Below are 72,089 nucleotides of genomic sequence, written 5' to 3'. Positions count from 1 at the left end.
TATGTATTTACTTATGTCATAATTCCTGTAACACTGATGTATATGTTTATTTCTATTCTTTTGTAAAGCCCCTATTACTACAAATGTTATCTGTATTGTTATGTTCTTTAATAATGTATTTTGTACCTTTGTTATTGTATTCTTATGTTATAAAATTGTAATTGACACCAGTTTATCAAATTAAGTTACTTGTAAGTTACATTTCACTGCACACGTTTCTGTTGGTCATAGTATATGGACAATATGTGAGAAGTACAGACTGATAGTGTTTGCACGTGTGTTAATAATTCAGCAAGGGACTGATTAACAGCATTGCTGGTTCTAAGGACAATTTAAAAAAATAAAAAAAAACTTTGTGAGTGCACAAGTGGTGGTTTATGGACTTGCTATATTCCCCGCAAGACTCTGCGATGGTGATTGTGCACCTGCACAGTCGCAACGGATGGCTGCTGGCCGTCTCTAAATGGACTACAGTGGGTCTGCATCTTTGATGGCCCACCAATACCATTATTTCTACAAGGACTGCAGTGGGTCTGCACCTCTGGTGGCCCACCAATACCATAATCTCTACCAGGACTACAGTGGGTCTGCTCTGTGATGACCTGCCTACCAATATTCTTCAATACTTCGACTGACTCTGCTGTGGGTTTGCTCTGTTGTGGCCCATTACCTGTCTGCATGTCGAGAGCAGCACTGTCTTTCCGTTGGAAGGACAACACTAAGTCTTCAAGACTGCATGGAAATCCACTACTTCTGTGTGCATTTTCTTTTACTGCTCAGACTTTGAGAAAAACACTGCTATTTTACTATAATGAACGATCAGGACTGTCTTTATTGACTGTGAGAAAATTTTATCTTTTGACCAACATTGTATCAATAAGTGTGTGCATTTGATTTCTTTGTTATTGTAATTGTAAAAAAATTTTAACAAATATGTATTGGCCATTGCCCAGAACAATATGTAAAATTTTTTGTGGGGAGCATGGGGGCTATGTAAGTAGGCTGTTTAGGTTTTTATATTGGTAACGCCACGTAGTGCTCTGTATGAAAATCACTGGCTGTGCTGTGTGGAGTCTGTGGCTGGTTTGCATTGTTGTTGGCCATTGTAGTGTTGGGCAGTTGGTTGTTAACAGCGTGTAGCGTTGTGCAGTTGGAGGTGAGCCACCAGCAGTGGTGGATGTGGGGAGTGAGATGGCGGAGTTTTGGACAGAGACAGTAAATTTGTAAGACTGGATGCCATGAACTGATATATATATATATATATATATATATATATATATATATATATATAATGACTTTTGAACACTATCAAGGTAAATACATTGTTTGTTCTCTATCAAATTCTTTCATTTGCTAACTATGCCTATCAGTAGTTAGTGCCTTCAGCAGTTTCAATCTTTCATTTAGCTGGCAGTAGTGGCGCTCGCTGTATTGCAGTAGTTCGAGTAAGGAAGATTTTTGTGAAGTAAGTGATTTGTGAAAGGTATAGGTTAATGTTAGTCAGGGCCATTCTTTTGTAGGGATTTTTGAAAGTCAGATTGCGTTGCGCCAAAACATATTGTGTGTCAGTTTAAGCACAGTCATATATAAATTTTCTAAGGGGTGTTTCAAAGTCATCGGGAATTCCTGGGTATGAATGAAGTGGACAGCGTTGGACTAAATGTTCAATTGTCTGCTCTTCTTGATTACATTCACACATTGGTCAACTGATCCAGCCCCATTCGTACCTGAAGTACATACAACAACTATGTCCAGTCCTTAACCCGTTGAGGCGGCACCAAAGGTTCCTCAGTAGGTCAAAACCTTTTGGCTTCTGTGTGGGATCACGGTGATAGGCTCTTGTTCCCAATGTTTTTGTTGACCATTCATGCTTCCAGCTTTCATTTAGATCAAAACCATCCGCGATGAGTTGTCCTGCAGTAATGGACTATGGCAACAGACGACCGACGCGAGTGCCTTTATTACTAGCACGAGATCGCCTGCAACACCTCTCGTGGGCTCGTGACCATATCGGTTGGACCCTGGCCGACTGGAAAACTGTGGCCTGGTCAGATGAATCACTATTTCAGTTGACAGAGCCGTGGATCCAAACTGTCAACAAGGCATGTGAGTGCAGGCTTTCTCGGCGAATTTCATATATGAAGTCTTCACGGGTTGTCAGCCGAGTAGCGTCGTCGTCTCGTAGCAGCGTTTCGATGCAATGCGTCTCCATCATCTGCAGGCGAAGATGATGGAGACGCAGAAAATTTATTGCATCGTTTTTAGAAGCATTGGCCTTCAGCCGCTTTGAGTTTTAAGGATCTTACTTATCAAGTATTGCCTTTTGGAAGATAAAGCTGTGAGCTTTCTGCCTGTTGAAAATTTATTGTAGTTGTGTTGTTCTTAAAATGATGGGCCTTCAGCCACTTTAAAATTTTGTATTCTTACTTAGCAAGTCTTACATCACTTGGGCTTAAACACTGTTTAAGGTTAAAAGCTTTTGGGCCTTCTGCCTATTGAAAGATTATTGTAGTTACGTTGTTTTAAATTTATGGGCCTTCAGCCGCTTTTAAAACTTAATGTAGCTGACTAGTCAAGTCTACATCGCTTGGCCTTAAATACTATTTAAGGTTAAAGCCTAGAGCCTTCTGTCTCAAAAAAAAATATTTATAGCAGTTGTATTTAATTCATGGGCCTTCAGCCGTTTTAGAATTAAAGACGTTTTCTGTCGATAGTCAACGTTAGAAGCTACAATGTGATGTTTGGATAACTAAATAAAGTGTTATGTTTGGAGTATAACTGACAGCCGCTCATTGTAACCCCCTTCCACAATTCCTACTACTTGTCCTGCCCTGCGAGTTTAGCAGGGCGTATCATCTAGAGTACACTGTCTTAATGCCAATGTACAGAAGTTTCTCATAGTGGTTTCCATGCAGCTCTTGATGGAGAGAGGTGTGATAGGGGTGGAACGTATGTAGATGGCGAATGTGTAGGACGCTTATCACTTGACTCATGTCACTTCCCCGTGCAGTTGCGCAGGAGCGAACATGCGGACCAACTGCAACACTATCAAGAACATTAATTTCCCCCTCTTCTGTCGTCACTTCGTTCCTTAAGTTACGTTATGTATGTGTTACGCTACACTTCCTTGTAACTGTTGAAGAGGTTGATAAATAACTGCCGAGATGGTTGACATCTATTGGGATATCTTGTCGCATACATCGTAAAAGAATGAACTGCATTCTTGGTACACTCTCCATGTATTATGAGCGTGTTACCTTTTTATGCACTGATAAACCCCGTCTTCCACTTACGACCCACTGCTTGGAATGTCGCACACCAGCTGTCTAGCGAGTCGCAATGCATTCAAGATGATGATGATGATTATTAGTGTTTTAGGGCGCACAACAGCGAGGTTATCAGCGCCCATTCCCAAAAGTTCAATTCAGAGCCGAATCGTGAGAGAATTGGTATTGTTCAAATTGCAGGATTGGACACAGCACATCAAAACAGGGAGATAGCAATGCATTCAAGGAGCACACAAGCACACTGTAAGAAAACGTAGCATCGTACCTAGCAATTATCCAATATGAAAGGCACAAATAACTGTTAGTTTCGCAAGTTTTCAAAGTACGACATCTCTTAAACTACTCGCACTAGAATCATGCAACAACCACCACTGACATTCTAATTTACCCTAATTTTAGTTTATTACTGTCAATAGGCAGTGTTCCATTTAAAAAGGTGTATGCTTTCGCAAAAAATGCAAAGTACTATTACAACCTGTTGATTGGCTAACAATAGGAGACCCTGACTACCAATCTATTCTGTGAAAACCGGACATCAACACCGCTTTCCATTTCCGCAATATTCACGGTGCAAGTTCTAGATGATTCACCCTGTATACCTCTCAGAAACTTTATTTTCCTACCACTTTCACACTGGGCTATGCCCACACTGTCTAGTAAATATCTCGTAATTTGTCCTTAAGGGAATGATTCTACAACGTAAAAGACTATTGTTTTTACGTATAAAATTGGCCTAGCTTGTCTTTCTTAAAATTCCCGGCCATTTCAAACTTGACTCAAATAAAATTACGTGAACGATTTGAATTTTTCCTCAGAACAAGCAATATATCTTCGATTTTTCCACCAGTTTTTTAGTTCCCACCGCAGTGAAGTAGTTCCACTAACCTCGGGAGAGAACTATAAGGGTAATAAAACAGTGACTTTAATTTCGGAGGTATTCAGAAAGACTGGACATTTGCCCCCATATATATTCTCCGTAAGAAAAATCCCTGACATAAATAATTTCAGAAGGAACTACACTGAAGAGACAAAGAAACTGGCACGTCTGCCTAACATCGAGCAGGGCCTCCGCGAGTACGCCGAAATGCCGCAATACGACGTGGACTCCACCAATGTCTCACGTAGTGCTGCAGGGAACTGACACCATGAACCTTACAGGGTTCTCCATAAATCTGTAAGAGTACGAGGGGGTGGAGGGAGGTCCCTTCTGATCAGCACGTTGTAAGGCATCACAGGAATTCTCAATAATGTTCATGTTTGGGGAGTGTGATGGTCAGCGGAAGTGTCTAAACTCAGAACAGTTTTCGTGGAGCCACTATGTAGCAATTCTGGACATGTGGGGTGTCGCATTGTCCTGCTGGAATTGCCTAAGTCATGTACAATGGACATGAATGGATGCAGGTGATCAGAAAGGACGCTTACGTACGTGTCACATGTCATAGTCGTATCTAGACGTATAGGGGTCCCACATCACTGCAACTGCACTCGCCCCACACCATTATAGAGCCTCCATAAGCTTGCACAGTCTCCTACTGACATGCGGGAGCCATGGATTCATGAGGTCATCTCCAAACCCGTGCACGCCCATCCGCTCGTTACAATTTGAGGCGAGACTCGTCCGACCAGGTAACATGTTTCCAGCTATCAACAGTGCAATGTCGGCGTTGACGGGCCCAGGCGAGGTGTAAAGCTTTGTGTCATCCAATCATCAACGGTCCACGAGCGGGCCTTCGGCTCGGAAAGCCCATATTGATGATGTTTCGTTGAATGGTTCGCAGGCTGACACTTTTTTATGCCCCAGCACTGAAATCTGCAGCAATTTTCGGAAGTATTGCACTTCTGTCACTTTGAATGATTATCTTCAGTTGTCGTTGGTCCCGTTCTTGCAAGAACTTTTTCCGGCCACAGCGATGTAGGAAATTTGATGTTTTACCGGATTCCTGATATTCACGGTACTCTCGTGAAATGGTCAAACGGAACAATGCACACCTCATCGCTAGCTCGGAGATGATTTGTCTATCGCTCGTGCACCGACTATAGCACCACGTTCAAACTTAGTTAAATCTTGATAACCTGCCATTGTACCAGCAGTAACCGATCTAACAACTGTGCCAGACACTTGTTGTCTTACACAGTCAAATGGTTCAAATGGCTCTGAGCACTATGGGACTTAACGTCTGAGGTCATCAAGTCCCCTAGAACTTAGAACTACTTAAACCTAACCAACCTAAGGACATCACACATATCCATGCCCGCGGCAGGATTCGAACCTGCGACCGTAGCGGTCGCGTGGTTCCAGACTGTAGCGCCTAGAACCGCTCGGCCATTCCGGCCGGCTCTTGTATAGTCGTTAGCGACCGGAGCGCGATATTCTGCCTGTTTATGTACCTCTGTATTTGAACACCCATGCCTATACCCGTTTCTTTGGCGCTTCATTTTACATGCACCCGCAAGATATTGCCACAAGCCCCTCAATACAAATACCTTTCCTGCTTCAGCACTACTACCAGTTTTACTCCCGAAACTTGAAAACAATGAAGTTTATTACACAATGGTGTAGAGCTAGTATAATATCAAGAAAGTTCCACAGTATTCGATAGAAATATCACATAATCTTAGCAACATTTTTAAAATATCAGCAGTAATCAGTTACGATATTGTGCCCATGACTATGAATCAAGCATTATTTACTATTTCGAAGAAATTCAAGATTGTTTGATAAACGGGGGCCGTCTTTCAATGATCCATGACAGGTATTATCTGCAGAGTATAGCTCCTCACAGTCTTCTATAATGCGTTCGAAACAGACAGGCGTCAGACAATGGTAGAGGCTGTCATCAGAACAATGGCTTGCAAGAAAATCATAAGCACCTGCGAAACAGCTGTGTAAGTAGGCTAGTGGAAGCAAAGCAGACTTCTGCTGGCCAATAAAAATGCACAAGCTGGAAATAATTTTAATCGGTGTTAGCCATCCTAAATATGAGGTAAATGAGTTGGCAATGATTTTTGCTTCTGGTAAACGTTTGGGGGCCGAAAAACGATGCCATTTTTGAGCTTTTTCAGTTTAACGATTATAACTCGAAAACAATATCCCACAGAAAATTTTCAATACACCAAAATAAAACAGCATAAAGTTCTCATAGAATGACCCACTCAAAAGCTAAAATCGATTCAGCTGTTTAGATAAAATCGATCTTCAAAGACTATAAATTTTTACCGACATGCCACAAAAGTGAATCGTGATCTCGATCCGAAATGTCTTCACAAAAGATGAAGAAGGAAGTATTCTAGAATTCAAGAACAGCTGCCAACATGAGTAACGTAGAAGTAAACATCTTCGGAGTAGTGAAGCAACTTAAATCACTTAATAAAAGCAAGTCTTCTGGTCCAGACTATATACCAGTTAGGTTCGTTTCTGAGTATGCTGATTCATTAGCTCCATACTTAACAATCACACACAACCGTACGCTCGACGAAAGATCCGTTGGTCCCGGCGGAGGTTCGAGTCCTCCCTCGGGCTTGCGTGTGTGTGTGTTTGTCCTTAGGATAATTTAGGTTAAGTAGTGTGTAAGTTTAGGGACTGATGACCTTAGCAGTTAAGTCCCATAAGAATTTAAAAAAAAAGATCCGCACCCAAAGACTGGGAAGTTGCACAGGTCACACCAATATTCAAGAAACGTAGTAGGAGCAATCCACTAAATTACAGGCCCATATCGTTAACGTTGGTGTGCGGCAGGATTTTGGAACATATATTGCGTTCAAACATTATAAAGTACTCCGCATATCTCAGCTATTATACACTGAAGCGCCAAAGAAACTGGTATAGGCATGATTATTTAAATACAGAGATATGTAAACAGGCAGAATACGGTGCTGCGGTCGGCAACAACTATGTGAGACAACAAGTGTCTGGCGCAGTTGTTAGATCGGTTATTGCTGCTACAATGGCAGGTTATCAAGATTTGAGTGAGTCTGAACGTGGTGCCATAGTCGCCTCATGAGCGATGGGACACAGCATCTTCGAGGTAGCGATGAGGTGGGGATTTTCCCTTCCGACCATTTCACGAGTGTACGGTGAATATCAGGAATCTGGTAAAACATCAGATCTCCGACATCGCTGGGGCCGGAAAAAGATCCTGCAAGAACGGGACCGACGACGACTGAAGAGAATCGATCAACGTGACAGAAGTGCAACCCTTCCGCAAATTGCTGCAGATTTGAATGCTGCGCCATCAATAAGTGCCAGCGTGCGAACCATTCAACGAAACATCATCGATATGGGCTTTCGGAGCCGAAGGCGCACTCTTGTACCTTTGATGACTGCTCGACACAAAGCTTTACGCCTCGTCTGGGCCCGTCAACACCGACATTGGACTGTTGATGACTGGAAACATGTTGCCTGGTCGCACGAGTCTCACCTCAAATTGTATCGAGCGGAACTGTACGGTTATGGAGAGAACCTCATAAGTCCATGGACCCTGCACGTCAGCAAGCGACTGTTCAAGCTGGTGGAGGCTATGTAATGGTGTGGGGCGTGTGCTGTTGGAGTGATACGGGAGCCCTGATACGTCTGGATACGACTCTGACAGGCTACGTGTATGTAAGCATCCTGTCTCATCACCCGAATCCATTCACATCCATTGTGCACTCCGACGGATCTAGGCAGTTCCAGCTGGACAGTGCGACACCCCACACGTCCAGAATTGCTACATCGTGGCTCCAGAAACACTCTCCTGAGTTTAAACGCTTCCACTGGCCACCAAACTTTCCAGAAATGGAGATAATTGATCGTATCTGGGATGCCTTGCAACGTGCTGTTCAGAAGACATCACCAAACCCCTCGTATTCTTACGGATTTATGGACAACCCTCCAGGATTCATGGCGTCAATTCTCTCGTGCACTAGTTCAGACATTAGTCGACTCCATGCGGCGTCGTTGCGGCGCTACTTCTGCGTGCTCGGGGGAGCCCTACACTCTATTAGTCATATGTAGATAACGTCCGATGTTCAGTGAGGCTTTCGGCGAATGATACTGCTGTCAGATAGTAATAGCGAGATGCAAGTAGAGCTAGAGAGAATCGTTGCTTGGTGGTACATGACCCTGAACATAATTAATAAATACCTCGGAGTATGTGTACGGAGCGTTGTGAAATGGAACGACCACATAAAATTAACTGCGAGTGAGGGAAATGACTGACTGAGACTCATTGCTAGAGTCGTCAGGAAATGTAGTCCGCGAACAAAGGAAGGAACATACAAAACACTCGTTCGGCCTGTATTTGAATATTGCTCGTAAATACGGGATCCGTACCAAGTATAACTGAGACAGGAAATAGAAAATATCCGAAGAGAGCAGCGCATCTCGTTACAGGTCGATTTAGTAAGCACGAAAGTGTCAGACAGATGATCAGCCAGCCCCAGCGACAGATGTTGCGTGAGACGCGCTCTACATCGCGCTTCGGTTTATTGTTAAAAGTTTCGAGAGCGTACGTTCCTAGAAGAGTCAACAAGTATCTGGTGGCTGTAGTTAATCTATAGCAACTCACAGAAGTCCAGTGTGGGCTGTAATTATCGTACAACAGTGAAAGTTGGTAGATATTCTAATTTTTTAATGTGGAACCGATTTATTCTAGGAAAAAAATAGTTACAGTTTTAGCTATCAGGTGCAGATCTGGCGATATGAAAACAAGAAAGACGTGTAGAAAATTTTCGATATGTAGTAAATCAGCAACGCGACATGGACAGAGCAGGCGAAAGAAGTGAGAAAGGCATGGTGTTGATGTTACTATTTGCCACCACTTACATAGTTTGTTCAATACGAGCACCGCAGACGTCGACTATATGCTGTACAGCGCCAGATTTGCACCTGGTGGCAAATTTTTTGCCAGCGTGGTTCGATTCCGTATTAACGCATTAGCATATCTACCAACTTTCGCTGCCACACTATAATTACAGTCCACAGTGGACCTCCAGCGAGTAGCTGGACTTTAATTACCGACACCCGGTACACTGCCTCCTCCTACCTGTATCTCGTGAAAAGACCGCCCAGATAAATCAGAGAGACCGGACGGCACACGAAGGCTTAGCGGTAATCGTTCTTCCTGCCAACTATTTACAACTGGAACTACTGCACAAAGTACCCTCCGCCACACACTAAAAGATGTAGATGTACACGTAGCCAACTCGTGGTTAACTGTTCAGCCTTCAGTGTGAATTTGCTACACTTTATACACGACTTCGAGAAAGAGAGAGTCATCGTCCTATGTTAGCGGTGGAACATGAGTACAGTGGATTTGGAGACTGTTTTGAAATTCTGATTTTCTAATGCACTTACAACCAGTTCATGCTGCGCTACGTGCTGTCCTATGGGCACAAGTAACGTAATAAGTGGACGCTATTGGGGGAGTAAAAACTACACGTCTGTCACCTTAAGAAGCAGCAGGAACTGGAACCACCAGGATTCGTAGCAGTCGAATGACATCTTTCGCGTTGGTCTTCAACAAGATACAAATGCCGCTGCCTACCGCGCAAACACAGATGACGCATACTATACGCTTATCTGTGGTTTCAGGGATCAAACTAGTCACATCTTGGACAAAGATACGTCTCATGCATTTACTGATAACTGTCAACAACAAAGACGAATAAAACGTTCTCGGTTTCCAAGCCGCGTCAATTCTAATAAAAACCTCGAGCTTTCGATGACCATCTCCGTCATCGTCCTCAGGAGTTCACTGACTGCCGGGGCTGCTACGGTTTCTCGCTTATATAGGCATGATGACATCATCAGCAGCACCAGTGACGTCAGGTGGCGCCAGGGCCAGTCGCCACGTCTGAAACTGCCGCTCCCGCGTGGCGCATCTCTGTTTTCTTTCCATGTCCAACGCCCGCCCCCATGCCCTGCTGAGTGTGTACCCTTGGTCTCTGTTGAAACTGCTGTTTAAACGAATCTCGGCCGCTTCCTTTATAACGGAGTCCCAATATGTATATGCATGAGCCAACACTTTTGTGTTTTCGGACTGTATTTTATGTCTGTTTTCTAGGCAATCCTGCGCTATGGCCGATTTGTCAAGCTCCCTTGCTGTGTGGTAGAATACCAGCAGACGCCGAGCCAAGCGGACGTTCCAGCAGCTGTAGCAGCAGCAGCACTTGGCTGATACACAGTAATTTAGTTTGGTTACTGTTTTTTTTTTTCATGTTCTTCTGCAAAAAAGTGAACTACACCTGTGGATTTTTCTGTGTAGACTAGTGGTTAGCAATTTACTTTAAGTTTTTGTTTTCGCGTCAATTTTGGTGCATATCCGTGTGTAAGGCGGCTTCGTAGCGTAATTTTCCCGCCTTCAGAAGCTCAACTTTAAGGCACTGAGTTTAAGTCTCGTGCTGTTACACAGCATATAATTAAGGTCACTTCATTCTAGTTTCCATACTCATCTCTTACAGAGTTTCTAGTAACAGCAGCTGTAGATACATCCACATCAGTAGAGAAATTTATTTCTGGTTAAGAGCTTGCTGTCTGACGGTATAGTGAGAAATCGGCAGAGCAGCTTTTAGTGTTTTTTTTTTCTCCGCTCGTTATATTTTTCGCACATACCTAACTCAGTATCGCCATTTGAGATCTTATATCAATTCTTTGCACACTACGATGTGGATGGGGACTGCGCGTGTTGTGAGCGGGCACAGGGAAAGCTAGCTGCTGTCCTGAACAGCTGGAAGCAGTGCTGGCCACCGTCGGCTTGCTTCTGGCTACCGCTCAAAGTCACAGCAACATCGGGGCGCTGGCCGCGAGGAGTGCGACACCTCCCGTGCCGTCGGAATCCCTCGGTGACCCGGGTGTCACTGCGTCTTCTGGTACGCAACATCTGACCGGTCCATCCTCACTCTAGAGTGGGTGGCAGACAGCGGTGGGTTTGCGTGTCACTGTGCGGAAGGCGAAAGAGGGAGCAATGGATACGAGCTGCTACTCAGTGTTGGTAACAATGAGCCATCACGGGATACCTCTCCTGTTGGGTCAGCGACCAATTTTCCTGCCCAGTTCGGACAAGTGCAGAGGTTGTGGATGCTTGTCATCGGCAGCTCCAATATCAGCCGCTGATAGAGCCGGTCAGGAAAATAACAGGCAAGGCTGGAAAGAATGCGAGTGTGCACTCGGTAAGTTTCCCGGCGGGTCTCTTCCGCGATGTGGAGAAGGCCCTGCTGGCGGCTGTCTAGTGCTCTGGGTGCAACCGGTTGCACGTAATGGCACGTCTCGGCACGCATGACGCCTGTCAATTGGTTCAATTGGCTCTGAGCACTATGGGACTTAACATCTGAGGTCATCAGTCCCCTAGAACTTAGAACTACTTAAACCTAACGAACCTAAGGACATCACACACATCCATGCCCGAAGCAGGATTCGAACCTGCGACGTAGCGGTCGCGCGGATCCAGACTGAAGCGCCTAGAACCGCTCGGCCACTGCGGGCGGCCATGACGCCTGTCGCTTGGGTTTTGAGGGCATGCTTGGCTCCTTTCTGCGGCTAGCTGATTTGGTGAAGGCACCTAGCATTGTATGCAGAGTATGGGCTAAAGTACATCGTATCAAGGGCTGACCGTGGTCCTACGGTTTTAGCACAGTGGAAGGTCTAAACCAGAGGCTCAGACGACTGTATCGGATGCGAACTTCTAGACCTCCGTATTGGGTGTAGAATCTCTTCTACAAAAGTCAACATCGATTTCGCAAACGGAGATCCTGTGAAACTCAGCTCACTCTGTTCCTCCGTGAGATCCACAGCGCAGTGGACAAGGGCGCTCTGGTTGGTGCTGTGTTCCCTGACTTCGGGAAGGCATTTGACACCGTACTGCATTGCCGTTTACTGAAAAAAATACGAGCTTATCGAGTATCGGAGCAGATTTGCGACTGGATTCAAAACTTCCTTGCAGATGGAACTCAACACATCGTTCTTGAAGGAACAAAATCGACAGATGTAAAGGTAATTTCTGGAGTACTCGAGGAAGTTTGGTGGGACCGTTACTGTTAACAAGATATATAAATGATCTAATAGAAAGCGTAGGACGCTCTTTATGGCTGTTCGTAGACGATGCGGTTGTCTATAACAAAGTAGCAACGCCAGAAGATAGTAACGATTTGCTGATTGATCTCCAGGAAACTGATGAATAGTGCAGGGTCTGGCAGTTGATTTTGGACGTACATAAACGTAACATATTGTTCATACATAGGGAAAGAAAACCACTACTGTATACCTACACTATTGACGACAAACCGCTGGAACCGGAATCTACCGTAAATACACTCCTGGAAATTGAAATAAGAACACCGTGAATTCATTGTCCCAGGAAGGGGAAACTTTATTGACACATTCCTGGGGTCAGATACATCACATGATCACACTGACAGAACCACAGGCACATAGACACAGGCAACAGAGCATGCACAATGTCGGCACTAGTACAGTGTATATCCACCTTTCGCAGCAATGCAGGCTGCTATTCTCCCATGGAGACGATCGTAGAGATGCTGGATGTAGTCCTGTGGAACGGCTTGCCATGCCATTTCCACCTGGCGCCTCAGTTGGGCCAGCGTTCGTGCTGGACGTGCAGACCGCGTGAGACGACGCTTCATCCAGTCCCAAACATGCTCAATGGGGGACAGATCCGGAGATCTTGCTGGCCAGGGTAGTTGACTTACACCTTCTAGAGCACGTTGGGTGGCACGGGATACATGCGGACGTGCATTGTCCTGTTGGAACAGCAAGTTCCCTTGCCGGTCTAGGAATGGTAGAACGATGGGTTCGATGACGGTTTGGATGTACCGTGCACTATTCAGTGTTCCCTCGACGATCACCAGTGGTGTACGGCCAGTGTAGCAGATCACTCCCCACACCATGATGCCGGGTGTTGGCCCTGTGTGCCTCGGTCGTATGCAGTCCTGATTGTGGCGCTCACCTGCACGGCGCCAAACACGCATACGACCATCATTGGCACCAAGGCAGAAGCGACTCTCATCGCTGAAGACGACACGTCTCCATTCGTCCCTCAATTCACGCCTGTCGCGACACCACTGGAGGCGGGCTGCACGATGTTGGGGCGTGAGCGGAAGACGGCCTAACGGTGTGCGGGACCGTAACCCAGCTTCATGGAGACGGTTGCGAATGATCCTCGCCGATAGCCCAGGAGCAACAGTGTCCCTAATTTGCTGGGAAGTGGCGGTGCGGTCCCCTACGGCACTGCGTAGGATCCTACGGTCTTGGCGTGCATCCGTGCGTCGCTGCGGTCCGGTCCCAGGTCGACGGGCACGTGCACCTTCCGCCGACCACTGGCGACAACATCGATGTACTGTGGAGACCTCACGCCCCACGTGTTGAGCAATTCGGCGGTACGTCCACCCGGCCTCCCGCATGCCCTCTATACGCCCTCGCTCAAAGTCCGTCAACTGCACATACGGTTCACGTCCACGCTGTCGCGGCATGCTACCAGTGTTAAAGACTGCGATGGAGCTCCGTATGCCACGGCAAACTGGCTGACACTGACGGCGGCGGTGCACAAATGCTGCGCAGCTAGCGCCATTCGGCGGCCAACACCGCGGTTCCTGGTGTGTCCGCTGTGCCGTGCGTGTGATCATTGCTGGTAAAGCCCTCTCGCAGTGTCCGGAGCAAGTATGGTGGGTCTGACACACCGGTGTCAATGTGTTCTTTTTTCCATTTCCAGGAGTGTATTTAGGAGTATCTATCCTGAGCAAGGGTAAGTGGCATGACCACATAAGACAGATAGTGGGAAAAGCAGATGCAAGACTCAGATTCATAGGAAGAACTGTAAGGAAATATAGCTCATCCACGATAGAAGTGGCATATAAGGCGCTTGTTCGACTGATTCTTGAGTACTGTTCATCTATCTGGTGTTCCTGCCGGGTGGGACTGATACAAGAGACAGAGAAGATCCAACGAAGAGCGGAGTGCTTTGTCACGGAACAGTTCAGCCGACGCGAGAGTGTTACGGAGACACTCAACAAATTCCATTGGCAGAAGTTACAAGAGAGGCGTTGTGCATCAAGGAGAGATCTACTATTGAAAATCCCAGAGAACACTTTCTGGCAAGAGTCGGACAACATGTTTCTTCCCCCCACATACGTCTCGCGTAATGACCACGAGGAAAAAAGTCTAGAAATTAGAACCAATACAGAGGCTTGCCAAGAATCATTCTTCCCACGCGCCATTTGCCAGTGCAGCGTCGTTGAAAAGTACTCTCCGCCATACACCATTGGGTGGCTTCCAGAGTACGATGTAGATGTCGATGTAGATGAACGGCTGGAGACCTCACAAACTGGACTACGATAGCGGGGACACATTGCGCATCTGTGGTCGGTCGGCTCCATTGCAGTCGCGCCTGGAATTCCTGTTGAACAATGCAGAGGACGTTTGGAACGTTCTAAGCAACACGTCGGCGTCCGGCTGCTTCCTACGAATTTTTCACCGAGTGGTCTCCGATTAGTGGAATTTTGTTTAAATGGCAAAGTGGGGATAAGTTGAAGACGTTTCGACGTCATAAACTAAGGTCGGAGTTTAGTGGGCGTTTGTTGTGCGGAGCAGAGAGGGATAACGTGCAGGGAATTCTATGATTATCATTCGCCGCCCCAACTTAGGGCGGAGGAAATCAGAGATCTGGAGAGCCGGCAGTTTTTAGTGAGGGTCTTCAGTCTCGGCGCCAGTGAGGAGCGGATGTCTTCCTGGTCAGCTGTTGTTGACGGTGGACGGATTTGCTGTGTTTTGCTCTCAGGCGAACTTGTATTTTATCTTCGTATATCCATAATTGAAACGGACGACTCGGGACGTCAGCTAGTATAATATATGTTAAAAAATGACGAAATTCCTCCAGCTGTATTAAGGAGTTGTTTCTCTTGGCAACCAGTTTCGATGTAGTTACAACATCATCGTCAGGCCCTAAATACAACATACCATACATAAACAACCAATGCAACAACAGTAATTAATGAGTTATTATGCAAAACAATTCTACTATAACCATATTACATAATGGATAATTTTAATGAAATTAATTGTATTTTTGGTCATTTCCGTTAAAATGCCATCACTCTGCATATTAGCCATTTACGTGGTATCACAAAATACAAATGAAGCTGTATATGCAGAATCGTTTATTATAGGTTAATCAGTGGGTAGCCGATATGTTTTAACTACCAATTCTATACAACAACTGAATTATAAAGATAAGTAAAATGAATGAGTCCCCATGGTGTAGTAGTGATTGGTCCAGTAGACTACTTGCCCATAGTAAATAAAGATTAAGCGCATCATTGATCGTAATTAACTCGAATTGACACTCGACGAGATCACATACTTAATACAAGAGTTACACATCGTTTTTTTTACTGAGTGGCTGTTTTTGTGCGTATGTTTTAGAGGAACAACAAATAGGTTACATATATGACTGTTTATTACAACTGATACTACCTAGATTGCTTCTATTTTAGAGCATTGCTTTGTATCTGATCGTGCTTTTGACCATGTAAACTTACTGGAATTGATTATTTTAGACCCTGGTCATAGCCTTCGATAAGACACCGACATAGAAATTATTTGAGCAACGTGTTAACTTATAATTTTATTGGAATGTATAGTTTTTTAAATTGATTAGTGTGTATTTTACACTATTGACTACCTTGTGTCAACTGGGTTTCACACCATTTTTTCGGTCCCTCACCATTTCATTCGTTGTGTTAGGAACGAAGTTGTCTAAGTAAATTACACCACTGTTACATTAGTGTGACGACAGCACAGAATTTTGCAAACGTAACTCTAGTCTACCTTGCCCACCGTTCACTACTAGTAAACAATGAAGTTTACCTAGCATATGTCTCATTGGCAATGCGTATGTTCTCCTTTTTATAGTTCATTATTTTAAAAAAATTACAATGTTCCACGCCCATATTATTATCTATTAGAATAACGGCTTGTCGCTTAAGCTTTTATATACTCCCATTTTTAATACCTGATATTAACCTATAACAAAACGATTGTGCATATACAGCTTCATTTGTATTTTGTAATACCACGTAAATGACTAATGTCCAGAGTGATGGCATTTTAACGGAAATGACCAAAAATATAATTAATTTCATTAAAATTATCCATTATGTAATATGTATATAAAAGAATTGTTTTGCATAATAACTCATAAATTACTGTTGTTGCATTGGTTGTTTATGTATGATATGTTGTATTTAGGGCCTGACGATGATGTTGTAACAACATGGAAACTAGTTGCCAAGGAAACCAACTCCTTAATACAGCTGGAGGAATTTCGTCATTTTTTAACATATAACTTGTATTTCAGCGAGTAACTAGGCCCACTGTGCCTGTTGTAAACTCAGATGATGCTGAACTCCGCCCTTCTGGTTGGGAGTTCTCGGCCACTACGCAGCATATGGTTGTCTTTACAGCAGTTCGCTTGTTATACTCTCACGCTGAGAGGCTTCTGAATTTCGCCGTTGTGGCTGGGAGTTCAAGACTGTCGTGTGCAGAGAAGTTACGAGACAGTATTTAGATTTAGTGGGTTTTTGACTGCAGTCTGCTGACCAAGGTCATGTGTCTGAGCATTCAGAATATTCGGCAGGGTTGCACCTTTGCCGACGACGTAGATTTCTTCGGGAAACCTGACTCCGCTACGCCGCCCCGCTGTATTCACGGTGATATTGCGATTCGCTCCGGCACTGCAGGACTGTAAAGGTAAATTGCTGTTGATCACTGTTGACGTAATTTTTATCTGTACTGAGATTTAACACCGATTGTTTGGGAGTAGTTTCGTCTAGATTTTCGTATTGAGATGATCTCAGTCAAATCGCGTTTTATTTCACAGATCACGTGTCCAAAAGCAGGACTGAACTAGGCAGTTGCTTACTAGTACTACTTTAGAGTGAATTTTATTTGTTTTAGATGCCCATGGGACGATTATCTCATATTTCATCTTGATTTAAACGAGTTCTGACTTAAAATAAATTTGTATAGTGCAGAATTACATTTATTGTTTCAGTAGAGATTACTTTCTCTTAATCACTGATTTTTATTTTTGTGTTTTGTTGTTATTAATTATGTTCACATGTCATAGTTAATTGGGATGAAATCGGGAACGAGAATATAATCTGAATATCCTAGGAAAACAATGAACAACCCAAAGGATATGCTCTACTTATAGGATATTCATTGTGATGCAACTAGACTCATGTACAGAAGGGACAGAACATGTTGAACGACTAGAGACAGGACGTTCTTATTCACAGGGCATATACATGAATATGTTCTGAAGAAATGATTAGAACTGAATCATGTCGGCCCGCAGGTTCAAGGTCAGCATCGATACCACGGCGCAACACCACGTACCAGTAAAACTTGCCTGCAACTCTCGTTGTCGCTGTAAACCGAAGGCAGTGGATCGGTGTGACTTGAGCAAACGTGCAGGATGCCTCGCACGCGTATGTGCGAACCATAGCGTCAGATCAGTAAGTGTGACAGAGGGGGCATTATTGGCATCAGATAATGTGATGCATCCGCCGGGGAAATTGCTGCTCGTGTGGGACGAAGTGCACCGGCAGTGCAACGTCTGTGTGCAGAGTGGTTCACGGACAGCCAAAGGACAGGACGAGATGCGTCAGGTCGCACCACTCAGGCCAGCCACTCCCTACCCAGATCCCCGACCCACCCGCCACCCCACACCACCACCTCCGAGAAGATCGACACCTCACCCATATCGCATTGCAGGACAGATATGAACGTCCTGTCTCTAGTCGTTCATGGCGTTCTGTCTTTTCTGAACATGAGTGTATTTGTAAATAATAGATTTCAGCTATCAGACGTCCTTTTTAAATTTTATTGGCAGATCTAGATTTCAGCTAAAAACTAGCCATTCTCAATTCACTATCATTTGTGATCAATGCAAGTAATACCTTTTGGTCGGGCTTCATCCATAGTTCATTCAGTAGTATTCAATGTACTGTGGATAACGCCCGACCAAGAGGCATTACATGCATTGATCAAAAATGATAGTTCATTGAGAATGGCTAGTTATTAGCTGAAATCTAGATTTGCCCATAAAATTTAAAAAGGACATCTGATAGCTGAAATCTATTATTTACAAGTCAATATAAATGTCGCTGCATGCAACAGCCTTCTGAATGGAAGGTAACCTGATGAGTGTATTTGTTGTTGCCGGTTAGGTACTGTTTCTAATCACCACCTCCAGGCGGTATTTCTAATTGACAGGTCCTCTCTTCATAGCGGAAGGTGTGGCGACGGGCTGAATTTCTTTTAACACTTCTAAAAATGAAACAAGTATATTTTATTAATAAAAGTCCTTCTCAGATAAGGAGATATATGGTAGGTAATGTGCACTTGCGCCCGTGACGGTACTCATCAAACATGTTGGGAAAGACCACACCAACACGACTAGTAATACTTCAGTTCCACGTCTCTATTGTCTGCTTCTTGTCATAAAGCTAAAATAAAGCAGACACCATTATCGACATCTCACTGAGTTTGAACGAAGTCGTTTAACCGTGCTACGAGGAGGTGGATGTTCCTTCTGTGATACTCCAGAAACACTTGGCAGGAATGCAGCCATTATACATGACTTGTGGCAGCAGTGGTCACCTGCTGTGCTGGTATTGATGAATAGCATTCTGGGGAGGGTTTTCCAACAGGATAGCGCTCGCCCACATACTTCTGTTGTAACCCAACATGCTCTACAGAGTGCCGCCATGTTGCCTTTGCCATCTCAGTCACCAGATCTGTCTCCAGTCTAGGACATCATCGGACTACAACTGCTGCGTCATCCACAAACAACATTAGCCGTCCCCGTATTGACCAGCGAAGAGCAACAGGCATGGAAATCTGTTGTGGATTAGCAGAAGCCAACCCACGGGGTTTGGAGGAAGCCGAAAGGCACGCGTTTAAGCTCACGCAGGCTGGCGTGAGGTCTGCAACAGGACAAGGTAGTTAGACTAGAAAAAAAGGATGTAACTGGTGGAATACTTAACTTTAATCCATTAATGTTGAACGTAGCTCTTGTCTGTACATTCTTTACAATATCAATAGCAACTGATAATGGCGCCTTGCTAGGTCGTAGCAAATGACGTAGCTGAAGGCTATGCTAACTATCGTTTCGGCAAATGAGAACGTATTTTGTCAGTGAACCATCGCTAGCAAAGTCGGTTGTACAACTGGGGCGACTGCTAGGAAGTCTCTCTAGACCTGCCGTGTGGCGGCGCTCGGTCTGCAATCACTGATAGTGGCGACACGCGGGTCCGACGTATACTACCGGACCGCGGCCGATTTAAAGGCTACCACCTAGCAAGTGTGGTGTCTGGCGGTGACACCACAAAATCCCTCCAACAAACTGACATCCGGCTCTTGTACAGCACAGGGCAGGCACGTTTGCATCGTTGCTTTCAGCATTCTGGCGGTTACACCGGTTGTTAATGTACCAGAATTTCACATTTGCAATTGCTTATCTCGCGGTTACATTCTGATCTTGCAACGTTAATCACTTAAATGTTACCTACAAAAATGTATTCCCGAAATTTCATTGCTCTAGATTAATTATCTTTTGCTGCTACGTTTTTTTCCGTCAGTGTAGATACATAGCTAACATTATTACTAAAAATCTCGAGAAGTTCTTGACTGGATTAGTTCAAATTTCACATGACACTCTAATGAACACACACTACATGTTTTTAATATATGAAATATATAAATATATATGTATTATATAAAGGTCACAATGTCATCGAAATTCTCGTAACGTTATTGACAGATTTTCTTAAAATTTGTACGACACTATTATGAAAATTCAGACGAACACAGGCCATATATCAATTTTTAATTTTTTTTATAATGCATATGCAATGTATAAAGGGGAATCATTGTTGCCAAAAATCTCAAAAAGATCTTGACCGATTTACTTCTGGTTTTTACACATTACTCTAAGAAACGTTTGGACAAATATAGGCTATTTATTTTCAAATACGTAAAATATAAAAATGTGTAAAATCTATAATATTCAAACGTTGGTAGGAAGAATCTCGAAGAGTTCTTGACCGATGTACTTTAAATTTTACGCGATACTCTATTAAACATTCAGACCAAAGTATCTAAGTTTGCAGAAAGAATAAATAAGGCTCAAGTTCAGAGAGAGGGGGGAAGAGTAGATGGACAGACGGGCGGGAGAAAACGGACGCAGAGAGCGGAAAGGAGATGGTTAGATAGAGGAGACAAGAAGAGATAAAAAGGGAAAGTGGTGGAGGAAAAAATGGAAAGAGAGAGATTGGGAGTGATGGACAGATAGAGCTGGAAGGAGACTGACAGGAGGAGATGGACAGTGATTGGGGGGGGGGGGGGGGGGGCGTAGAAGGAGACTTACATCCACTCCCCATATATATCTGGCAATTTTCCAGTTAGCAAGATCGAGCCGCAACAACGCTCGACCGGGGACAGTTAGTCTTCAACAGTGGGACACTCCTCTTCATTAGAACACATTGTTCAGCTGCCGTCACAGTGCACGCTGCTACGTGGTGGCGCGTTAATTTACTAAAGCATTATTCAAAAACATTAATGCATCTGTACCTTAATTCTGTCACCCAGCAACATTTTTCCACATCACCCTAGCCTTATTACTTAGTTACATGATATAACAAGAGACTAGTGCACGCCGATGTAAGCCGACCGTCACATGTTTACAAAAGAAGATCAGTTTCGTGACACTCTCCCAGTAGCCATTTTTATTTTTTTATTTTTGGTGCTACTATAACTTTCTTCACATCCTAAGCATTCCGCCTTACCGTTGTATTCAACGGTGTGATTTTCCTCTTGATACTAAAGCACATCTTGTCCTCATATTCTTCATCTGAACTCTACGAAGGCGAGCGCCTGTGTTTTCGAGCAATATACAGTGTTATTACAAATGATTGAAGCGATTTCACAGCTCTACAATAACTTTATTATTTGAGATATTTTCACAATGCTTTGCACACACATACAAAAACTCAAAAAGTTTTTTTAGGCATTCACAAATGTTCGATATGTGCCCCTTTAGTGATTCGGAAGACATCAAGCCGATAATCAAGTTCCTCCCACACTCGGCGCAGCATGTCCCCATCCATGAGTTCGAAAGCATTGTTGATGCGAGCTCGCAGTTCTGGCACGTTTCTTTGTAGAGTAAGTTTAAACACTGAATCTTTCACATAACCCCACAGAAAGAAATCACATGGGATTAAGTCGGGAGAGCGTGGAGGCCGTGACATGAATTGCTGATCATGATCTCCACCACGACCGATCGATCGGTTTTCCAATCTCCTGTTTAAGAAATGCCGAACACCATGATGGAAGTGCGGTGGAGCATCATCCTGTTGTAAGATGAAGTCGGCGCTGTCGGTCTCCAGTTGTGGCATGAGGCAATTTTCCAGCATGTCCAGATACACGTGTCCTGTAACGTTTCTTTCGCAGAAGAAAAAGGGGCCGTAAACTTTAAACCGTGAGATTGCACAAAACACATTAACTTTTCGTGAATTGCGAATTTGCTGCACGAATGCGTGAGAATTCTCTACCGCCCAGATTCGCACATTGTGTCTGTTCACTTCACCATTAAGAAAAAATGTTGCTTCATCACTGAAAACAAGTTTCGCACTGAACGCATCCTCTTCCATGAGCTCTTGCAACCGCGCCGAAAATTCAAAGCGTTTGCCTTTGTCATCGGGTGTCACGGCTTGTAGCAATTGTAAACGGTAAGGCTTCTGCTTTAGCCTTTTCCGTAAGATTTTCCAAACCGTCTGCTGTGGTACGTTTAGCTCCCTGCTTGCTTTATTCGTCGACTTCCGCGGGCTACGCGTGAAACTTGCCCGCACGCGTTCAACCGTTTCTTCGCTCACTGCAGGCCGACCCGTTGATTTCCCCTTACAGAGGCATCCAGAAGCTTTAAACTGCGCATACCATCGCCGAATGGAGTTAGCAGTTGGTGGATCTTTGTTGAACTTCGTCCTGAAGTGTCGTTGCACTGTTATGACTGACTGATGTGAGTGCATTTCAAGCACGACATACTCTTTCTCGGCTCCTGTCGCCATTTTGTCTCACTGCGCTCTCGAGCGCTCTGGCGGCAGAAGCCTGAAGTGCGGCTTCAGCCGAACAAAACTTTATGAGTTTTTCTACGTGTCTGTAGTGTGTCGTGACCATATGTCAATGAATGGAGCTACAGTGAATTTATGAAATCGCTTCAATCATTTGTAATAGCCCTGTATTTTCAAAATTTTCCTTCCGTGCTTTCTTTGAGTTCTTTTTAGTTTCATATGTGTTTTCATCCTCTTCTTATGACCTTCCGTACATCTTTTTTGAGGATTTCTTTTTTCTCAAATTTTGTTCTCTGTATTTTTCGTTTTTTTCGTCTTTACTTTTAAACGTAACAGAGCAACCACGGGTTTTGCCCGTTTCCTTAGGCAAGTGACTCTGTTAGATGCGATGTACAATTATTCCACGAGCTTCTCTGGAGTGAGATCTGCAACTCATGTTGGCCTATCGGAGTGTCACATCGAATTTCAGCAGCTGTCTCGCTACATGATCGTGTCGCAGTTGACACACATCCAGCTGGATGACGGTCTTTACAGTGGGATACTCCGGAGTTTGTTGATTGGGAGGCTGCGTCATTGTGCTTGTATTTCATCAGACACAGTGTGACTGTGACCGAGAACGATGTCAGGATTCCAGGGCAATATTCCCGTAGCTCTAAAGCGTGACGCAGCATTTCCAACAGGGGCTGACCTTCCCCAGTTCTGTGTTACGAGTTCATTAAACTGCAGTCGTAATTATTTACTTCCTGGGTGTCCCTTCATCCATTCTCTTCAAACATGGTGCTTTATTAAATGGCTGGAATTGACGCGCAGTATGCGAAGGCAGGCATTGAAAAAAACCACTACTCGCTTCGAGTGTTTCTAGAAGCTCCAGAAAAGAGCAATGAGATGCACGTCTGCCAAGAGTTTACTGAGGCTGTCGCTCACCCGTGCGTGAAAGGAAAAGTGATTTGTAAACAAGCGTACAAACATATCTGTGGTCACACAGGCTGATATTTGAAACGTCATAGCAACTGAAGCAGGCGGTATTCCTCAAGATTGCACCAGAGATTATGTAATGGTCCAGTTATATAAGTTCTTGTATTCCCCTGTAAAGCATTAACTTAATATGAAAAATAGAACATAACGAATATTAAACACGTGCTGCCTGTGAGTGACGGGACAAGGGCGACAAATGGGAAAAATTCTTTTATTAATTTGTGTGTAAAAATATGTTGCATGCTGAAACAAAAAAAAAAGCGTCTGAACAGTCACCCAGCATCGCAGTCTGGGCAATGGAGTTCCCACAAGATGCTGTTGTTGCGACAGAAGTGGACAATAACGATCTAGGAACAAGAGGCACTACATCCACAACCGACTGTCGTTATCTCAAGAATTTGGGAAAAAAATCGGCAACGTAACGAGGTCAGTCTGTCGCTTTATCCGTTCTGGACTGGTGTGTTTAAGGTTAGCTAAAACGGAAGTCCATTCACAGTTGCAAGTTGCCTATCTAACTGCTTCCAGGGGCAGCAAGATTTCGATTTTCAGTATTTCATATAATTTCTGACGTATTTATACACTGAAAATGCTGTCATAATCTACTCAATAAGAAGTATATTCTCATGTTAAAAATTTAACACAATAAGACAAGTATAAAAATTATAAACTGTGTTCTGCTTCTTGAGGTAGAGTAAGTCTCGGCGCGCAAGTTACCCAGGACATATTCCTCCAGTATTTGAGAATGAGAACACGTAGCCACTGAAAACAAACCTTACACTTAATTTCAAAACAGTTTTACACTTCTTCTCGCTGACATCACACTTTCCCCATAAAACAATGAAATAAACCCAACATGGATTACTACATTTTAGATATTTATGCAGTAAAACGTCAGCTTCGGGCACGTCGTGTTAATTCATTCCTTCTTCACTTCTAATTTTAATCACAACAACGGTTGCAGACAAAACCACATATATCACTGCATGTACCGGTACCTCCAAAGTTATATTATTGAACGAGGTACAGATCAGGAGATGTGACGTCATAAAGACTGAATGTGTACAAAGAAATTCACGAAACGAAGCGCAAACTGCCCAGACCATACGTTTGATAATGAGAGGACTTAGCGACTTCCAACAAACTTCAATGGTAATTTATAACCTTTTCTACGCTTCTTATCGCTTACAGCCCCAGAAAATAATGAAAGGAAAACAGTTTATTGCTTACTAACTGTTCGTTGCTCATACGGCAAAACTTCAGCTTCAAGAATGACGTTACAAATTATTATTTCTTCAATATAAACTCTATCGTTAGCAATTTACCAGACGGTATTAACATATGCAATTCAAGATACCAATAAAATTTTATGATTGTAGTTCTCATAGTTCGAGAGAAAACTCACTTTTCAGAACAAGGTCAATAGTTCTTAAAATCGGCTGTATAAATCTTTACAGAAATAAAAGGACTCCGATGGAAGGTACTATTCATATGAATCTAAAACATATGGTCTACGATGGACATGCTTAATATCAAGTATTTAACACACAGACTCATATGTGAAGTAATCAGCCGCCTTCTGTAGCTGTTTTACACAAGGGAGTTCGATTCATTAAATAATCGAGAGGAGAGGACAGGGGGTGGGGGACACTGATTGATTTCTATTCACACTGTTAGGAATGTTAGTTCAACGAAGCCAAGTGTTCTCAAAATATGGAAAGCAAAGAATCTGCCATCGAAGAAATTAGATTCACAGCCCTTAACGTATGCTTAAAGGCCCCATGTTTGCTAGAATTTCTTGCTTAGAATGATCGTTCGTGTCGTATGAATCATTCGTCCTTGGCCACCTTGGAAGTGCAGTTTTGGTGTAGAATGACCATTGCATGTAACTCTTTTTTCTTTCGAGGTAGAATGATCATTGCATGTACATTTTTAAACATGCCCACATAGACATTTCAGAACTGGATATGCTATACTAGTTTGTTTTGACAATTCAGAGCATACATTAGTTTAAGTGGTATCCTGGTGCGAAGTAACACAGGCTTAAAAAAGGACAGATTCCAAGACAAAACATGTTTTACACATGCAGTACACTGAAACCAGTAAACGGAACAAAAATGTAACACGGGAGACACAGAGGTAGTATGCCATAAACACCCTACTGGTGACACCATATTGTTGTTGTTATAGTCTTCAGTTCAGAGACTGGTTTGATTCAGCTCTCCTCCTGTTCAATCTTCTTCATTTCCAAGTCCCTACTGCAACCTAAATCCTTCTCAATCTGCGTAGTGTATTCATCTCTGGGTCTCCCTCTATGGTTTTTACCCACGACGCTGCCCTACAGTACTAAACTGGTGATCCCTTGATGCCTCAGAACATGTCCTACCAACCGATCCCTTCTTCTAGTGAGGTTGTCCCACAAACTCCTCTTCTCCCCAATTCTATTCAATACCTCCTCATTAGTTGCGTCATCTACCCATCTAATCTTCAGCATTCTTCTGTAGCACCACATTTCGAAAGCTTGTATTCCCTTCTTGTCTAAACTATTTATCGTCAATGGTTCACTTCCATACACGGCTACACTCGATACAAATACTTTCAGAAAAGACTTCATGGTCCTTAAATCTATACTCGATGTTAACAAACTTCTCTTCTTCAGAAACGCTTTCCTTGCCATTAGCAGTCTACATTTTATATCCTCTCTACTTCGACCATCATCAGTTATTTTGCTTCTCAAATAGCGGAACTCATCTACTACTTTAAGTGTCTCATTTCCTACTCTAATTCCCTCAGCATCACATGATTTACTTCGGCTACATTCCATTACCATCGTTTTGGTTTTGTGGATGTTCATCTTATATCCTCCTTTCAAAACACTGCTCTTCCAGGTCCTTTGCTGTCTCTGACCGAATTACAATGTCATCGGCAAACCTCAAAGTTTTATTTCTTCTCCATGTATTTTAATTCCTACTCCAAATTTTTCTTTTGTTTCCTTTACTGCTTGGTCAATATACAGATATAATAACATCGGGAAGAGGCTACAATCCTGTCTCACTCACTTCCCAACCACTGCTTCCCTTTCATCCCCCTCGACTCTTATAACTGCCATCTGGTTTCTGTACAAATTGTAAATAGACTTTAAATAGGTTGAAATGGCTCTGAGCACTATGGGTCTTAACATCTGAGGTCACCAGTCCCCTAGAACTTAGAACTACTTAAACCTAACTAACCCAAGGACATCACAAACATCCATGCCCAAATCAGGATTCTAGCCTGCGACCGTAGCGGTCGCGCGATTCCAGACTGAAGCGCCTAGAACCGCTCGGCCACACCGGCTGGCAATTACCTTTCGTTCCCTGTACTTGACCCCTGCCACCTTCAGAATTTGAAAGAGAGTATTCCAGTCAACATTGTCAAAAGCTTTCTCTAAGGATACAAATGCCAGAAACGTAGGTTTGCCTTTCCTTAATCTATCTTCTAAGATAAGTCGTAGGGTCAGTATTACCTCACGTGTTCCAACATTCTACGAAATCCAAACCGAGCTTCCCCGATGTCGGCTTCTACACTCCTGGAAATGGAAAATAGAACACATTGACACCGGTGTGTCAGACCCACCATACTTGCTCCGGACACTGCGAGAGGGCTGTACAAGCAATGATCACACGCACGGCACAGCGGACACACCAGGAACCGCGGTGTTGGCCGTCGAATGGCGCTAGCTGCGCAGCATTTGTGCACCGCCGCCGTCAGTGTCAGCCAGTTTGCCGTGGCATACGGAGCTCCATCGCAGTCTTTAACACTGGTAGCATGCCGCGACAGCGTGGACGTGAACCGTATGTGCAGTTGACGGACTTTGAGCGAGGGCGTATAGTGGGCATGCGGGAGGCCGGGTGGACGTACCGCCGAATTGCTCAACACGTGGGGCGTGAGGTCTCCACAGTACATCGATGTTGTCGCCATTGGTCGGCGGAAGGTGCACGTGCCCGTCGACCTGGGACCGGACCGCAGCGACGCACGGATGCACGCCAAGACCGTAGGATCCTACGCAGTGCCGTAGGGGACCGCACCGCCACTTCCCAGCAAATTAGGGACACTGTTGCTCCTGGGCTATCGGCGAGGACCATTCGCAACCGTCTCCATGAAGCTGGGCTACGGTCCCGCACACCGTTAGGCCGTCTTCCGCTCACGCCCCAACATCGTGCAGCCCGCCTCCAGTGGTGTCGCGACAGGCGTGAATGGAGGGACGAATGGAGACGTGTCGTCTTCAGCGATGAGAGTCGCTTCTGCCTTGGTGCCAATGATGGTCGTATGCGTGTTTGGCGCCGTGCAGGTGAGCGCCACAATCAGGACTGCATACGACCGAGGCACACAGGGCCAACACCCGGCATCATGGTGTGGGGAGCGATCTCCTACACTGGCTGTACACCACTGGTGATCGTCGAGGGGACACTGAATAGTGCACGGTACATCCAAACCGTCATCGAACCCATCGTTCTACCATTCCTAGACCGGCAAGGGAACTTGCTGTTCCAACAGGACAATGCACGTCCGCATGTATCCCGTGCCACCCAACGTGCTCTAGAAGGTGTAAGTCAACTACCCTGGCCAGCAAGATCTCCGGATCTGTCCCCCATTGAGCATGTTTGGGACTGGATGAAGCGTCGTCTCACGCGGTCTGCACGTCCAGCACGAACGCTGGTCCAACTGAGGCGCCAGGTGGAAATGGCATGGCAAGCCGTTCCACAGGACTACATCCAGCATCTCTACGATCGTCTCCATGGGAGAATAGCAGCCTGCATTGCTGCGAAAGGTGGATATACACTGTACTAGTGCCGACATTGTGCATGCTCTGTTGCCTGTGTCTATGTGCCTGTGGTTCTGTCAGTGTGATCATGTGATGTATCTGACCCCAGGAATGTGTCAATAAAGTTTCCCCTTCCTGGGACAATGAATTCACGGTGTTCTTATTTCAGTTTCCAGGAGTGTATTACTTTTTCCATTCGTCTGTAAATAATTCGTGTTAGTATTTTGCAGCCGTGACTTATTAATCTGATAGTTCGGTAATTTTCCTATCTGTCAACACCTGCTCTCTTTGGGATTGGAACTATTACATTCTTCTTGAAGTGTGAGGGTATTTTGCCTGTATCACACCTCTTTCTCACCAGATGGTAGCGTTTTGTCACGGCTGGCTCTCCCAAGGCTATCGGTAGATCTGCATTTCTAACGAAATGTTGTCTACTCCCTGGGCCTTGTTTCGACTTGATCTTCCGGTGCTCTGTCAAATTCTTCATGGAGTATCATGCCCTCAAGTACCCTTGTATAAACCCTATATACTCCTTCCACCTTTCTGCTTTCTCCTCTTTGGTTAGTACTACTGGTTCTCCATCTGAGTTCTTGATGTTTATACAAGTGGTTCTCTTTTCTCCAAAGGTCTTTTTAATTTTCCTGTAGGCAGTATCTGTCTTACCCTTAGTGATATATGCCTCTACACCGTAACATTTATCCTCTAGCCATCCCTGCTTAGCCATTTTGCACATCCTGTCGATCGCATTTTTGAGACGTTTGTATTCCTTTTTGCCTGCTTCATTTACTGCATTTTTATATTTTCTCCTTTCATCAATTAAATTTAATATATGTTTCTCTTGCCCAAGGATATCTACTACTCCATCTCTTTTTACTTACTTGACCCTCTGCTGCCTTCACTATTTCGTCTTTCAAAGCTACCCATTCTTCTTCTACTATAATTCTTTCCCCCGTTTTTTTCCGTCATCCCTTTATGCTCTCTCTGATAGTCTCTGGTTCCTTCAGTTTATCCAGGTCCCATGTCCTTAAATTCCTACCTTTTTGCTGTTTCTTCAGTTTTAGTCTACAGTTCATAACCAATAAATTGTGGTCAGAGTCCACATTTGCCCGTGGAAATGTTTTACAATTTAAAACACAATAAGAAATGATAAACAGCCGTATTCCGTATTCTCAGTTGAGTCCATGTTAATGACTATGTATCTAAAACAGTAGACAAGAAACAGGTTTGGATATTACAGCCAAACACTAATATTCAGAGACATACGTATATGAGGTAGGTATCGACATACATTTTATAGGCTGACCGTTCCATATCCCACGGAGAAGCACGTGACCATATAGCCAGATAATTGTGCTTTGGTCTTCCCCTGGCATCCATTACCAAGAACATTAGATTAGTAGCGCAGGGAACTCTGTCGGGATGTTCGCACTCTTGACGAACTCCTACAGCATTTTATTTGTTGGTGGCTTGTTGGATGGTACAAGGTTTGGATGTTGCTTAGGAACTGATGACAAAGAGTCCGAAGATTACTTGCAAGTATCTCACAGATTGTAGTCATGTAGACATATGCGGCTTGGACCTTTCTTCTCTTCGCAGACAAACAGGGCGGGGGGGGGGGGGGGGGAGGGGGGGGGCGCCTAATTTGAGACGATAGAGGTTTATTGCACGTAGTTCACACCTCAGTGTTCGGTCGGCAATTGGTTGAGATGGACCTGTCATCACCGACAGCAGCAATTACTGTAGGAATTTCCTGACAGATTAAAACTGTGTGCCTGACTATACTCGAACTCGGGACCTTTGCCTTTCGCTGGCAAGTGCTCTACCAACTGAGCTACCCAAGCACGACTCACGCCCCGTCCTCACAGCTTCAATTCTGCCAGTACCTCGTCTCCTACCTTCCAAACTTTACAGAAGCACTCCTGCGAACCTTGCAGAACTAGCACTCCTGAAAGAAAGGATATTGATGAGACATGGCTTAGCCACAGCCTGGGGGATGTTTCCAGAATGAAAGACAAAAGTCCCGTGTTCGAGTCTCGGCCCGGCACACAGTTCTAATCTGCCAGGAAGTTTCGTATCAGCGCACACTCCGCTGCAGAGTGAAAATCTCATTCTGGAAACGTCCCCTAGGCTGTGGCTAAGCCATCTCTCCACAATATCCTTTTTTTCCAGGAGTGCTAGTTCTGATAGGTCCGTAGAAGAGCTTCTGTGAAGTTTGGAAGGTAGGAGACGAGGTACTGGCAGAATTGAATCTTTAAGGACGGGTTGTGAGTCGTGCTTGGGTAGTTCAGTTGCTGGAGCACTTGCCCACGAAAGGCAAAGGTCCTGAGTTCGAGTCTCGATCCGGCACACAATCTGTCAGATAGTTTCATATCAGCGCACACTCCGCTGCAGAGTGAAAATCTCATTCTGGTTTGAAACCAATGGTGGTGACATGGCGTGACAACAGCCTCCGGCTGCAGCCGGTTAAAATTTTTATTTTTTTCGGCCAGTGCCCGTACATTTTGTTCCAAGGCTATGAATGCTACACCAGACCTTGCAGATCCATTGGGCAGACCACTCTCATACACCAACAAATTGGGCAACTTCATTTGCACTGTGATCCGTGTCAAACCACCTCACCTGCACAGATTCCATACAGCCAACCAGCATGTACACTGAAGAGAAAAACAAACTGGAACACCTGCCTAATATCATGTAGGGCCCTCACAGGCACGCAGAAGTGCGGCAACGTCACTCGACATGGACTCAACTAATGCCTGAAGTAGTGCTGGAGGGAAATGATTCAATGAATCCTGCATGGCTGTGCATAAATTCGTAAGAGTAAGAACGGGTGGAGATCTCTCCTGAACAGCACTTTGCAAGGTATTCCAGTGTAAGGTGGCGTGGTCTCCTGACATTCATTTCTGACATATTCCGTCGTCACAATCGTACTCTGCACATCAAGACGCTTCATTCGAACCCAAACTCGATAAAGTAGAGTCAATTTTGTATGAATTCATGTAAGCGATATGCAAATATAATAAGTAAACCGCAAGTGCACACTGAGGTTGAAAAAATGCGAGGCTGGCGTAAACAACATGATGGCCACAGGAATTTTCGTTCTAAAGAGGAAACCAGCCCACTGGGAAGACTGTCCATTTAGAGGGCTGGGTCAACAACAAACCTACTTCGGCTGAAGCTCCCGCCCAGAGAGAAGACAGCTTTTGCCAGAGCAAAGGGATAACGACCCCCGTGTTCGACTTAAAAGCAAATTCCGCTACATGGTGTGGGAGCGCCCAGAAGACGCATTTTTTCATGGACCGACTGCATAGTTACAGAGTTCTCACAGGAGGACAGAATACACCTAACGGAGATGCTACAGATTTCTGCATTGGTCGACTTAAACTAAATGTCATTCTCCAGTTTGAAAGAGCAACGCTGATTGGCGGAATATTTCTGACACAAAGGGTCAGAAGAGTGAGGGAAGGCAGCAAATGATATACCCTTGCAACTTTTCCAGAAAAAGGGGCCGTCGCTCTTAGAGTGGGGACATGTAATGAGAGCAAGTGCACTCATACATGTACGCAAAGAGCGAGGGACAAAGTCACTCCACAGTACTTCACTGGGAGACCACCTCTGTCATTAGCGAATCAGAGTGACACTCTGTATTGAGTCGCTCGTAATTAAGTGTTGTTGACTATGTTGGCCGCCACACTTATTGCATGGTGTGAACACAGACAGAGTCCTAGTTAAACGTCTGCAAGCGAGTATTGAGTGGCATCACGGTGGACTGGTTATCTGACCAGTATACTATGCCAATAATTAGACTAGGGGTGGATAGGAGCCCTTGACTTCATTAAGGCATAGGGAGAGTTTGATTGGAGAAGGTCAATCAAAATATAAAGAGATAGTTGTGTTATTTGTCAGCAGCGAGCGTCGCAGGCAGCTGTCATCGCAGCTCACAGTATTGTGCTCTACAGTGTTGCGTGCCCCATCTGTCCTCCCTAACGGTACACTCCACTACATTTCACACATGACAGCCTTGACCATACCTAGAAAAGTTATTCAAGTTGTTCAGGCGCAGCTCTCAGCCATTCTCCCAAGTAAATAACATTCTTAAAGAAAAGGGAAAAAAGAACCTTATACTAAAATGTAGACTTTCACAGCCGGAAATATCATGTCCATTATAATTATCTGGGCTGTTATGCCGTGGTCGGTTGACGAATTCTGTGTCGATTGCCAACGTTTCGTATCCGACTGCGGGAGACATCTTCAAGGGGGTCCGTAGCCCACTACTGGGTGATGGCAACGGCGATCGACGGCGACGGACAGCGGCCAATTGCACTGATGTTTTCAAAACACGTGACGTCACGCCGCGGCGTGGGAGCGCGCGGACACGGAATTTAGCGGCAGTCAGTAGCGAGCCAGTGGGTGTGTTGGACCTTCCATTGAGCTACGGACCCCCTTGAAGATGTCTCCCGCAGTATGAGACGAAACGTTGTGAATCGACACAGAATTCGTCAACCGACCACGGCATAACAGCCCGGATAATTATAATGGACAGAGAGGAACCTTTCCATACTTTGTAAAAATTATAGCATTCCTATCCATAAGAGGCAATCTACTGTTCCGATAAAAACCCGCAATTTATTATTATTTTAGAAGAAAAAGTTTCACTTGATTTCTCAGAATTTTTGGTAATAAATAATATGTTTCGTTCGTTTAATGTTTTACACTTACTAGCAATACTCCCGTACCCAAGTATCCCACTAGTTATTTAAGAATATATAGAATATTTTTGTGTCTTTTCCTTACAGCAGACGACTCCAGAAGATGTTTGTTGCTGAATGTTTTTCAATCAGTTCTTGTTAGTACATTTGGATTCTCTGTCTGACTTCTGTAGTAGTGTGAGGTGGAAATTGTTTCTTGCAGGAGCCAAAAGGTACCTGTTGGATCAATCCATTGCGCAACTTGACAAAATAAAACCCACACAGTCGCAGAAAATGGCGACTCTGCCAGGATAGGTAAAACTGCCAGGATAGGTAAAACTGCCAGGATAGGTAAAACTGCCAGGATAGGTAAAACAGGTACATTACCTAGATAGGAAAGTGTCAGAGTGAGTGATATATGATAGGTACGGCAGGTCACAGTATTATAACTTTGAAAAAAATTTCTTTCATTTAAGAGTTATTTGCAAAGATTATGGATTAGAATAGATACAAGTAGCGAGGAAATTAGATTTGTAGGGACAAGGTCTTGTGTTATTGTGTTGGTAAATTTTGGATTTTTACGATTTTTGAATAGCTGTTAGGGCATAGGAGTTTCAGGTCATAGACACAGATGCTGAGTGATGCAGGGACGCATAGTGACGCAGTATCAAATAAGTTAGAATTAAGAATTAACGTTTTTCTTCCTTTGCAAGAGCACAGGTGGAGATTGGAGACTGTAGCAGAGCAGACAGAACAGCTGAGAAGTCACGACGTTGTTGGTTCAACATAAGTGGTCGTACAGTTTTGTAAATATGGTTGTGGTGTGTTGAAAGTACTTCCATGTTAACTAGAGCAAAAGCCGGAAGGTTGCGTGATAGACAGCAGGTAGACAAGATGGGGGAAACTCAATCAGATAAACAGCAAATAAACGAGCTTGTTGAGAGTGGGACATACGGTGAACTTCAGAATAGGACAGATGGTGAATCAGAGAATAAGACAGTCGGCGAGCTGCAGAATCAGCAGACTCAGTTAGAATGGGATAGAATTGAGACAGATCAGACACATGGGAATCGAAGGGACGAGAACATCGAATTTCCAGAATACGAAATTCCGTGTAGGGCACATTCTGAGCCAGAAATAGACAGCCCACGCAGGAAATGGCAAATATTATCAGCGAAACGAGCTGAAGAAACGTCTTTGTTTGGCGCATATTCAGAGACAGAATACGCGTCAATAATGAATCGGCAGTTAGCTGACGTCCAAAGAGAAATAGACAGTGAGAAAGAGGGGTAACATTTACAATACGTCGAACCTCTTGTACACATTCTAAATATGCCTCAGCAACAGGCACAGAACCTTGTGGAGTTACGAGCGCCACGAAAAGGTTCTGTAACAGATGCAACTGTACCTGCAAACACAAGACATACACAACAGAGAGGGCAGTGGGCGGAGTTGTTTGCGCCACGTAATGGTTCAATGACATACGCAACTAGTCGTCAACACAAAGACAAACCCAGGGAGAAGGGAAGACAACACGGATTTTTGCAGTTATCAAACTTAGAAACGCCACAGCATAGCCGAGTAAACGACATAACTGACCGAGTAGAAAATAATAGAACGAGAACACACAGTTCAGCATAAATCAGCGTTACAGGACAGGTCGCGATCATGGAGATGTTACAAAAAAATGAACTATAGTATGTCGAAACAGAATCAGGATATTAATACACAGATGACGAAACAGCATTAGCAATTGAAACAGGATAATCAGAACTTGAGACAAGATATAAAGTCACAGATTCAACAGGTTAAAATCCAGATGGAAGAAGGGATCGCTAGAATTGATAGTCAGATCACACAGATAAACAAAGACGCGAAACAAACTAGGGAAAGAATTCAGGTACTAACTCAACGTCAGCTGCAATTACGCACTGACGTGGACAAGGTCCAATTGGATATCGTAAACGTTGACAAAAAGGTGGAACGTTTTACGAAAAAAGCCACTCGAACAGCAATACAAATGGCCTAAGAACAACCAATTCAAAGCAAGGTCGCAAAAGCTGCACTGAAAATATAGGATCAGCGGATCAATAAGATACAACTTAAAAACAAAGATCAGTTTGAAAAGCTTCGAACAGAGTTGATACAAACTATCGAAGAAAAGATCGATACCGATTACACCTGTAGCGAAACAACTGATACGTCAAGCATTAATTCAGTGCACGAACACGCGCTTTCTAAGAAAGTTCAAGTAGTACCAAGGCCAGACGCAACACTCGCACAGATATCGAAACAGAAAACCCCGATCAAAGTAATACATGACATACCACAGAACCAGGCACAGTATCTAGAAAAACAAGACACATACAGTCAGCCGATACCAATAGAAAGATAGGCGACTTAACCAGTAAATCCAATGACACAATATAACAGTAGCACAGGAACAGTACTGCGAATGACGAGAGTAGAGACAAACGAACAACACTCTTGTTCACCAATGTTACGATTTAATGCAATTATGGGGGCAGGAAACTGAGCATATGCAGACAGGCAGTAGATTATCAGAGGATAGGCAAGATGACACAAGCAGTGGCAGATTATTTGAGTCCACGAATCAGCCACAAACCGGATTTATGAGTAGATATGGCACAGACCACTTCCTAACAGTTAGAAAATTTCAACATTTTAAGGAAGAAGGCGGTAGCTTGCATGCACGCACATTCATCGATCAGTTCCAAGTAGGCTTGCCAAACCTTGGGAGCGCGGCTCACAAACTTGACTTTATTTGTGCGCACATGTCAGGGACAGTAGCGGAGGTGATGCAAAGATCGCTGCTACCTGAACGTCTTACCTACAGTTCAGAACAGCATTTCTCGAAAGATATTGGTCTAAGGAGATGCAAAACAAAATTAAATATGAGTTACTTCAGATGACACCATATGAAAACTCAGCGGAGAAAAGCGTGGTAAAATTCTTTGACACAATGGACAAAAAGGATCAATGCCTAGACAAACCATACAGTAACGGAGAGCTGATACGTCTATGTAGAATGAAGTTACCGGTAAAATATCAACAGGCGACAAAAAATGAAAATACCGAAAATTCAAAGAGGTCTTCAGGGAACTTGAATTTATGTTTAAAGACGACGAGGTGAAAGAAAAAGAAAGGCGAAGGAAGAGCAAAAGGACAAGACTAGGAACGAATATTCCAATAATAATAATCGTAACCCTAATAGCAATAATTTCAGGCAATTTAACAGACCAGGACAGTGGCATAATGGAGGTGACTGGCGCAGAAACGAGAACCAGAATAATTGGTACCGAAATAGGAACGGTAATGGACACTCATACAGTGGTGGATATGGGTTTAGGAATCAAAATGCCAACGGTCAAGGGTACTTTGAAAGAGGTCATGACGTCAGAAACAGCAACTGGTGAGACCAAGGCGGGAATAATTAGAGAGGAAATTATGGTCCACAGAGAAAACAACAATACAGCAAAGGGAAACAAGAAGTAGAAGTTAGACCACCAAATCCTGAAAACCGTAAGGATTGATGGAAAAATACGGAAGAGGTTTGGCAAAAGAATGACCTCTCATTAACACAATCAGAACAAAACGTTCATGTCTTGGAAGGAGATAAATCAGAATTAGAAAACACTGACAATAGCCGCAACTCAGATAGACAGGGACCTAACGAAAATTTTCGATAAAAAGTCAGCACCAGATACTCTTGAATTATGCTACATAGCCTGGGAGAACAGTATACAATTGGAAAATTCCGAAAGTGAGGGGGAATTGCCACCACTTCCGAGTGCAAAAGAAGCAAGTGAGGAAGAAATGTTAATGGGACTTAGCGATATGTTTAACGAGAATCAAGTAAATGAACGCGATAAAACTGAGCAAGGTATCTCAGAAGACACCGCGAATGCAAAAGTCGCGTAATGTGTATAACATGGGTGACTATAGGGAGATAGAGAGAGAGTATAACCGGGAATGTTTGGAAATGCAGGAAAAAGAGAGACAAGAGCTCGAAATCAGACGTAAGGAAGTAGATAGGTAGCAAGCGGTTTTGCTCACTGAGTTAACACCAAAGCAAACACAAACACAAAGCGAAGGTACAATTACCCACAGGCTAAGCTATGAATCTATAGCAGAGGATTTGATGCAAGAAAAGAAAGTCGTAACATCCACAATTATGCAACTCACATTAAAGATAAACATTGGTGAAATTACGACTCAAGCCATCATAGATAGTGGGAGTCACATGACTGCTATATCAGAAAGCCTATTTGAAAGGTGCAATAGAGAGAAAGAATTATCGATATTAAGGACAAAAAGGATAAGAGTTTTTGGAGCCTTAGGAAAAAATGCAACTGAGGTGAACTACGAAACAAGTCTTTCATTCAATTGCCAAGGTTACGAGTTTTAAAACAATTTTGTAATCGTACGAAAACTTACAGCTGATATGATAATCGGGGTGGATTTGATTAATGAGCGTAAGGTTCACATTTCCATACCACAACGCTTCGTAACAATAGATGACGTAATACTATATTTTATTCAAACTTTGAATGACGAAAAAGAACAGGGAAAAGTAACGCAATTGCATTTAAGTCAAGAAGGGGATGAAATAGAGGAGGAGAGACACCCTAGATATAAGTCTGAGGAAAACCCTGACCCACTCCCACCAGAAATAATAGAAGAAATTCATCAACAGATTGGTAATAAGATAGAGGAAATAGATGACATTTCGCTCCAAGTTAGGAAAAATTTGGAAGGCATATTGAGATCACATGCGGAGGTACTTGCACCAAAGATGGGTAGCAGTAAAAATTTTCATTACAAATTTGAGGTCAAATATCATAAACCCTTTTGTGTTCCACCTTATTCCATACCATATACACTCCTGGAAATTGAAATAAGAACACCGTGAATTCATTGTCCCAGGAAGGGGAAACTTTATTGACACATTCCTGGGGTCAGATACATCACATGATCACACTGACAGAACCACAGGCACATAGACACAGGCAACAGAGCATGCACAATGTCGGCACTAGTACAGTGTATATCCACCTTTCGCAGCAATGCAGGCTGCTATTCTCCCATGGAGACGATCGTAGAGATGCTGGATGTAGTCCTGTGGAACGGCTTGCCATGCCATTTCCACCTGGCGCCTCAGTTGGACCAGCGTTCGTGCTGGACGTGCAGACCGCGTGAGACGACGCTTCATCCAGTCCCAAACATGCTCAATGGGGGACAGATCCGGAGATCTTGCTGGCCAGGGTAGTTGACTTACACCTTCTAGAGCACGTTGGGTGGCACGGGATACATGCGGACGTGCATTGTCCTGTTGGAACAGCAAGTTCCCTTGCCGGTCTAGGAATGGTAGAACGATGGGTTCGATGACGGTTTGGATGTACCGTGCACTATTCAGTGTCCCCTCGACGATCACCAGTGGTGTACGGCCAGTGTAGGAGATCGCTCCCCACACCATGATGCCGGGTGTTGGCCCTGTGTGCCTCGGTCGTATGCAGTCCTGATTGTGGCGCTCACCTGCACGGCGCCAAACACGCATACGACCATCATTGGCACCAAGGCAGAAGCGACTCTCATCGCTGAAGACGACACGTCTCCATTCGTCCCTCCATTCATGCCTGTCGCGACACCACTGGAGGCGGGCTGCACGATGTTGGGGCGTGAGCGGAAGACGGCCTAACGGTGTGCGGGTCCGTAGCCCAGCTTCATGGAGACGGTTGCGAATGGTCTTCGCCGATAGCCCAGGAGCAACAGTGTCCCTAATTTGCTGGGAAGTGGCGGTGCGGTCCCCTACGGCACTGCGTAGGATCCTACGGTCTTGGCGTGCATCCGTGCGTCGCTGCGGTCCGGTCCCAGGTCGACGGGCACGTGCACCTTCCGCCGACCACTGGCGACAACATCGATGTACTGTGGAGACCTCACGCCCCACGTGTTGAGCTATTCGGCGGTACGTCCACCCGGCCTCCCGCATGCCCACTATACGCCCTCGCTCAAAGTCCGTCAACTGCACATACGGTTCACGTCCACGCTGTCGCGGCATGCTACCAGTGTTAAAGACTGCGATGGAGCTCCGTATGCCACGGCAAACTGGCTGACACTGACGGCGGCGGTGCACAAATGCTGCGCAGCTAGCGCCATTCGACGGCCAACACCGCGGTTCCTGGTGTGTCCGCTGTGCCGTGCGTGTGATCATTGCTTGTACAGCCCTCTCGCAGTGTCCGGAGCAAGTATGGTGGGTCTGACACACCGGTGTCAATGTGTTCTTTTTTCCATTTCCAGGAGTGTAGTTACCGAGAGCAAGTATTTCTCGAGATCAAAACAATGTTGGATGATGACATAATCGAACCAGCCAAGTCACAATACAATTCACCCTTACACATTGTGAGTAAGAAGGACGGGAACATACGTTTGGTACTCGATTCAAGACCAACAAATACAATTATAATTTCGGAAACAGATAGACCAGAGAAATTGGAGGGGTTGATTCAGAAGTTTCATGGAGAACAGATCTTTTCATCCATCGATTTGCGTTCATGTTTTTGTCAAATAGAATTGGAACCTTCAAGTCGAAAATACACAGCCTTTATTGTCTTTGGTCGTTGCTACCAAATCAAATGTTTACATTTGGTCTGAAAATTTCGTCATCTGCCTTTATTCGCGGTCTGAACTCTATACTGAGCCTCGACATACTTCAGAAAATTACTTGCTATGTGGACGACCTTCTTGTGGCGGAGACAACTTGGACAGAACCCAATTATATACTGGATAATTTCCTACAAATTATAAAAAAAAACATGGGTCACCGTTATCATTACCAAATCGCATTTTTGGTAGGCCAAAAATTAAATTTCTAGGACATAGCTGCAGAAGGTATAACGCCAGACGAGAAGAAGATGGACGCTATTCGTAACATTCCTACTCCCTACAACAAGAAAAGTTTAAAGGGATTCTTGGGGTTGATAAATTTTTAAAAAAAAATTTATATGGATAGACAGTCTTGCAGCACCTAGACTATGTGCACTGACAGGAAAAAACACACACTGGATATGGGATAAACAGGCAGATGAAGAATTTCATAAGTTGAAAGAGGCATTGAATAATGCTCCGATTTTATCATACCCACATTTAAGTCAGGGGTTCTGCCTAGTTAGTGATAGTGCAAAGACCGGGCTGGGGGCGGTACTGTTTCAACAAATTGAAGAAAACGGTAAGAAAATATATAAAACAACAACCTTTGCAAGTAGAGTACTATCGAAAGCAGAAAAGAATTTTTCTATAACAGAGTTAGAAGCTCTAGCCATAGTATGGGCATTTCAAAACATTTCGACATTTTCTGTTTGGCAGAAAAACACGAGAATACACCGAGCGAGGTGGCGCAGTGGTTAGCACACTGGACTCGCATTCGGGTGGACGACGGTTCAATCCCGTCTCCGGCCATCCTGATTTAGGTTTTCCGTGATTTCCCTAAATCGCTTCAGGCAAATGCCGGGATGGTTCCTTTGAAAGGGCACGGCCGATTTCCTTCCCCACCCTTCCCTCACCCGAGCTTACGCTCCGTCTCTAATGACCTCGTTGTCGACGGGACGTTAAACACTAATATCCTCCTCCTCCACAAGTATACACAGACCATAAAGCATTAGAGTCTTTAATCTCTTCCAAATTAACCCACGGACGTTTGGCAAGATGGATGCAAGTATTGCAGGAGTATGACTTTTCAATCACATACATACCAGGACGTGAAAATATTCTGGCCGACGCATTGTCTCGTTCACCGCAGAGAATGGCCGAGGACCAGAAAATCAACATTGAAGATGAAGAACGAATTACCCATTATATAAAAAACGTACCATTCGAAAATTTTATCACAAATGATTTAAAAAATTTATCTGACGAACAAAACCGAGATCTGACCCTCTTCAAGATTAAACACAAACTCACTGACAAAACAAACACAGAAATTAGAAAAAATTACATAGTAAAAGACAATATTTTATTTATAAGCGTAATGATGATACTGCACAATGGTTACCATGCATCCCTGACGAACTTATTAATAAATACATTTGGTATACCCACTTCAGCAGTGGACATTTTGGACCAAAGAAATACTATCTAAAAATGAAACAAACAGGTCACTTCCCAAATATGGAGCGATGTATTCGACGCGTTCTTAAAAGTTGTAAAACAATGCATAGTCAAAACATGTGACATATCAGACCAGACCACCAATGTATCCAATTATTGCTGATAAATTAAGACAAATTGCTGCAACCGATATCTATGGTCCAATTCCTTGAACAAGGAAAGGCTTCACCTGCATATTTGTTGTAGTTGAACTAGCATTAAAATACACCAGACTTACACCCTTAAAGAAAGCCACTGGATTTACAATTAGTAAAGCATTTCGAAAGGACATCATACAACAAGTTGGGCGAGTGAAACGAATCATCTCAGATAATGGGCCTCAATACAGAACAGTGCATTGGAAAAACACGTTAGACAAATTAAAAATCAAACCCACTTCTATTTCTAAATATAAACCAAGCGGAAATCCGGCCAAACATGCCATAAAAGATTTGGGAACACTTTGTAGACTATTTTGTAGAAAGAAACATTGCACTGCATTTGGAACCTACATCTACGAGACACAACATAGTACCACGACTTATCCACCAATTGCAGTATTAAAGAATATAGATCCACCCGAAAAAATAGAAGGAATCATTACATTTCCAGTTATTCCCCGAAAGCAACACAGACAAATCGTCGCTTTTGCCTTACGAAACATTCGCTCAGCAGCAATGAGACATAAGATCAGTCAAGACAAGTCCACCACAAAGAAACATTTCACGCTGGGCCAAAAAGTATTCGCAAAAACTCATTACCTTTCACATAAGAGCCACAATAAATGCAGTAAATTTTTTGCAGTCTCTAAAGGGCCAATGATAATTTCCAGAATCGCAGACGAAAATGCCGTAGAGCTAATGAACCCAAAAACAGGTAAATGTATTGGCATCTACCACGTGAGTCATTTAAAGGCACGTGAATGAAAGGAACGGTAGAAGAGAAGAAAGAGAAAGAGACAGAGAGGCAAAAGAAACACCGTATCTTATACTAACCACTAAATAAAAGTCAAATTAGTAGATCAACAGAACAACAGAAAAAAGGGACACAAAACAAACTAACAACCCATAAAAGGATGAAGAAGTGGTAGGACATAATTAGAATAATCCCTCAACACCAAATGCTTCGAGATAGTGACAGAGAGGGTACAGACATGTTGAGAAAGCACTTAGGGCAATGACAACAATGTGAAGACCAACGCCACTGCAGGTTGCAACCAGGTTGGACTTCAGAAGAGCAACACGCAGCATGTACATGTCATATGCCATGATACTGCTACTTCATGGACAAGTGTGGAGAGAATCAGGATATGACGAGACTACAAAGTAGGTACAAGAAATAAACTCATCAACTTATATTTCGAAAGGCAGTCAGATCCTACAAATCCTATATCTCTCCTACGTTAAAATTCACATATTCCTAGCCCAAGAAGAACAGAATAATGCAAGAAAGAAGAGAAGAACAGAAGATGCAAGACGAAGAAGGGCAGAAGACAGCCAGATACTTTTCTCTCCAATCCTACAAAGAAAACTGTTACAAACGTCTTTCCATGAACTTTGAAGCGTGGTAACTCCTACAACCACTTCTCCAAAAATAGACCTTTAATAGTCAAACAAATACAAACGAATATCAAACAGAATATTAAGCGGTACCAACAAACATTATCCAGAAATGGTTCTAGCAAAATGAACATCATTCTCCCTACCACATCACCAAATTGCCATACCGAACCAGGTGTGGAGTACCACGACGTCACGGCACATATATTAGGTGACGATCGTCGGTAATCACCAGCTTACTACAATCATCGACCTGCCATACCGCCCTAGATGTGACAGCAAAGAAGTACCAAGACATTACTGTATACTCAATAAACCCCAGTCACCATCAGCGGTTAAAAATACCACTTCATGATGACAACATCAACAAATGAGACCCAGCATCACATGCTAGAGTGGTTCTCACATGATTTGTGACACCCTTATAAATGAGTCGACTCCTTCCAGCACTTCCATGGGGATTGTCAGACAAAGAAATGGACAGAGTAAAACTAACCAGCGTAGATTATAAAAATTAGATACATGTAAATAACACTTACCTTCTTATTTGTAAAAGCGATTATTTTATTAAATGTATAAAGTCCCTAATTTATACATACCTCAAAATTTTTGAGAAAGAAACTAAATTAGGATAGTCATACAATCTCTTATTTTCTTTACATGTAGAATTAGAAAAAGAATTATGTAGTATTTTCCTTCTGTAAAGAATGTTCATATATACATTTTTGTTGCAATCATAACATTAGTACCAAGGATAGAATTAAGAGGAAAGATTCTTCATTTTTTAAAAAGAAAAACAGCGATACATAAAAAAGAAAGAAAGAAATGAAAGAAAGTAACACAACAGAGCTTTGGCGAACATTCACACAAAGCTTAACTAAAGAAAAGAAATAACCACACTAAAACATGACACACTGTACACTAACGAGTGTAGATAAATTAATTTTGTAAAACCAACTTTTGTAAATGAAAAAGAATAACAGAGAAACGTAATGGCAACGACAAAGAAAATCAACCTTTGTAAAGTCTGTGTTTGCCTAACAACAAAAAAACAAATTGTACAATTAAAAACTAGAAACAATAGCTATAAAGAAATAATTACAACATTGTTAAGAATGGCTGAGAAATTTTATTGGAAAATCTAAAAGAACAATTTTTGCCTGACTTTTTCAATGTTTTCTCGGCATTGACAAACCCCAGACAAAAATTTTGTCACAAGGGTGGGGAGGTGGGGGGGGGGGGGGGGGTATGTAATGTGGCGTGATCTTGTGACCTTCATTCTTACATATTCCGTCCTCACAGTCGTACTCTGCACATCAAGATGCTTCATTCGAACGCAAACTCGATAAGGTAGAGTCAATTTTGTATGAGTTCATGTAAGCAATATGCAAATCTAATAAGTAAATCGCAAGTGCGCACTGAGGTTGAAAAAAGTCGAGGCTGGCGTACACAACATGATGGCCACAGGAATTTTCGTTCTGAAGAGGAAACCAGCCCGCTGGGAAGACCGTGTCTTCAGAGGGCTGGGTCAACAACATACCTACTTCGGCTGAACTGACCGCCCAGAGAGAAGACAGCTTTTGCCGGAGCAAAGGGATAACGACCCCCGTGTTCGACTTAAAAGCAAATTTTCGCGGACAGACTGTGTAGTTACAGTTCTCACAGGAGGACAGTGTACGCCTAATGGAGATGTTACAGATTTCCACATTGTTCGACTTAAACGAAACGTCATTCTCCCGTTTAAAAGAGCAACGCTGATTGGCGGAATAATTCTGACGCAAAGAATCAAAGGAATGAGGGAAGGCAGGGAATATATCCCCTTGCAACTTTTCCAGAAAAAAGGGCCGTTCAGTTGTCGCTCTTGGAGCGGGAACCTGTAACAAGAGCAAGTGCGCTCATACGTGTATGGAAAGAGCGAGGAACAAAGTGTCTCCTCAGTACTTCACTGGCAGAGTACCTCTATCGTTAGCTAATCGGAATGACACTCTATATTGAGTCGCTCGCAATTAAGCGTTGTTCACTGTGTTGGCCGCCACACTTATTGTGCGTTGTGAACACTGACGGAGTGCTAGTTAAACGCCTGCAAGCGTGTATTGAGTGGCATCGCGGTGGACTGGTTATCTGACTGATGTACCACGCCAAGAGTTAGACTAGGGGCAAAAAGGAGTCCTTGACTTCATTAAGGCGTAGGGAGAGTTTGATTGGAGAAGGTAAATCAAAATATAAAGAGATAGTTGTGTTATTTGTCAGCAGCGAGCGACGCAGGCAGCAGTCGTCACAGCTCATAGTATTGTGCACTACAGCATATGTGAGCCCCATCTGTCCTGCCTAACAGTACACTCCACTACATTTCTCACGTGACAGCCTTGACCATACCTAGAAAAGTTATTCAAGTTGTGTAGGCGCGTGTCTCAGCCATTCTGCCAAGTAAATAACATTCTTAAAGAAAAGGGAGAAAAGAACCTTTCCATACTTCGTAAAAATAACAGCATTCCTACCCATAAGAGGCAATCTACTGTTCCGATAAAAACCCGCAATTTATTATTATTATATAAGAAAAAGTTTCACTTGATTTCTCAGAATTTTTTGTAATAAATAATATGTTTCGTTCGTTTAATGTTTTACACTAACTAGCAATACTCCCGTGCCCAAGTATCCCACTAGTTATGTAAGAATATATAGAATATTTTTGTGTCTTTTCCTTACAGCGGACGACTCCAGAAGATGTTTGTTGCTGAATGTTTTTCAATCAGTTCTTGTTGGTACATTTGGAGTGTCTGTCTGACTTCTGTAGTAGTGTGAGGTGGAAATTGTTTCTAGCAGGAGACAAAGGGTACCTGTTGGATCAATCCATTGCGCAACTTGAAAATATAAAACCCACACACTCACGCCAGGTATGCTCAATAATGTTTATGTTTGGGGAGTTCGGTGGCCAGCGGAAGTGTTTAAACTCTGAAGAGTGTTCCTGGAGCCACTCTGTAGCAATTCTGGACGTTGGGTGTCACATTGTCCTGCTGGAATTGCCCAGGTCCGTCGGAATGCACAATGGACATGAATGGATGCAGGTGATCAGACAGGATGTTTACGTACGAGTCACCTGTCAGAGTCGTATCTAGACGAATCAGGGGTCCCATATCGTTCCAGCTGCACACGCGCCACATCATTAGAGAGCCTCCACCAGCTTCAACAGTCCCCTGCTGATGCGGGGTCCATGGATTCATGAGGTTGCCTCCATACCGTACACGTCTATCCTCTCGATACAATTTAAAACGAGACTCGTCCGACCAGGCACCACGTTTTCAGTCATCAACAGTCCAGTGTCGGCCTTAAGGGGACCAGACATGACATGCAGTCATTAAGGGTAGACGGGTGGACCTTCGGCTCTGAAAGCCCATATCGATGATGTTTCGTCGAATGGTTCGCACGCTGCAGCAATTTCCGGAAGGGTTGCATTTCTGTCACGTTTAACGATTCTCTTCAGTCGTCGTTGGTACCATTCTTGCAGCGATATTGGCGATTTGATGTTTTACCGGATTCCTGATATTTACGGTACACTCCTGAAATGGTCGTACGTGAAAATCCCCACTTTATAGCTATTTCGGAGACGTTGTGCCCCATCGCTCGTGCGCCGACTATAGCACCACGTTCAGACTCCCTTAAATCTTGATAACCTGCCACTGTAGCAGCTGTAACCGATCTAACAACTGCGCCAAACACTTGTCTTCTACAGGCGTTGCCGACCGCAGCGCCGTATTCTGCCTGTTTACATCTCTCTGTGTTTGAATAAGCATCCCTGTACCAGTTTCTTTAGCGCTTCAGAGTATTGCCCATATCAGTGGTTCTGCTACTTGGCTATTTCCTCGAGTTGAATTTCTCGTTGTATCGGTCACGACGCAAAGTAACGGCCACCTATGAACTGTCTGATCAAAACGTCACCTGCACAATGTGTAGTTCAGTGCTCTGTGTCTCGCAGACAGCTGGTCTGTTCGGCTCTTTGCGATACAAAAGATCTACTGTGCTTCCAATTATTAAACTTTCAGCAGAGTAAGACGGACGAATCTGTAAGATTGTTTACAAAATATCTATGTAATAAGACAACACCCCTACGCTGAAACGATGGGTTAATTAATTTACATCACAGGAACGCAGACAGGCAAGATAAAATACTACAACGTATCATCCGCCTCTTTGTAGCACACATGATAACCACTTGATTTAATTCTTACCACATACAACGAAAATACGATGTAAACGTTTAAAGTGATAAACAAGCCTTAAAAGTGGATGTACCACATTGGTCCATATACAACTTCTAAACAAAACTATAGAAGGTAACAATAAAATGATTTACTATTTTCCCGAGATTTAAGATTTTGACTCTATTCCTTCAACATTTATACTAATACCCACTGCGAAAAAGATTTGATTCAGTCTATTTTAGTATACTGAAGAATGTGTAAGTAAATGATAAAGGTCCTATTACATTTCGTCAGGATATTGAAAAATTCAGCAGAGATAGCTAAGTAAAGGTTCTTATAATGCACGTTTGCATAGTATCTGGGAAGCTGCATATAGCAGCAGTTGGACAACACGAGTAAACCGCCTTGAAGAGCTCAACATAAAAAAATAAATATCATGTCGTACATAATTAATGCTGGTAGACTGAATATTTCTGCTAATACGAGCGAAGTCTCACTGTGGTCGAGGCAGCCGAATAGGAGCGCGGTTCGGATGACCGACTGATCATTTTGGATCAATTTGCTCTTGGTTTACTTAAATCACTTAAAACGAATACGAATACTGGGATGACCCCTTTGAAAACCCTTGGACTGATTTTCTACCCTACCCTGTCCAATATGTAATGATCTCATCGTCGAAGGGCTGTTTAACTATAGCATTCCTTCCTTTCTTATGGGCCTCACCAAGACTTTATGTCAGGGTACCTAATGAGAGAGGCGTTTGACTTCTGTGAGATTACGTTTCAGTGTTTTTTGCAGAAAGGGAGAAAGTTCAGAGTTTATAGGCAAGCGGCCATTCGAGTTAAGACTCGCTTTCGATTTGCGCCTCTATGTCGCTAGTACTGATTACTGCAGGTAACTTAAAGTCTACGGAACTTGCTGTCAGACTTAAGTTGGGAGCTTGCGCCACTCTGTATCAACATCTGAGCTCTCCAGGCACGCCATTCGTCCGAACACAACAATCAGCTTGTCTCTCTCCTTGTTTCCACTCACTTTATATACCTTGCTAAATTGGCATCCTGGAAGAAAGCATATGACGGACAACTGGCTTTTTAGCATCCTAGACACTGTCTTTCGCAAGAGTTGATTTCTGACACACTACAACTGTTAGTCGCACCGAAATTACATCCCGAATCCTTGACTTTCATGGTCAAATGAGTTGTACAGTTTAAACCTATCACGAAGTTTTATTGCGTCATCATTCAACTGTGGACAGAAAGCTTCAATTCGATAGTCAGTTTTTAAGACATGACGTTTCTCTGGCGGCGCTAAACCATCGAGATGTGTAAGAAACGCTTCGTGCAGTTTATGTAGGACAAGGTGGGGTGAGAAGGCCAGCGTCTCGAGAAGTTGCGGCTGCTTGGCACCGCACGTCGTCTGTTCATACACGTGATCAGAGGACTGCAAGCGTTGTGTTTCGCGCTGCGGTATAGTGGTATTTGTGAAACGACAAAAACGTTGTTCTGCTGTTGCGAAATTTCATAATCAGCATAAATTACGCAGTTCTGTCATATGTGACTTAAAAGAGGTTGCTGCGATCCTCGAATTACCTAAGTGCAGTGTTACTCACTTAGCCTTACCTATCAAGATTTTAACGAGGTACTGTTTCACAAGCTTCCCTTTTCTCCCAAGCATTTTGGAGAGATGGCCGCCAAATGAAACGTTTCTCTTTATGTGTAAATAAATTTTAGCCCCAAAACTAAAGTAATTTATACAAACTTACGAAAGAAACGCTGTATTTTTGTGTTAATCCCATGTGTTGTGTTTAAATTGTCTTATAATATAAAATTGTAATTAATTCTTAAAAGTGAGAGAGCATGCAGATGTTAAAATTAGCGAAAGAGTGTAACTATACTTATTGGCAAATACTGCTTCAGACGCAGCGCAAGCGGCGTCAACAATCAAATTTTATGCAATCAGCCGCAACGGAAAGGAGCACAGCGAAGTCTCTCGAATATTTTTCCACGCAAGAGGCTTCCAGAACAGGAAGAGACTGAACAAAAATGACAGTAAAGTTGCCTTCAGTTGTCTGCTTGTATATAAACTTGAGCGGCGTCTGGCTCTCTCCTCCCTCCCTCCCTCTCTCTCTCTCTCTCTCTCTCTCTGTCTCTCTCTCTCTCTCTCTCTCTCTCCTGATGCCCGCTCTCCATTGATATCCCCGCCCTTGTCGATCGCCATCTCTTAACGATCACTCTCTCGAGTGATTTTGTAACAGGCAGGCAGTTGTACTTGAAAGATATTTTCAAAGTATGTAAAGTATTTATCCATGTAAAAGCCTGATCAGTATACGAATAATTATCATTGTTTGCCGATGTTTCATTTCAACAACATTAACCTTGCCTGCCAACTTTTCCATTTTTCAGCTAGGAGAGCTGCGAGACTGCCGACATGTATTTTGCTGGCAGCTGCCGAACACCATTGATGTTCGAGTTTGTAGCAGACACTCGTGCGTCCCCGAGATCTGATCAGCCGATCTGTAATCGCAGTTTCCGGGCAGCACTTCTGTGCATAGTGCGTAATGTTAATGGTCGGCATACGGCCAGCAAACGATGTGTCGGTCCACTCCACGGTATCAAAGCAGGTTAGGCAAAATGCTGAATTATTGATTTCCTCTCTCTTAGTGGTAAATTTATCTGTGCCGTGTGGTAATTTAAACTTTTCATTTCTTTACTTGGCTGCTTCTTTTAAGTAACGGCACGCCAGTTGATCTCCTCCTATCAAACTTTATGTTTCAATTACCAGTCAGGAGCGCCACACAAAATAGAGAAAAATTTGTTTTTAAAAATAATAATTCATCGCCAACTCTCAGAGGTAAATGCCCACGCGGATTGTTCAACTGAGTGACGGCGCTTCAAATTTATTACTGGAAAACACCAATCGAGTGCAGAAGTAAAAACACAAACCGTGGAAATTAAACTGAAGGAATTTTGAGACGTGCAATAGTAGCTGCCAGAAATGATTCATCTGTAACTTGTGCCTCTCAAACGTAAGGCATTCCCAAGAAGACTCTTGAAAGGCAGATTGAAAATAAAGTGTCAGCATCAAGGAGAATGCACCCAGAATGCACGCTGACAGTCGCTTATGAAATAAAACTAGTTCTACTAAATCAAAAAAGCTTAAAAATTCTGAATCGGTATGACTGTGCCAAATGTTCGGAAGCTTATCTGTAATTTCGTTAAAAGCCTTCAGATCGACCATAAATTTAATAAAGAATGAAAACTGCAGGCACCTATTAGTTTAGGTCCTTTTTAAGAAGAGACACCAATCTATCGTAAAACAAGTGGCTGTGTCTGTGGGAACGAGGTCAGTGAATTAACGCTCGTACCTTAAGAGGTAAGAGCGCTTGTTCATCTTCACTATTGTGAAACATGTTATGTATGAGGAGGAACTATGGGCCTCATGGATAAAGGGTGACCCGGCTGAGTCACGCAATTTGACTCTTAGTCTGATCACTAGCTGTGGCCATTAACTGCCCGCGTTGATCACGTGGGCTGACGTGAGGATCAATTAACTATACGGGATGTATCTGCAACATCTTAGGTGATTAGAAAGTTAGTAGACAGGAATACAATTAAATACTTAGCTTTTATTCAGCATGAGCGATGAACGTCGATCTTGACCTTGTACAATAATATTTACAAGTGCAGTTATAGACTGAACTGCGAATACTTCTTTACAATTCTGATTGCTTCACACATGTAGATCAAATGTCAATACATGAACTGTATGTAACACCTGGCTACTGACTTAGCTGAAGGCTATGCTAACTAGCGTCTCTGCAAAAGAGATTTCTGAAGCTATAACAAGTGAACCATTCCTATTAAAGTCGTCTGTAGAACTGGGCAGTGCGATAGCTTGTCTCGTGAGACCAGCCGAGTGGCGGCGCTCGGTCTGCTAGCGTCGACAGTGGCGACTCGCGGGTTCGACGTGTACTGACGGACCGCGGCCGATTTGAAGCCTACAACCTTACGGTGACACCACAAAACACATCTCTTCTACTGAACAAGGTGTTCGTAACTCTTAAGGTATGTATTGTAGAGCCCTTATTTACGAGACTTTTTCTTGTTTTGGACGATTCTACCTACTTCCAAAATATGGAAGCCAAAGAGCTTGCAGTAGAACAGATTAGTTTCACTGTATCAAAGATGAGATGATCGTAGCTGTTCATGTATGCATTTGAGAGCATGTGTTTACTACACTTTTTTGATTCTAGTGATCGTTCCTGTCATATCCCTGAATATTGATCATTCCTCCTGGGACACGCGTACTCTCAAAACACTGTGGATACATGGCGGTAGGGGCTTCCCATTGCATATGTTATCTGGGGTTTTTGCCATTCCATTTGCATGTGGAGCAGGGAAGAATGTTTGCTTAAACGCCTTTCCACGCACTGTAATTTGTCTCGACTGGGCGATCCCTACGCGAGCGATATGTAAGGGATTGTACGGCATTTTTACATTCCTCGCTTGAAGCTGGTTCTTGAGAGACTATAACTAACATTCAAGGGATAGTTTGCGTCTGTCCTCTACTATCTGCCAATTTAGTTTTTCTCAGCATGTCCGTGACGTTCTCCCGCGGGTGAAACCGTGCTCTACATTCAACATCCCCTGCTAACTTTACTTGGTACAGATCCCACACACTTGAGCAAACGGCCGTTCCACGAAGTTACGTAGTAAATAATAAGCTGAAACTCTGGGACGAAGCCTCGCTCTCGCTGAGCACTGTGTTTCAAGTGAGATTTATTACAAGCGTGGTTCCAGCGGTAGTAAAACCTTTCGCGTCTTTAACTGTGTCTTCGAATTCCACAACACGAGCGCGAAAACAGTTGCACAACGGTCGTAGACTCGAAACCTGTTGCGGGTCACGCGAAAGGCTGTTATTCTGCGAGGATCAACAACGTCGTAAATGTTTATATAAGAGGTCGGCTGGTTTTCCGTTGATTGCACGTGGCTGGTAGCACCGACTGGTTAGCAGAATTCAGAGCAGGTGGAACACGGAATGTCGTTGATGTGGAGCTGAACTCTACAAACCGCAGTATATGTGTAGCCGAGATTACTTCCGATGCCGCTACCACTTCATCTCTTCCTATTCCGATCACGTAGTAGACGGGAGAAACGAATGTCGGTATGCTTCAATTACAATCTGGATTTCACTGACAGTCGCAGTCGTTACAGAATAAGTTCGTGAAAGGATGTGTTACATTTCTTGCAAACTCTGCTCTCGGATCCTTAACGGCACGTTGTCTCGTGATGTATAAGGTTTTTTTCCGAACGTCACCCGTTGTAATTCGTTGCGCATTCCTGTGGAGTAAAGAACCACAGATTAATCGTTTACGTTTTTTTCCTAATCTTCTTTACACATTTCGTTAAACCAGTTTGGTGAGGGACTCAAATCGGAGAAAAAGTTCAAAAATCGATCGGAGCAGAGAACTGTAAGCTATTTCTGAAGAGCTATTAGCGAAAATCCTTTTCTTTCTCATACCGTGCGGCGTGGCGCAATGGTAAGACGCTACACTTGCAATAGGGACGGCCTTCTCAAAACCCCATCCGGCCATCCAGATTTCTGCTGCAAATCCCTAAAGAAGAACATAGATAACTCAGTACCCTAATCGCAGTTTTCACTATGACTCTAATAACATTGTCGCTGACCTCACAGCAACAATAATCCTTCCTGTTCTCCTGGATATGGTCTTCAATCCTTTGAATATCTCTCCTCTGCCAACGGGTCAATGGTCTCTAGACATCATACCTTCTTACAGAGCGAGGGGAAACTGGCAAAGACACTGGACGCTAATCCTAAAGGCGGTGATCCAAGTCCAGAAGTTGTCATTCCGTGGCTTCCCCGAAATACTTTCTTCGAAAGAACAAATGCTAATTCCCTTCTCCGTTAATGTGCAATCCCTCCTTGAGTTTCATCTTTAACACCACCTCGCCGCTGGGACACTTAACTCTTATCATCTTTTCTTTCTTCCATTCAGAGCACTGCCCGTATGCTACCAATTGTAAAGAGCTACTACAAATCATTCATCCGTTTTCATAGTTCTACGAGTATATTTCCCGAAGTATGATGGCCGGCCGCTGTGGCTGAGCGTTTCTAGGTGCTTCAGGCTGGAACCCCGCGACCACTACGGTCGCAGGTTCGGAGTTCAAGGGGCTGATGACCTCAGATCTTAAGTCCCATAGTACTCAGAGCTGTTTGAACCAAAGTATGATGAACGAGTAGAACCATAAGCCCGTCGAGTTTGCATTGTGCCCACCAGTTGATGTCATGAGTGCAGTGCCTTGACAAATTGGCAAAAGAGCAAGAAAAAAGATAAATCGCCACAATGCGACAGTGAAGGGCACTGAAAATCTTCATGAAACTGTGGCGCATGAACGAGATTCAGGGAACGTTAATTTTTTCCGATCAATATTACAGACAAAGCTGTATGGACCGTATTCCGTGTGTGAGAAGACCTTGACGGGAATAGGGGGACAACAGGGTGCTACCCCAAAGTACCGTTATCCAAGATGGCGGCGATGATGTCAGCTGATGACATCATCCAAGATGGCGGCTGGCTCGTCAGCTGACAACACAAGTATTGCTATCCAAGACGGCGGCTTTTGGCGGGAAGTTTGAATTTTGGTGGGAATATAGGTCAGTTGCGCTACCTCCATTAACATAACCCTCACTCCTCTCCCCTCCCCCACAAAATGGCGGGAAGTTCAAATTCCATCAGCACAATGTAACACACCATGGCTATTTCTACTAACCTAAGAAAATGGCGGGGAAAAAGGAAACTTGGGCTACCTCCACTAACCTAACTCATCCGACCGCCACCTATTCCTAGGAATTGGCGGGAAAAGAACGTATGTCTTTATTTAAACAATTTGAGGCAGTACCTCCATCCTGTGCCTTAGCCAAGACATTCGCGTTGCTCGTCTGCTGCCAATTTCGCTGCACTGTCGTAACGGATACGTTGGTTGTACGCCCCACATTGATTTCTGCGGTTATTTCAAGCAGTGCTGCTTGTCTCTTAGCACTGACAAAACTGCTGCTGCCCTTTGTCGCTAAGTTAATGATGTCCACCAATGCGTTGTCCGCAGCGAGAGGTACTGTCCCAAATTTGGTATTCTCGGCACACTCTTGACACCGTGGATCTCGGAATATTGATTTCCCCAACGAATTCTGAATTCGAATGTCCTATGCATCTATCTCCAACTACCGTTCGGCGTTAGGAGTCTGTTAATTCTCTTCGTGCGATCATAATCACGTCGGCAACATTTTCACGTAAATCATCCGAGTGCAAACGACACGTCTGCCAGTGGATTGCCCTTTTATACCTTGTGTACGCAGTGTTACCGCCATTTTTATACGAACATATCGCTGTCCCCTGACTTCTGCCACAGAGTATAACATACACTACTGGCCATTAAAATTGCTACACCAAGAGGAAATGCAGATGATAAATCGTTATTCATTGAACAAATATATTATACTAGAACTGACATGTGATTACATTTTCACGCAATTTGGGTGCATAGATCCTGAGAAGTCAGTACCCAGAACAACCACCTCTAGCCGTAATAACGGCCTTGATACGCCTGGGCATTGAGTCAAACAGAGCTTGGATGGCGTGTACAAGTACAGCTGCCCATGCAGCTTCAACAAGATATCACAGTTCTTCAAGGGTAGTGACTATCGTACTGTGACGAGCCAGTTGATCGGCCACCATTGACCAGACGTTTTCAATTGATGAGAGATCTGGAGAAGGTGTTGGCCAGGGCAGCAGTCGAACATTTTCTGTATCCAGAAAGGCCCGTACAGGACCTGCAACATGCGGTCGTGCATTATCCTGCTCAAATGTAGGGTTTCGCAGGGATCATATGGAGGGTAGAGCCACGGGTCGTAACACATCTGAAATGTAACGCCCACTGTTGAAAGTACCGTCAGTGTGAACAAGAGGTGACCGAGACGAGTAACCAATGGCACCCCATACCTTCACGCCGCGTGAGAAGCCAGTATGGCGATGACGAATACACGCTTCCAATGTGCGTTCACCGCGTTGTCGCCAAACACGGATGCGACCATCATAATGCTGTAAACGGAACCTGGAATCATCCAAAAAAAATACGTTTTGCCATTTGTGTACCCAGGTTCGTCGTTGAGAACACCATCGGAGGCGCTCCTGTCTGTGATGCAGCGTCAAGGGTAACCGCAGCCATGGTCACCGAGCCGATAGTCCATGCTGCTGCAAACGTCGTCGAACTGTTCGTGCAGATGGTTGTTGTCTTGCAAACGTCCCCATCTGTTGACTCAGGATTCGAGACGTAGCTGCATGATCCGTTACAGCCATGCCGATAAGATGCCTGTCATCTCGACTGCTAGTGATACGAGGTCATTGGGATCCAGCACGACCTTCCGTATTACCCTCCTGAACCCACCAATTCCATATTCTGCTAACAGTCATTGGATCTCGACCAACGGGAGCAGCAATGTCGCGACACGATTAACCGCAATCGCGACAGGCTACAATCCGACCTTTATCAAAGTTGGAAAAGTGATGGTACGCCTTTCTCCTCCTTACACGAGGCATCACAACGACGTTTCACCAGGCAACGCCGGTCAACTGTTGTCTGTGTATGAGAAATCGGTTGGAAATTTTCCTGATGTCAGCACGTTGTAGGTGTCGCCACCGGTGCCCACCTTGTGTGAATGCTCTGAAAAGCTAATCATTTGCATATCACAGCATCTTTTTCCTGTCGGTTAAATTTCGCGTCTGTAGCACGTCATCTTCGTGGTGTAGCAATTTTAATGGCCAGTGGTGTAACTTTTCATTTAATTACGTAAAGTAATAAGAAAATGTGCTGCAGTTTGGTAATGGACTTGTGTCTGAAAACAGTCGAGGAAATACAATGTTTTATAGTTTAGAAGTGCTGACTGATTGCCCCCTTTTTTCATCATCATTTCATTGAAAGAGAGAAGCATTTCCACATATGCTACAGGTGCAAGTATTAGTTTTGAGAGAGTTAAAGTGCTGGTCGCGACGAACTAAGCACCATTTTCGAAGAGCATTATCGCATTCAGTTGATCTGTTACAGTATTCTTTTCAACATTATATGATTGCGAAAACAGATACCTTAAATGATGTATACCACCATTCTTCGTTGTATCCAGAGAGAATTCAAAGAATGAACTACACCCTTCAGATCACAGTAATATACAGGGGTCCCAGGAAGAATACTCTATATCCTGGAATATGACACGTACGATCGTTCGAAGGAAATAAGTCTAGTAAACATGGGCTCCAAAATGAACTCCTTAAGAACCACAGCACCTGTTCATTTTCCTCTACCGTGGAGCACATTATTTTACTGAACAAGGGCTCATAGGTCTTAAGGTATACATTTTAGAGGCCATGTTTACAATACAATTTTTTCTTCTCTTGGTCCATGCTACTGCTTCTCTTTCTTGTTTCTTTGTTCCCCATCTGCGCAGGGTCTGCATGGCTGTTAACGGATTTCACTTGGTTACTTTAAGGGTTTGGCAGCTGTCCTTCCTGTCACCACCACGTTACCGCAGGACGGAAGCTCAGAATGAGGTAGCAAGTAGCAATCATAATAGTGTACATAGCGGACCTCATCAGCAGAAGGCTAATGTGGACTGCACAGACAGCTTGTATCACACAACAACTAACTCAAGTTAAGTAGATTTCTCACTCTCATGAATAAAGAACCCAGTTAATAACTGCGTGCGGTTTGTGTTGTAGAAAGAGGATATCGACCACCAAACAACATCCTCTCCTTGTTTCCCATGGTACAGCTCTACAGAGACAACGAGACGACATAAAACTAAAGGTTTGTGGATAGTGTAACTGAGGCGGGCTTAGATACCAGCCTGCTATTCACCCAGTCGGATGTGGGAAAGAGCCAAAAAACGACATCCACTGATGCAGTAGAATAGATTTGTTTCACAGTATAGAATATGAAGAAGTGCTGATAACTCTTAAGGTATGCGTTTTACAGCCCATGTTTACTAGATGTTTTTGCTACAAATGATAATTGCTGTCTTATCCCTGAATATGAGCATTCCTCCTGGACACACTACATCCTGCGAAAAGGTAGTTGTTTATTTATTGTGCACGAGACAGATTCACTTCTGCTGACAGCAGCCTTGGTCATTGCAGCAGAATGCTGAATACGAAACATCCTGCTTCTGCAGACCTAGAGTTGGGAATGATTTTTGTTTGTCCTCCTCCTTCGCTTAGCGGTCAACGTTTCTGACTGCCATGCGAAGGACCCGGTGCTGCCAACGACTTTTACTTTCTGGGAGGATTGGAACGAGTTGCATTCAGCATCGTGATGTCAACTGAGGGCCACCTGCGTTAGAGACAGCGACCCCTACCTCTGGAAAGCCGACGACGACTTGGAACGCTGTGTGCCGACCCAAAGCCCCAAGTGACGTCATCGCCTCTGGATAACCCTTCGGCTGTTCAGCATTGCATGGTCCTCGGGGTATGGACCATAGGTGTTGGGAGTTATTGACGCCAAGCTCACAGGACTTGACATCTCCGGGTTTCTTTCCGTAGGGCTCTGAGGACGATTTGGTACATTCCAAATCCATGGAGACAACAGACCCCGTCACTGCCATTCCAATGTATTTTGGAATTGTTGGTCTCCTCATTGCTATTTGGGAAGTGAACTAACTGATGATGGTCGAAGTAGAGAGGATATAAAATGTAGACTGGCAATGGCTAGGAACGCGTTTCTGAAGAAGAGAAATTTGTTAATATCGAGTATAGATTAATTGTCAGGAAGTCTTTTCTGAAAGTATTTATATTGAGCGTAGCCTTGTATGGAAGTGAAACGTGGACGATAAATAGTTTGGACAAGAAGAGAATAGAAGCTTTTGAAATGTGGTGCTACAGAAGAATGCTGAAGATTAGATGGGTAGATCAGATAACTAATGAGGAGGTATTGAATAGGATTCGGGAGAAGAGAAGTTTGTGGCACAACGTAACTAGAAGAACGGATCGGTTGGTAGGACATGTTCTGAGGCATCAACGGATCACCAATTTAGTATTGGAGGGCAGCGCGGAAGGTAAAAATCGAAGAGGGAGACCAAGAGATGAATACACTAAGCAGATTCAGAAGGATGTAGGTTGCAGTAGTTACTGGGAGATGAAGAAGCTTGCACAGGATAGAGTAGCATGGAGAGCTCTATCAAACCAGTCTCAGGACTGAAGACCACAACAACAACAACAACAACAACAGTCTCGTCTCAATAAATGAACTTGTTGTCAGAATAGCGGATGTGAGAACTACTGAACCATTATTGTTGTTGCAGTTCATCAATAGGATAAGTTACTCCGAATAAGACGGCTTGCATTACTACTTCACTTTTTTTAACCATATTTATGTTCCCAAGGAAAAAACAAGCAGTTTCTGATACCTCATACATCGTCTAAAATCTGTTTTTCTCCTGCATCTTACTATCCCTAAAAGTACGTGTTGGTGTAGAATTCCTGTTTGCTCAGCGACATGTTTTTCAATATAATGAAATAAATTTTAAAAATGTACCATGTTATTGTCATAAAAGATTTAACTATACGTAAGATACGAACTTTAATTCTCATTTTTGCACAAGTCTGTATAAATACGTACTCTTAAATGTAACGTTTATCTTAGGATCGCATGATTTCAAGGCACAGCTACATCTTTACCTGCATTTTTATGAGTTTGTGTACTCTAACTTGCGTAACAAAAGTGGAAAGCATTTAAATCAAACCGTGTTCTCCCATGGTCATAATACAGAAAACGCAAGCAATGTATAATAATTATTATGTTCGCATTAATTTGCAAATGACTGTGTCAGGTAGTAGACCGCTCTCAACAACTTTACGAATATATCTTAAAGCAATCAACTGTCAAGTCTCTCCATCATATTGTTAGAAGGGAATAAATTATGTGGTTACGCCATACGTTAACGTGCAACTTCAGACAAACCTTTCGCAGCCATCACATGTGTCGCTGATCAGACGATAGCGCAAACAGGTTTTGCGTTCCAAACGGTAGTCGTGAGGCGACTCTTGTTCATTTTATTCTGTCCGTAAATAAAGCTTTGTAACATACATTGTCGGGTGATGAATGTGAACGAAAGATAAAAGTTACTTATGTCCAATCATTTTCGTTTTGCAACTCTTCACATCGTATCTAAATAATAATTTCAAAAAACGAGACCATTTTGAAGTCCAAACAATTGCTCATACTTTTATATCAGTGTCTCACACCTTCGACCTCCCTACTACCGGAAGCTGTAATATTGATAAGTAAAAATTACTCCCTCAACGGCTCGCTTCCATGTTTTGAAGTTTATTTTGTTCATTTACGTACAGTGTGATCTATTACAATATCCATCTGGCGAACGGATCACCATCAAGAGTGCCGCATACCCTCATCTCACGAGACACAGCGGAGAGGTTTGGTATTCAAACCAGGACATTGGCGCAAAGTCTTTTGATCAGAAACTTTACGCCACCAACCCTCTCCCCCTTGCCGGCGCGTAGGTGATTAGCCGTCCCCGTGAGGCAGAGATATCGTAGGGAGGTGTGATTACCTCAGCAAGTTAATAGAAATTGGAAGGGTAAATTGCCAGTTCTGTATGTACCTCATTCGTTTTTTCTTGTTTTTCACCGATCTCGGTGTCTGTCGGTTTCTTAGGCTGGTGCGAGAAAGACTTATGTAACTGCGCTACGTAAAAGTTATAATATACGGAAGTCGCAAATTTTCATTCTGCTACCGAGCTAAGTCCTAATTTAGTTCTCCTGATGCGACGAGAACTTACATTTTTTAATATACATTTTCGAAAAGAAAGTCAACACGAGGAGAGGATAGCGTTGAAGTCACTCTGGCATTGTTGTACGTCGCTGGGGAGAAAAGGCAAATAAAAAGCCGCACACCAAAACTAAAAGGAATTAACATTTACTCAGTGGTCCAGAAGGGCCACAACGTTCTTCACACTCTATTAAAAACCAATTCCTGCCTTTTGTAATGTCCAGGGGACTGTCATGAATTGCGGTGACTTTAGCGTAGTTTAAATGTTTATTTGACACTAGGATAATGAAGCCATTGTCCCAGTGCATAACATTTTTTCTCTAAAAAGAAGGGGTTACATTACCGGTTTCAACGAACTACGTCGTCATTGTCAAATGTAAAACACCAGATGGAGATCCGGGAATTATGACCATAAATCCGACAAAAATTACGAGAAATAATGACACCAGGCAATCGAGGCAATGGTGCCACAACCGAGTCACTACAAGTTATGCCCATGCTTGCCCAAACGTTCAGTCCATGTCCTAACGTAGAAAAGATAGAAACTACACCATGGTGAAAACTGCCAAGAGCTTTTGCAGTGTGTCCTGCTGTAACACAACGATCGTATGGCTGCTATAAATTCACAAGTCGTAAGTGTATCAAGCACAGCAAGCTTCCATGTGGAATGCCGCACATAATTTTACTATGTTCTGGAAAAAAGACTCTCAAAACATGTTGTACTTTCATGTAGGGCTGACACACTACTAACCTGCTAATATAACATTGCTCCATTTGCCTGTTTGAGTTTATATTTCAACAAGAGACTAGTTTCGTTAAGGCTTCACAGTGCCGCCATCTAGCGCCTGTTACTATACATTATGTAGGTCCTGTTTTACTTCTTGTGTTTCTACTCTACGTTCACGCCCTCTGGTGACAGAGTGGGTTACCAGGCGAATGGAGCAGTGTTACGTTAGCAGGTTAGTAGTATGTCAGTCCTACATGAAAGTACAGTTTGCTTTGAGATTCTTTCTTCGGAAAATAGTAAAATTATGTGCTACATTCCATACGGAAATTCATTGTGCTTGAAACACTTACGACTTGCGAATTTATATCAGCCATACGATCGCAGGACACATTGCAAGAATTCGTAGAAATTTTCACCATGGTGCATTTCGTATCTATTATACATTAGGACATGGAATGAACACTTGGCCATAACGTGTAGTGACTTAGTCCTGCCACCATTGCCTTGGTTGCCTCTGTCATTATTTCTCGTAATTGTTCTCGGATGTATGGTCATATGTACAGGGTGTCCCAGCTATCTTGTCCACCCAAAACATCTCTGGAACAATAACAGCTATTGGAAAACGACTTTCACCGGTATCAATGTAGGGGTGGGGCCCATGTATGTACATATTTGGAAACATTCTAAAACGAAAGCATATGTGTTTTTTAACACAAACTTATGTTTTTTTAAATGGACCTATATTTTTTCTTCAGCAATCCATAGCATGACAAAGCACATACACAATGGCGTTGATTGCATCGCAATATTCCCCTTACATCCCGAGATATTGAGACGCGAAGTTGACGCTTGAAACACCTGACATGCGCTGCTAGCGCACGTCCTGAGGCTCAGGCGTGAACCCCATGCTGCCCGTAATCGCGATGTGATTGACATGCGTAATCACACCTCCATACTTATCAAGAGGTCCGAAACGAATAATACGGTCTGCTGCCATCAACTCTCATAAGCACATAATGGTTTCCCTCTTGCACGTTTTACGTATCTACGTACACAATATGAACCAGTACCGTCAGGTTGTCTTATTTATCCTGCACACCCAAAATAAGGTTTATCTATGCGTTATATGACCTTGTCACGCAGGACCTGGCTCTACCTAGTCAAGTGTCCAGCGTAGTTCCCACTACTGCCACAGTTACCACTTCGCCTTGTTTATGATTTGCGACCCATGCAAACTCCTGTACTCCACCACCCTCCGAACATCCCATTTGTTGTTGCTTTGGCGTGCAGTACACCGCTTGCCAGTGTAGTTGTGCATCAGAGTAATCGAGTGACGGCACGGAGGTAGTACACATTGTGAATAAACGTTGTGTTGTGGAACTTATACTGTACAGTATAATGTACACACATGAAGATATGGTGGAAATGCTGCTGATCTATGGAGAATGGACGTTGACGGGAAATACGAGATTGCTTGTTTGTTGATAGTACTGTTAGCGAACATTATGATTATTAAGTTAATATGTCTGTTTTCTACCCTACTCTACATACCTGTACTGTACCCTGTTGTAGGTGGACGAAATGCTGTTCAGTCAGAACGACTGTCAGAAGATTCCCTGACAAGCCATCGCCTTCGCGCCGGATGTTCGGTCGTCTCACATCTCGTCTACGTGAAACGGGAAGCTTAAATATACCTCGACATCGTCCTAGAACACGCACAGATGAACGTGCTGAAGTTGCTGTGCTCGCTACCATAGCTGTGAATCCTCAAATCAGCACACGTCAAATTGAACGTGAAGATGGTGTGTCGAAATCAAGTGCACAGCGTATTCTTAAACGTCATAAATTTCATCCTTACCATGTTTATTTACACCAGGATCTTCATAAAAATGACTTCCGCAATAGGGTAACATTTTGTCGGTGGGCTCAGCAAAAACTTCTGACTAATTCAAATATTTTTGCAGATGTTCTCTTTGCCGACGAGGCATCATTCTCCAACAAAGGAATTGTCAATATGAGGAATATGCATTATTGGTCCGCAGACAATCCAAAATGGCTCCGTCAGGTAGAGCATCAACGTCCGTGGAAAGTTAATGTTTGGTGTGTGATTATTGGAGATACCATTATCGGACCTTTCTTTATAAATGGCATCCAAAATGGCAGACAATACTCTAGATTTATACGACACAATCTTCCTGTTCTCTTGGACACCGTACCTCTGAACCGGAGAATGGTCATGTGGTATCAGCATTACGGATGCCCTGCACATAACGCCTTACGAGCACGACGACTTCTGAGCCGTAAGTTCCCTGGTAGGTGGATTGGACGAGGTGGCCCAGTTAGGTGGCCTGCCCGATCTCCGGACCTTACACCGTTGGATTATTTTCTTTGGTGAGCAGTGAAGGATGCTGTTTACCAACATGAACCAACAACACCAGAGGTCATGAAGCAACGCATTATTGATGCTTGTACAGCCATCAAAGAGGAAACAGTAGCACGAAGTAGGGCATCCTTCATCCGCAGAGTGATTCTATGTATGCAATCCAATGGGCATCACTTTGAGCATGAGATGTGAACGCTATTTTTAGTATGTAGTGCTGGTATCACAGTGGAAGTTTCTACAAAGGGCCATTTCACCCAGTGATGTTAAGAAACATTTGTTTGCAACAATTTGTCGTTTAACGCATTAGATAAACATAACATTGATAATTATGTGATAATAAAATTAATTGGTTAAACATGTTTACATTCATCTTCTGTGTCCTACCTGAACTTCCCAAATCAAAACATTTTTACCTAAACAACGGTAAAACTTTTAGTCCACTTGCTCGTTTCACTAAAACCATCAACATGAATTTTACTATTGCGAGTGAATGATCACTGTCACTTGCGCTAGATCTACAGTGAAGTAAAGTTTTAACGTTGAACGGCATTACCTTTTTAGTAACGGATTAACGATAAGCGAAGTTAACTTTGTGACTAACGTTGCGGTACACAGATATGTTACAGAACGGCATCACCCCTAGCCTATGGGATAAATACCTGCTGGAATGTACGACGTTAATGCAGGATGGCAGCAGACCGTATTACTCGTTTCGGACCTCTTGATAAGTATGGAAGTGTGATTACGCATGTCAATCACATCGCGATTACGGGCAGCATGGGGTTCACGCCTGAGCCCCAGGACGTGCGCTAGCAGCGCATGTCGGGTGTTTCGAGCGTCAACTTCGCGTCTCAATATCTCGGGATGTAATGGGAATATTGCGATGCAATAAACGCCATTGTGTATGTGCTTTGTCATGCTATGGATTGCTGAAGAAAAATATAGGAGGTCCATTTAAAAAAACATACGTTTGTGTTAAAAAATTATGTACTGTAATTATGGCTACTGTAGTGTCAAACATTTAAGTTATATTTTGGTCACACTCCTTACGACAATTGTGTCGGAATATAGAATACAGCCTAATTATTGTCTTTCAATAAAAGTGTTATTTCAACTCGTCTCATTCGCAAGTCTTTCACTTTCTGTGCTATACTGTAGCAGTTCTTTCTATGTATGGTTCAAGTTTCACCTAGCTATGTTACTTGACAGTGACAAGTCACGTGCAAGTTACTTTTAGCCTTAGGTTTTGCTGCCCCGTGAAATTTCGCTATTGGAGCAATGGTGCCGACAGAAATGGGGCGATGCTTTGTTAAGTAATTATTGCAGGTTAGTGAAATGCAGCACAATGTTAGACACAGTCCAAAAAGTGCCACTCATATGGTATTTAAGTTTTTTCTACTTCTTTTTGTAAGATACAACGGATATCAGTACCTCAGAATCAGTAAACTTCATTTTCCAGTTCGGTAATCCACAAAGTACAAAGAAATTATATTCTATTTCCAATTAAATTCAGCTTTTCAAAATTCGTAAAAGTGTTATCAATCAGCTAAATTATACAATGTTATTCAGTGATAATATTACAAAATTTCAGTAATCATCAAGAAGGGTGAATTTACAAATTTCATCTAAGAAACAGTGGTCCAGAAACGAACGGGTCGAAAGTTATAAGCGAAAATCGTTCTGATACCTCAGACATGTACCTGTACCGTTGTTGCTAGGATTACAGGGAGGCAACTGGGTAGTATGGAATACGGTATCTGTACTGTTGTTGCTAAGATTACGGGGAAGGCAACTTGATAGTATAGAATAATGTACCGGTACTGTTGTTGCTAAGACTGCGAAGAAGGCAACTTGGTAGTATCGACCAAAACAAGAAAAAAAATTTCTAGTAAACATGGTCTCTACAATACGTACCTTAAGACTATGAGTATTTGTTCATTTTCGGTATAGTGAAACACATCTCTCCTGAACGAGTGTCATTAGCTCTTAAGGTATGCATTTTGGAACTTTCTTTCTTTTTTTGGTCCGTATTATCAGCCCTAAACGTTGCATACCTCACAAACTTAGCATTAACTGTGCCGGAACACCCTCTGAGGTAGCAGAACGGTTTTCGCTTATAACTTTCGACACGGTCACTTCCGGAACAGAATTCCTGACACGTTTACCATTCTACGTCATCCCTGAACGTTTGTATCATCATCGCGGAATCACCCTGTGTGTGAAGTACGTTTGTGTAAGACGATCTCATGCATCCTTAACCATCGTCTAAGGAGGCTGAGTTTTCGACTTGGAGGTGTTGCATAGAAACCTCAAATGTCATCTACAGGGTGTTACAAAAAGGTACGGCCAAACTTTCACGAAACATTCCTCACACACAAAGAAAGAAAATATGTTATGTGGACATGTGTCCGGAAACGCTTACTTTCCATGTTACAGCTCATTTTATTACTTCTCTTCAAATCACATTAATCATGTGATTCTTGAGTTCCTCCCGGCGTATTTGATAATCAAAATATCCACGGGTATGCTGCCGGTCTATAGTGTCCAACGGGCACAATATTTCGGCGATCATACATGTCGCCATCATCAGGTGAACTGACGGACTGAGCTCCTGTGAACGTGTCGGCACGGAGATCCGTACGCTATGGCTGCTCAAAGGGAACTGGGTTCGGTCGCGGCGGCGGCCGATTTAAATACCCTTCGCCCGCGGCGCGCTCCCTCCGCCGTCCGCGCCCCGCGCCACGGTAGCGAGTTGAAACAGATTGCGACGGTGTCTGAGATGACGTCGGTGTGATGGCTCTGTCCGCCGTGGTCGTCACAACTATACGTTTGCTCGATTTACTCTTGATTAGCCCGATCGCTGGTTCCCAAGCCTTGCTAAGATTATAGCCACAGTCACGGTTTATGAGGTCGTCATTGGTGCGAATTTCGATGGCCTCTCTAACAACGCTGTCCCAGTATCTCGACGTCTGTACCAGAATCCTCGTGCGGTCATACTCCATGGCGTGGTTTTCCGACAAACAATGTTCAGCGACCGCCGACTTGCTCGGATACATCAGTCGAGTGTGCCTCTGGTGTTCACGGCATCGATCCTCGACGGTACGCATCGTCTGACCAATATACGACTTGCCACATTGACATGGAATCTGGTATACGCCGGCCTTCCTCAAACCCAGGTCATCTTTGGCGCTCCCCACCAATGCACGAGTTTTATTTGGAGGACAAAACACAGTTCCGACCCGGTATCAGCAGTAAAGAGAGGGCGGCCATTCGTGATCTGAGGGAGCGCTCTGAAATTGTTGTCTCACCGGCTGACAAAGGCAATGCTACAGTTGTTGTCTCCCATAAGGACTACACTGATAAGATGCAGAGCCTGCTAAATGACGATTCCTATCGGAAGATCAGCGTTGACCCTACAAAGAAGGTGGAGAACAAGACGAGGGCGCTTCTCAAGGACGCAGATTTACCGGAGGGTGACGCTAAGAAATTGTTACCCCAAGGTCCGGTACCGCCTAGACTATATGGACTCCCGAAGGTTCACAAAGAGGGGGTACCATTACGCCCCATTGTCAGCAACATCAGGGCACCTACATATTTGTTGGCCAAATACCTGACGGGAATATGAAGTCCTTATGTGGGTAAATGCCCTCATCACATCCGTAATTCCGTGGATTTTGTTAAACGCCTTGATAGCTTCAGGTTGGATGAGTCAGATATCATGGTGAGTTTTGACGTCGTTTCCTTGTTTACGAGGGTACCCCTGCGAGAGTCACTAGAATTGATTAGTCAGAAGTTTGACGAGAAGACCACTGAACTTTTTAGGCATGTCTTGACTTCCACGTATTTTCTTTTTAATGGAGAATACTACGAACAAACGGAGGGAGTCGCCATGGGTAGCCCACTCTCACCGGTGGTAGCGAATTTGTACATGGAGAACTTCGAGGAGGAAGCCCTGTCGTCATCCGTATGGAAACCTACTTGCTTTTTCCGTTACGTGGACGCATGGCCACATGGTATGGATAAACTCCTTGGCTTCCTTACTCATGTAAACTCCATACAACCCAACATCAAATTCACTATGGAGACTGAAACGGAGGGTAAATTACCTTTCCTTGACGTCTTGGTCAAGAGAAGGGCTGACGGCACCCTAGGTCATGGGGTTTATCGGAAGACTACGCACACTGATCTGTATTTGCACGCAGACAGCTGCCACCACCCTTCACAGAGGAATGGGGTACTTCAAACTCTAGTACATAGGGCGCGCACTATCTCTGACGCAGAGAGTCTACCCCAGGAATTGGAACATCTGAGAACCGTATTTCGAAAAAATGGGTACTCAGAGTGGCAGATTCAACGTGCTCTCCGCCCAACCACTGCAGCACAACCTGTTGAGATGGATGAAGTACCGAGGGAGGAGGTAGGCACTGCATTTACTCCATACACAGGCGCACTCTCGGGGAAAATCGCCCGCATTCTGAAGAAACACCGGGTCGGAACTGTGTTTTGTCCTCCAAATAAAACTCGTGCACTGGTGGGGAGCGCCAAAGATGACCTGGGTTTGAGGAAGGCCGGCGTATACCAGATTCCATGTCAATGTGGCAAGTCGTATATTGGTCAGACGATGCGTACCGTCGAGGATCGATGCCGTGAACACCAGAGGCACACTCGACTGATGTATCCGAGCAAGTCGGCGGTCGCTGAACATTGTTTGTCGGAAAACCACGCCATGGAGTATGACCGCACGAGGATTCTGGTACAGACGTCGAGATACTGGGACAGCGTTGTTAGAGAGGCCATCGAAATTCGCACCAATGACGACCTCATAAACCGTGACTGTGGCTATAATCTTAGCAAGGCTTGGGAACCAGCGATCGGGCTAATCAAGAGTAAATCGAGCAAACGTATAGTTGTGACGACCACAGCGGACAGAGCCATCACACCGACGTCATCTCAGACACCGTCGCAATCTGTTTCACCTCGCTACCGTGGCGCGGGGCGCGGACGGCGGAGGGAGCGCGCCGCGGGCGGAGGGTATTTAAATCGGCCGCCGCCGCGACCGAACCCAGTTCCCTCTGAGCAGCCATAGCATACGGATCTCCGTGCCGGCATGTTCACAGGAGCTCAGTCCGTCAGTTCACCTGATGATGGTGACGTGTATGATCGCCGAAATATTGTGCCCGTTGGACACTATAGACCGGCAGCATACCCGTGGATATTTTGATCACATTAATCATGGAATGGAAACACACAGCAACAGAACGTACCAGCTTGACTTCAAACACTTTGTTACAGGAAATGTTCAAAATGTCCTCCGTAAGCGAGGATACATGCATCCACCCTCCGTCGCATGGAATCGCTGATGCGCTGATGCAGCCCTGGAGAATGGCGTATTGTATCACAGCCGTCCACAATACGAGCACGAAGAGTCTCTACATTTGGTACCGGGGTTGCGTAGACAAGAGCTTTCAAATGCCCCCATAAATGAAAGTCAAGAGGGTTGAGGTCAGTAGAGCGTGGATGCTATGGAATTGGTCCGCCTCTACCAATTCAATAAACTGTTGTTGAGAAGCGTACGAACACTTCGACTGAAATGTGCAGGAGCTTCATCGTGCATGAACCACATGTTGTATCGTACTTGTAAAGGCACATCTTCTAGCAGCACAGGTAGAGTATCCCGTATTAAATCATGATAACGTGCTCCATTGAGCGTAGGTGGAAGAACATGGGGCCCAATCAAGACATCACCAACAATGCCTGCCCAAACGATCACAGAAAATCTGTGTTGATGACGTGATTGCACAATTGCGTGCGGATTCTCGTCAGCCCACACATGTTGATTGTGAAAATGTACAATTTGATCACGTTGGTATGAAGCCTCATCCGTAAAGAGAACATTTGCACTGAAATGAGGATTGATACATTGTTGGATGAACCCTTCGCAGAAGTGTACCCGTGGAGGCCAATCAGCTGCTGATAGTGCCTGCACACGCTGTACATGGTACGGAAACAACTAGTTCTCCAGTAGCACTCTCCATACAGTGACGTGGTCAACGTTACCTTGTACAGCGGCAACTTCTCTGACGCAGACATTAGGTTGGTGCATAAGTTCACAGCGTTTTTCCGTAAGTTTAATGAATACAACAGATACATATAACAGACATCAGTCACGTAGTTTCCTTCACTATTTACAACAGTCTCCAATCCTGGGGTAACTTTTCGATTCCACAGCTATAGAAGTCTCATGGTTTTGAGACGAGGAACTCGTCTACCCATGTTCGGAGCGCATTTTCATCCGGAAAGGAAGTTCCTTGAAGGTATCAAATTCTTGTCGGGTTTCCAGCCGGATCAAACTGTCATCTGAGCACAATATTTCAACGGTCCACCTGGCCGCCATCACCAGGTGAGAAAAGTTACGCTGCTCTCGCCAGTAACACGATATTGTACTCAGATGACAGTTTGATCTGGCAGGAAACCCGACAAGAATTTGATATACTAATACGCCGGGAAAGTCTACATAGTCACATCAAGTTCCTTGAAGATAGTTCGGTAGAGAGCGGAGGTGAAAATCTGAGGACACAAGATCACGTGAATAAGGTTGACACGGAGTGGCTTTCGAATCCAACTCCTGCAAAGTGTTCTTTGTCAGTCTAGCAGAATGTGGGCGAGCGTTATCGTGGAGTAGCATCACTTCACGCAGTCTTTCTGGTCATTGTTCATGGATTGCGTCTGCAAGACGTCTCAGTTGTTGACTATGAATGTCAGCAGTGATGGTTACATCTCGAGGAAGCAATTCTTAGTACAGAACACTGTTGCTGTTCCACCAGATATGTAACATTATCTTTTGTGGAGAAGCGCAGATGTTTGGGCTTAATCATTCCAGTTTTTCATTACGTTAACATGTTGTTGTTGTTGTTGTTGTTGTGGTCTCCAGTCCTGAGACTGGTTTGATGCAGCTGTCCACGCTACTCATCTTGTGCAAGCTTCTCAATCTCCCAGTACCTACTGCAACCTACATCCTTCTGAATCTGCTGTGTATTCATCCCTTGGCCTCCCTCTACGATAATTGCCGTCCACGCTGCCCTCCAATACAAAATTGGTGATCCCTTGATGCCTCCGAACATGTCCTACCAACCGATCCCTTCTTCTAGTCAAGTTGTGGCACAAACTTCTCCCCAATCCTATTCCACACTTCCTCATTAGTTACGTTATCTACCCATCTAATCTTCAGCATTCTTCTGTAGCACTACATTTCGAAACCTTCTTTTCTCTTCTTGTCCAAACTATTTATCGTCCATGTTTCACTTCCATAAATGACTACACTCCATATAAATACTTTCATAAATGACTTCCTGACACTTAAATCTATAATCGATGTTAACAAATTTCTCTTCTTCAGAAACGCTTTCCTTGCCATTGCCAGTCTACATTTTATATCCTCTCTACTTCGACCATCATCAGTTATTTTGCTCCCCAAATAGCAAAACTCCATCACTACTGTAAGTGTCTCATTTCCGAATCTAATTCCCTTAGCATTTTTTTTTTTTTTTTTTTTTTTTTTGTCATCAGCCTACTGGCTGGTTTAATGCGGTCCACCACGAATTTCTTTCCTGTGCTAACCTCTTCATCTCAGAGTAGCACTTGCAACCTACGTCCTCAATTATTTGCTTGACGTATTCCAATCTCTGTCTTCCCCTACAGTTTTTGCCCTCTACAGCTCCCTCTAGTACCATAGAAGTCATTCCCTCATGTCTTAGCAGATGTCCTATCATCCTGTCCCTTCTCCTTATCAGTGTTTTCCACATACTCCTTTCCTCTCCGATTCTGCGTAGAACCTCCTCATTCCTTGCCTTATCAGTCCACCTAATTTTCAACATTCGTTTATAGCACCACATCTCAAATTCTTCGATTCTCTTCTGTTCCGGTTTTCCCACAGTCCACGTTTCACTACCATACAATGCTGTACTCCAGACGTACATCCTCAGAAATTTCTTCCTCAAATTAAGGCCGGTATTTGATATTAGTAGACTTCTCTTGGCCAGAAATGCCTTTTTTGCCATAGCGAGTCTGCTTTTGATGTCCTCCTTGCTCCGTCCGTCATTGGTTATTTTACTGCCCAGGTAGCAGAATTCCCTAACTTCATTGACTTCGTGACCATCAATCCTGATGTTAAGTTTCTCACTGTTCTCATTTCTACTACTTCTCATTACCTTCGTCTTTCTCCGATTTACTCTCAATCCATACTGTGTACTCATTCGACATCATTCCGTTCAGCAGATCATTTAGTTCTTCTTCACTTTCACTCAGGATAGCAATGTCATCAGCGAATCGTATCATTGATATCCTTCCACCTTGTATTTTAATTCCACTCCTGAACCTTTCTTTTATTTCCATCATTGCTTCCTCGATGTACAGATTGAAGAGTTGGGGCGAAAGGCTACAGCCTTGTCTTACACCCTTCTTAATACGAGCACTTCGTTCTTGATCGTTCACTCTTATTATTCCCTCTTGGTTGTTGTACATATTGTATATGACCCGTCTCTCCCTATAGCTTACCCTAACTTTTTTCAGAATCTCGAACAGCTTATACCATTTTATACTGTCGAACGCTTTTTCCAGGTCGACAAATCCTATGAAAGTGTCTTTATTTTTCTTTAGCCTTGCTTCCAGTAGTACCCGTAACGTCAGCATTGCCTCTCTCGTCCCATTACTTTTCCTAAAGCCAAACTGATCGTCACCTAGCGCATTCTCAATTTTCTTTTGCATTCTTCTGTATATTGTTCTTGTAAGCAGCTTCGATGCATGAGCTATTAAGCTGATTGTGCGGTAATTCTCGCACTTGTCAGCTCTTGCCGTCTTCGGAATTGTGTGGATGATGCTTTTCCGAAAGTCAGATGGTGTATCGCCAGACTCATATATTCTACACACCAACGTGAATAGTCGTTTTGTTGCCACTTCCCCAATGATTTTAGAAATTCTGATGGAATGTTATCTACCCCTTCTGCCTTATTTGACCGTTAGTCCTCCAAAGCTCTTTTAAATTCCGATTCTAATATTGGATCCCCTATCTCTTCTAAATCGACTCCTGTTTCTTCTTCTATCGCATCAGACAAATCTTCACCCTCATAGAGGCTTTCAATGCATTCTTTCCACCTGTCTCCTCTCTCCTCTGCATTTAACAGTAGAATTCCCGTTGCACTCTTAATGTTACCACCGTTGCTTTTAATGTCACCAAAGGTTGTTTTGACTTTCCTGCATGCTGAGTCTGTCCTTCCGACAATCGTATCTTTTTCGATGTCTTCACATTTTTCCTGCAGCCATTTCGTCTTAGCTTCCC

Source organism: Schistocerca piceifrons, chromosome 1 (genome assembly GCF_021461385.2).
Source record: "Schistocerca piceifrons isolate TAMUIC-IGC-003096 chromosome 1, iqSchPice1.1, whole genome shotgun sequence".
NCBI classification, from domain to species: Eukaryota; Metazoa; Arthropoda; class Insecta; order Orthoptera; family Acrididae; genus Schistocerca; species Schistocerca piceifrons.
Note: the sequence above shows the minus strand (reverse complement) of the source record.